The 72,089-nt window shown below is 38.2% G+C and overlaps 1 protein-coding gene across 1 annotated transcript; it reads left to right on the plus strand.

Annotated features, from left to right (window-relative positions):
- The first annotated feature begins 2,685 nt into the window (after positions 1 to 2,685).
- Positions 2,686 to 37,673, plus strand: PPP1R3A (protein phosphatase 1 regulatory subunit 3A). The gene is made up of 4 exons (XM_048964071.1): positions 2,686 to 3,503; positions 24,793 to 24,851; positions 24,960 to 25,096; positions 27,310 to 37,673. Exons 1-4 carry the CDS (start codon positions 2,710 to 2,712, stop codon positions 29,824 to 29,826), a joined length of 3,507 nt encoding a protein of 1,168 aa, XP_048820028.1. The 5' UTR covers positions 2,686 to 2,709; the 3' UTR covers positions 29,827 to 37,673.
- Positions 37,674 to 72,089: the final 34,416 nt, after the last annotated feature.

Below are 72,089 nucleotides of genomic sequence, written 5' to 3' on the forward strand. Positions count from 1 at the left end.
CCAAAAGGAAGTTCTTATTCTGTCATCTGACTTAGGTATTTTGGACACCACATAGCAAGGTGCAGAGAAAAAGCAAGATATTTTCATTTATTTTTTGTACTGCATTTTTCATAGCAATAATTTTACAGTGTTAATGCAATTCTTACATGCACAATAATACTTGCTTTGGTGTACCTTTCTATATCCATCTGGTTAAATACTTACTGAGACCCTCGTGAAAAGTCTAACATGGAATAAACTTTCCAGGCAAGCTCTAGGTCAGGTGGAGGAACAGTTTTAGTCTCTACCCCACTGCACTGAAGATTAGGCTTGTTGATTGAAAATCACGTTCCAACGAAATGTGATTTTCCTCTGTTCTCAGCTGTTTCTTGACCTTCATCTTTGTAACCAATGACATTTCTTTCTTGTACAAATATTCTTCTTTTGTTTTTTATTTCTTACTCAATGTTTTTTTTTCTGTTTTTATTTTATTTTTTTTTTAAACTGGCCAGTGTACATGCTGTTTCTCTCACTAAATAATGGAACAAGAGTGAAAATTTGGTACTCAGTGATACCCCTTAGGCTAAACTGATAAATAACCCTTTGTTTCCCAGTTCCCATCTTCCTTTTCTTTCAGGTTCCTTTACTTTCATGGCATGACAGTTACATATGCACAGGCTTGTCTGAGCTGATTAAAGTCACTGTTATTTCTTGTTTGTAGAAGTGTCCATGAAACAGAAATAAAAGTAACCATTAGGGTAATAATATCATAAATAAGTTCTCCTTGATTGTGTAATTGCTACTGTAGTATTTTCTTAGAGAAACAGAACTGCCATTAGAGCAAGAAGCCTAATTTCCCAAAGAGCACTTAATTTGCAAGATGCTAAACCAAAATGTGCATACAGCAGGTCCGCTGTGGCTGTGTGTCATTCCCTTCCTAGGCCCTCAAGAATACATGGCTGGATAACATTACTGTCTTTAAACAAGAAATTTGCACTGTTAGCCCTTGCTGAAAAATTCAGCATTGTAAAGTACAGTTTTAAAGTCATTTAAATCCCAAAGGCTGTGCTAGGAGTTCTGTAGCTTATGTTAGAAAGTGATTTTATGAATTTCTCCTTATGTGGTATTTTTTCAAATTACGGTAATGGTAGTGAAGTATGGATGTTTTATAAACATTTTCCTATTTGAAAGGCTGACCAAACTAGGTCTGTTCAGCCTTGAGAAAATAAAACTCAGAGGGGATCTGATTAATGTTTATAAGTATCTTAAGTGTGGAAGTCAAAGGAATGTGGGCAACCTCTTTTCAGTGGTGTGTGAGAACAGGACAAGGAGAAAGAGCCATAAACTGGACTGGAAGTTCCGCACCAATATGTGAAGGAACTTCTTCACAGTGAGGGTGACATAGCACTGGAACAGGCTGCCCAGGGGGATTGTGGATTCTCCTTCTCTGGAGATATTCAAGACTTACCATGGGACAGCTGTTAAGAGGTTAAGGTGGAGAAGCGTGAAAGACTTGGAGATGTTCACATGGTGGAGGAGGCAAATTACTTGTAACAACAGGAGAAAGGATTCAAGAGAGATCAGAAGACCCAAGTCATTTGAAAGTGTGAAGAGATCTGTGATGATGCCACTAATGCCATCAGTCTCCAACATGGCTAAATCAAAGCAAGCCCTGTCATATTTATTAGCTTGTACTGCACAATTAGATTATAGCATTGATTTAACCTTTGAGAGAGACACAAGAAAAACAGGTTAAGTAATATGAATCAAAAATATGACATTTTGGTTTCATGATCTTTGTCCCATGAACATTGCATTTTTCCACGCATGGAATACCATGAAATTGTGAAACAAATTCTAACTGATTAAGTTGATTGAGAAATCATTTCATTTAATGTTATGGGAAGATAACCTGCACAAAGGCTGAGAAAAATTAAACGGCAAAATGTGTTTCTTCCTCCTGTTTATAGCCGTGTGACACACGGTTTGAGTTTCAGGGTTGGCTGCACAAGTTAATTCTATGACTTGATTTTGTCTTCATTTGGTTGGATGGTGCTCAATGCAGTAATAATTTCGTAATATAATTAGTGGCAAATTCAGTCCTATTTACAGTAGTGTATTACAAATTCATCTCTAGAATGCTTACTTCAATGTTTTACAGCATTCATAGTCCGTTTAAGTTGTGATGGCTGATCCTTAGCTAGAAAAAGCTGGCATATTTAGGATCTGGCTCACTGGGTTATCGTGGTATAATGCCAGGGGAGAATGTGGCATTACACTTTTGTATCTTAAAGAATCACAAAAATTGTCCTTGAAAATACATATGGAAATAATTTAAAATATAGCAATGAGTTACCCAATACATTCTCATCAAAGATTAATAGCTCTTCATTTGTGGAATATGATGAATTTGTTGTGCCACATAAGTTGTTCATCTAAAGATAGCTCCACTTGTTTAGCTAGATTTTAAATATTATTTTTCTTCACAGCACACAGAGCCACACAAAATAGGGAATGCAGCATTAGAAATGTTTAATTGAAATTATAACATCAACTACTATCAGATTAAAAACAAGCCAACATAGCTGACACACCACAGCATCTATTAATAGGTCTGAGTCCCTTTTGCAATGTCAACTGTAACATTAATCCTTGTTTTAGATCACAGCGTCTCAAATATCAGCTGCTACTAGTTGTACAGTTCTCTTTCAGTTTATATCAGAGAGCCCAATGGAGTCTTTCGAAGGACCTAGTCGGGTTAGCAAGGCTAACTTATTAGAAGTCCCTACTGTAAACGATTACTTTTCTGAAGATGAAGATGTTAAACCTGACATTAAACACCGTTTCTCTCCACTTCCCCGAAGGCGGAATTCTGCTTCTTCAGAGGAAGAGGAGGCAGATGCCCCTACCACCATTGCAAGAAAGGTTTCATTTGCTGATGCATTTGGGTTTGATCTTGTGTCTGTTAAAGAGTTTGATAGCTGGGAAATTCCAAACATAGCACAAAACAATGACTTAGAAGACGACGCTTTCACTCAAGAGGAATTTTTTTTAACTCAGCTATTTACATTACCTACTTCCCAAGAAGAAGTTTTGCAAAAAGTGCGAGAACATAAAGTACTGTTGGAGTCAATTGTGTTCCTGCCTGGGATTACCTGTATGAACGGCATTATACGAGTCCTCAATGTATCTTTTGAAAAATTGGTGTATGTTCGAATGACACTGGATGACTGGGCCAGTTACTACGATATCCTAGCAGAGTTCATGCCTAATTCTTGTGGCAGTGAAACTGACCAGTTCTGCTTTAAGATTTCTTTGGTGCCTCCTTATCAGCGAGATGGAGCCAAAGTGGAATTCTGTATACGATATGAAACATCGATTGGTACCTTCTGGGCAAACAACGACGACAAAAACTACACGCTGATTTGTCACAAGAAAGAAACTGTGCCCAAGTTGGATAATAAACCACACAAAGAAAGTGCTGATAGACATCTTAAAGGCTGCTTAAAGACGGCACCAAGCAGGTGAGGTTATGTCTTCTCTGTTGGTAACTTAAAATAGAGTTGAATAATTCTAACTTTCTAATTGTGGTTGCTGGATTTAAGATTCCCATGCTGCTTTTTAAAAATGATAAATGAGGATAAGAATTTTTTTCAATAAAATTATTGAATATATTAGGTAGAATTTTCTGTGGACAGTTTGGTTGAGAGCAAACATCAGAATTTTAATACCATGACAAGCATGCCACTCATTTGGAAAGCAATGTGAAGGACTACAAATTATGTGCAGTGCACTGATTTTGATCTCTGAATCACATAAATTGAGCTGACACCAGTGAGCTGGAAAGCCTAGTTTGCTCTAGAGGTAGCCGTACTGTTAAAACACTTCACATTCAGTCTCTTGGTAAGTCTATGGGAGTTTAACAGCAAAAAATGTGATTCTGTATTTTCACAAAATTTGTTTCATATTTCATTCTCAACATCTCACCAATTAAAAAAAAAATGGCAATAGTGGTCCAGGAAACTGGTAACTCAAGGAAGGGTCCTACTGCAATTAGAATAGTGAGTACAAACTTTTCTATAATTGTCTGGTCTGTTCTCTAAGTGGTACCTTAAAGTAGCAAATCTGTTTTCCTTCCATTGCTTGATGTTTTTATTTCACAAATGGTGAAATGAATAAAGATTTATAAAGCATAGTTGATAACATATTAAAAAGTATATATACATCAATTAAATGTAGTAAAGTATTCTCCTAACTGAAAAGTGGCAGTATACTTAACATACACCCCCATGTAAACATATACGCCCCATGTAAAGAGATAAGCTCAGGAATAACATCTTTTAGATTCCTACTCTGTTTCTAACACCTTTTCTTTCTTCTCTTTAAGTAGAGAAATGTCGATCGTGAAAATCTAATTCTCAGGTTTTTGCTCAGTGTGTTTCCTATAAATCTGTAGATTCTGCAGAACCAGATATGTTACTTGCATTGCCCTCTGCAATACTTAGCTCCCAGAACTGAATTTATGTTGCGTATTTAGTTCCTGTAGTCTTGCCAAGACAGTGCTGTTTGATTTCTCAGGTTCTAACTGGCTGTGCTCTTCCACTGAACTGAACTAGTGGGGAAGGGGAAATAAAAACACAGCAGTGGTTGGACTTTGAGGAGTGAGGAGGTCTCCAGGGCTATCCCCAGCTGAGCCTCCCTGCCCTTTCTACTTCTGAAGGCCAAGCTTGCTGTGCTGAGCGCCTCTGGCAGCTCTGATTGTTTGTGAGTCCTGTGAGGGAATGCCTGCAATGCAACTTAGTGTCCGCATCACCCTCCCAATGCAGGACCAGTTCCCTGGGATAACCCAAGGCCCAGTTCATAGCCATACCACAAACTTCTCCCAGGAGATGTCCCCCAAGCCCGCTCTGGGGCCATCCCACTCATGTTTCCCTCGGGAATATCCTTGTACGTGAGAGAAGAGGGAGTGACACATTTACCTACCCCGCGGCCAGATCCTGACATTTGTGCCTGGTTCTGTACGTCGCATCTGTCCTTCAAGAAGTGTCACATGATGCACTCAGGGTAAATAAGATAGCCTGAGGTATTCTGTAGCAGGGCCTTGATATCAGATAACGCAGGCATATGCAGTCAGTGTGATTTCAGCCTGTGTTCAGGTAGCTCACATGGAGGAGATGGACACAAATGGCTGAGTCTTCATTTAAGGGGTCCTGGGCTTCCAGCTATGTTTGGATATGACCTGCACATTTGGATACAACTGGGCAGTTGAAGTCAAGTGGTGAAAATTGTTTTATTCCCTTAAAATTCTGAAGTGACACGCTCTTCTGCATGTATATAATGAATGCATCATAGGTAATTTAGGCACAGAGATATGTAAAAAATAGGAAAGGAGATAACATGCTATTTCTTAGTACAAAATTAATTACCTTGTTCCCTACCAGAGATGTTAAGTTGTATCCCTCCACATGAGAATGCAAGGGAATGTATATAAATGTATGTATGTGTGTGCTGTGTGCACATATATGTACATATACATTTATGCACATGCATATTTGTTCATATATAGTCATGCGCACACATGACAATTTGCAATACAAAAATCAAAGTGGTCATATTCTTGTTTACATTAAATTCTATTACACATTTTTGGCATGTGCTTACTAACACACACTTTCAAGACCTTTTAGTGGTAGAGGGATGCAAATATACCTCACAATAAATTCAAAAATGAGCTGAAAGTATTTCTGAAATAGGGTTTCAGTGGTCGTGATGGCTTCTGAAAGACAGTTCTGGCAGACTGCAATCCAGGACCAATTTTATGCTACAGGGACTTCATTGACTTCACAGGAGTTACAGCTTTCACCAGTGTAAATGAGGTCAGCATCAGGGACTTTCGTTTCAAAAGAACTAAGATGCCAACCTCCATTGCTCACTTGTTTTTCAAAGTGTCTTTGTACATGTTGCCCCTTTGAGTGAGGAGGAACACCCTGCAGACATCTGCAAAAGTACCTCATTATTCTCCTTCAGACCCTCATTAAAACTTCTTTGCTTTGATGTCTATAAAAAAGCTCAAGAAAAACAAACTCCCCAAAATTGGCAAAGTGAAGCTGCTGATGTGCTGTGACTACTTCATATCATGTTGAACAGTGGTGTCTGTTTCCCTGCTTTCCTCCACCAGCCTGTCTCTCTCACCTCTTGTTCTATGCTCAAATTATAAACTCTGCAGAGTGTATATATGCTCTAATGCATGTATATAGAACATTTAGTAAAGTGGGGTGCTGGACCATTACTGGTTGTTGTAGGAGCTGCAGCAATGCAAGGCTGATATATAGAGAAGTAATAATTTCATTTATGGATCACACAGTGAAAACACAGGTAAGGAATACTGTTGTCCACGTCCACAAAGTAGGCACCTAATTTGATGATTCCTTTATAACAACCTAGATACAAGGATATTTAAAAACAGCATTTATTTAGGACCCTTGCTCAATTTTAGAAACCTGTTATCTTTTTTTTTTTTTAAACTTAGCTCTGTGATATTTATCCCTTCTCTTAAAATGAGTGATTTACCTCCTCAGTTACAAAACTAGGACTGTTCAAGAATTATAGTTGTGTTTTCTTTTTTTTAAATACAGATAGTCCGATCCACTCTAGGGCATAGCTGTGTGGCTTGTCATTAGTAGGGATTATTTGTGTTAGTTAAATGAAAGGAATAATATGCATGTTTAGAGGAAGTTACTGAGGAAACACAATGAAACTGTGCCAGGTTGCCCTTAAGAACACGAGCCAGGACAAAGCTGTGTGAATAAGGGCAGTGAGATGGCTTCTGACATAATTATTTAAAAATGAAATAAAACTGCACTCAACTCTCAAAAGTCGCACCTGAAAAAATTGATAGCGAAAGGCAAAACTAATTCTGCATGCACTAATTAATGTTGAAAGGTACTTAGATTCAGATGATCAAAACCACATGCCTATTCATTCCATGTTTCATTTGCTTTGGCTTCTATGTCTAGACATGAAAAAATAGTCTCTCAAACTTTCGTAAAATATTTGCCTCTCATTGTATTTTTCCAAGCTAAAATTCTCTTCAACATAAATTTTAACAGCTTTTGTCATTTTCCAAAAATCCTGAAAAGATTAACAGGCACAAAATGTAGTTTGGAAAAAATAATATTTGAATGAGTTACATTATCTTTTAGTCTATCTAAAAGTATGCATTTAAATTATAAATACTCACTGATATATTCTTGGGGGAAAAAAATTGACTCCCAAAGATTTGAAAGCTGCTACTGGAAAAAAAGAGAGCTTCTGTCAGAATACAATTCTAATTTCTATCACATAAACCACATCTGAACATTTAGAAAAATGTAACTGAATTTTATCAACTCTATTGTTCCCTCTTTTTGTTTGATTCTCTTGTTTTTGGGACATGAGTAATGATTTTGAACACAAATTTCTCCTGGTCCTCAGGTTCAGATTACAAGATTATGTTATGAAACACAGCCTCCTCCATTGGTATGATCAGACCAGGACTGGCTCTGTGTTGCATGAAGCAAACCCCTGTAAATCATGGTGCACGTGCATGGCACAGTGATAACGACCTGCAAACTGTTTTCTTGTCACTGGTGACGCTGAGCCCTATTTCGGTGCCTGCTTCTGATTTGCCATCTGTCAAAGAGTAGCAGAAACGATAGCACCAGGAAAATGGCTGATAAGTATTAGGAGCGTTTCACAAAAGGCTAAAATGGATAGTTGGATTCCTGTTCTCTGAGAAGCAAGGGAAAGCTAGTATGTTTTTCATAACTGTTAGAGTTGCCCCCTTTTAGTTCTTTGATGGTGTATCACTTTAATGTCCTGTGCTTTTTAATATTTGCTGGTCTGTACCTTTACCTGAAAGGTATTACATCAATTTGCTTTCCTCTCTGATGACTCTTTAAAACAGAACATAAAACTGGGTGATGTTTTGTACAAGAGCTGCTCTGTGTACAAGGCATGATAGGAAGGAAGAGATTAAAAACCCCTGGCTTGTAGTCCATCAAAGCTGATTTCAGGAGTATAAATACTGAATGCAATTGTCAGTGAGAGAATTTTTTCTGCGTACATGTAATCTCCTGCCTTCAGCTCCAGTCTCATCTGCTTTCTGATGGAAACATAGAATCACAGAATCACAGAATCGTTGGGGTTGGAAGGGACCTCCAGAGATCATCGAGTCCAACCCCCCTGCCAAAGCAGGTTCCCTACAGTAGGTCGCACAGGTAGGCATCCAGGCAGGTCTTGAACATCTCCAGAGAAGGAGACTCCACCACCTCCCTGGGCAGCCTGTTCCAGTGCTCCGTCACCTCACTGTAAAGAAGTTCTACTCGGCTCTTGTGAGGCCCCATCTGGAGTACTGTGTCTAGGTGTGGAGCCCTCAGTACAAGAAAGACATAGAGATTTTGGAAGGGGTCCAGAGGAGGGCGACTAAGATGATCAGGGGGCTGGAGCACCTCCCCTATGAGGACAGGCTGAGGGAGTTGGGCTTGTTCAGCCTGGAGAAGAGAAGGCTGCGGGGTGACCTCATTGCAGCCTATCAATACCTGAAGGGAACCTACACCCAGGAGGGAAGTAAACTCTTCAAAAGGGCTGACAATAGCAGGACTAGGGGAAATGGATCCAAGTTGAAGGAGGGAAGATTTAGGTTGGATGTTAGGGGGAAGTTCTTTACTAGGAGAGTGGTTAGGCCCTGGAACGGGCTGCCCAGGGAGGTTGTGGATGCCCCGTCCTTGGACGTGTTTAAGGCCAGGTTGGACGGGGTCCTGGGCAACCTGATCTAAATGTGTATGTTTGGTGGCCCTGCCAGGCAGGGGGTTTGGAACTACATGATCCTTGAGGTCCCTTCCAACCCGGGTGATTCTGTGATTCTGTGATTCTGTTTCCCCTTGTCCTGTCTCCACTCACCACTGAAAAGAGTCCGGCCTCGCCATTCTGCCCCCCACACCTTAGATACTTATAGACCTGGATCAGGTCTTCTCTCAGTCTTCTTTTCTCAAGGCTGAACAGACCTAGTTCACTCAGGCTTTCTTCATAGGGGAGATGCTCCAGGCCCTTCACCATCTTTGTGGCCCTCTGCTGGACCTTTCCAAGAGATCCCTGTCTTTTTTGTACTGGGGTGCCCAGAACTGGACACAGTATTCCAGATGAGGGAGCAGGGCAGAGTTGCCAGGGCAGAGTAGAGGGTAGATCACCTTCCTCGACCTGCTGGCCACACTCTTTTTAATGAACCCCAGGATGCCATTTGCCTTTTTGGCCACAAGGGCACACTGCTGGCTCATGGCCAACCTGTTGTCCACCAGGACACCTAGGTCTCTCTCTGCAGAGCTCCTCTCCAGCAGGTCATCCCCCAACCTGTACCTGATAGTTAAAGGAATTATATTGCTGAAGGAAGATACAGATACATGAGTCACCAATGACTTTCGCCACACACACACACACACACACACAGAAAAACAAAACAAAACAAAACAAAACAAAAAAGGACAATGATATCCTGGGCTGTATTAAGCAAAGTATTGCCAACAGGTCAAAGAGGCAATCCTTTCCTTTCCTTTCCTTAGTGTTGGTAAGGCCACACCTGGAGTACTATGTTCAGTTCTGGGCTCTTCAGTACAAAAAAGATGTGGACACACTCTGGAAAGAGTCCAAAGGAGATCCATGAACATGGTAAAGAGACTGGAACACCTTTTCTGTGAGGAAAGGCTAGGAGTGCTGGGAGAAGATGGTTCATCCTGAAGAAGAAAAGGGGGGAACGTCCTCAATGCATATAAACACCTGGAAGGAGTGTGCAAAGAGAATGGAGGCTGGCTCATTTTGGTGATTCACCCAGTGAAAGGATAAGAGGCAGTGAGCACAAACTAAAGTACAGGATGTTCTCTCTCAAGACCAAGAAGCACTCCTGTGCTGTGCAGGTGACACTGCATTGGCACAGATTGCTCAGAGTTTGTGGAGTCTCCTCCTTGGAGATCTTCAAAAGTCATTTGGACGCGGGCCTGGGCACGCTGCTCTGGGTGCCCCTGCTGCAGCAGGGATTGGGACAGATGGACCCAGAGGTCCTTGACAACCTCAGCCACTCAGTGATTCTGTGATACAGCCTGGCAAGCCTTCGCTGTGCTCAGTCAGTGTTTCACAGGCAGATGGCAAGCCTGTGTTTAGACTGTCCGGATCAATGCAGTTCTGCATCACCTCCTCTTGGCCTTTTCCACAAACCGTTAAAAATCTAGGACTTCTGAGGAAGACATTTGAAACTAACTTTGCATATATTTTGCTATGAGGAACAACTGTATTATTCCCAGCTGGTCCATTTAAAATACGGCATTTAAATTATGTTCCCTTTTAATCCTTGTTCTTTTGATTATTTCACATCATAATCAGAAAGGGAAAAGGAGAGAGGTGTTAAAACATGCGTCTTCTTTATGTACTACTATTTAATTTCAAGGTTGTTTCTGGCATCTCAAGTCACAAGTTACACCTTGATCAGCATACAGATTTGGGATTTGACTAAAGTTTATTTCTATTATTAGGAAGTGACTGCAATCTCTGTTTTTACCAGGAGAGCAGCTGCTAGAAAAGCTATCCATTCACAGGGAGCCAGCTAAAAGCAGAACTCCTCCGCTGCTGAATCTAATCTAGTATTCCTAGCCCTTCTCTTGCCTCCTGGTCAGTGCTAGTCTTTGGCAGTTGTAGAAGCAGACAGCACAGGCACAAAAGTGAGAATTCTCAAGGTACTTCAGGAGCACAATTATTCGGGAGATAGGATAATTATTTAAGATGATCTAAAACATATTATTCAGACAAGAGCGATAAAAGCAAGCTGTGGAGCTGAGGCTGAATGTTAGGAAATACTTCTGTAGACTTATATTTTGAGGAAACTGCTGCAGACTTACTGTCCAAACTCATTTAAAATAAGCTAAGATAAACCACTGGAAAAATATTCTATCCTACTTGGTCAGAAAGCAACTACACTCAGTAATTTAAGATGGCTTTTCTTCTTTCTGTCTAATCACAATATTTCAAAATCCAGACACACTTAATATTTGAATTATGAAATATCTCAGACTCTAAGGATATGTATCTAAGATAATAGCATAAGGTTTTGAACACTATCAGAGAAATGCAGAAGAAACAGGTGGAAGTTAAGTTATGGATGAGAATGGTATGCACATGGCAAATAGACTCTTGCTAGTCATACTTGTGACATACCTTTGGACAAATAGAAATATATTGCTAAAGGAAATCCTGTATTCCATTGTTCAGTGATTCTTTTATTTAGTTAGACATCTATTTTGCAAATTGCCCCTGGCTGGTAAAGAACATTTCAGTGATCTGTCTTCTGTCCATTGTCCAGGTATTGCAGGTCATAAATGTTCAACTGGAAAAAAAAATGAAATTGTTCAATCACATTCACCTTGTCTCAGCTAAATGTTAGTCCTGGAAACATGTTTAAAGTCAGTGAGACATTAACTGAGAGCACTAGAGTCAGAGTCATATTTAATCAATGCATTCACTAAGTGTCATCTGAGCTGTTCGTTCTGTTTATGAACTTTAAGCCACGATCCAGCTCTAAAATTGAAGCAATTGATTCAGCTACAGTGTAACTCCAGAGAACTAATCACCTATCATATTTTTTATATGGATTATGAATGGATTATTTTTTCAGTCACAAAAGATAGAAAAAAAAATGGCACAAACAAGTATTTTGCAAGTTAAATGCAGTCCCTGCCTCAGGGCAAAGGAAGAGCCAAGACCTTTTAACATTGAGGGAGCATGTTAGAAATAGCTATTTGATCCCTAGGCCTTCAGTGACACACACGAAAATATTAGTTGATATGCCAAGGCATAATGGGGGGCTTGGTTTTCTGACTGTGTCTCCACTCGCCTCCTGATCTGTGGAGCCAGCTGATACTGTTGACAGTAAACCCAAAAGATTTATTACTACTGGTTACTAATAACAGTCCTAAAGAGTACTGAAGAGCACGGAACTATGCAACTGAATGCAGTGCTGCTGTAAGGAGTGCACATAGACTAGGTAAAACTGGCAGTTCTTTCGTACTTTGCACTTACGAGTGAATTTGCCTGTAAATTTTGCATTGATGCATAACAGTTGTTCCCATAATAAAGTTTATGGTTTCTAGTAGTGTAAGATGTTCAAGCCTTGATCATTTCATATCATAGAGGTTGTGGAATTTGTCAGTTTTTCTCTCTTCTCAGTGACTCCAATAAGTCTGTACTAATATCCACTAGATTACATTCCAGATCTTCTTGATGTGCATCACACTGTGACCTTCTTCCTCTGTGACTTCCTTTCCATATGTAAGAAAACATATGGAAAAAAATGTTACTCAAGTCTCTTCTTATTGTGATAACACCTGGATATTTAAGCCTGTTGGGGTATTGACTGAGTTTAGAAGTGCTTTCCAAATTTTAGATCATAGCAGAACTCTCTCAAGAGTGACTGACTAAGGATTTCTGTGGTCACCCATTCTGTTCGCTCCAAGGGTGGCAGTCTGTGCTTTAGCCTCACCTGACTGCCATCTATCTCTGAGGCATCTGTCATCTTCCTGTGTACGTGCCTCAGCATACTGCAGTCAGCCTTTAGGAAATGACTGTCCCCTGACGTGCTGGTAGAGGACTGCTCTTTTTTTTTTTCTTTTTTTTCCCTAGCTAAGATCCAGGGAAACACTGTGTACCACAGAATGCAAGGTCTTTTTCCTCTGTGAGCTATCCTAAATAGATGTGACTTGGGAGAAATTCAAGACTTGTTGATGGTACTTGCTTTTTTCTCCTTGCATCTTTTAAAGCAGCAGGAGAAAAAGAAGCAAAAGAACAGAGGTTCTCCACCTCCAAAACCTTTCTACAACATCATTTTAATCTTTGACCATGGCCCTTTCAGACAAGCCTCAGCCTAAGCTTAGACCTTAGGAAACTCGACTCCTGAGTCATTTTTTTTCTCTTTTTTTTTTGGCCTTGGAAATAGTCACCCCAGTAGCAAAGTGCTGCACTGCTAATTCACAACAGAGTTGTCAATAGATCTTCTAGCCTTACCCAAGGGAATCTCTCCTTAAAAAACTTTCTTGCTGAAGTATCAAGCCCAATCTGTGGAGGGACCAAATTAGTTTTTTGACCTATTTGTGTACAAGAGAGCTCTGCAGCAAGTCATCCCCACTGGTTTCAACATACAATCATGACAGAATTGTAAGAAATTCTAACAAAAGTTGCAGTCTTCCTGTTCGTAGTTACTGTGGCTTGAGACTTATGCATGGGTTTTTCTGTATTCTTCATACCTATAGTAATGAGATTTGAGGGTAGACTTGGTTATGTTAAGGGTTAGAATCCGGCACCAAATTGGAGTTTTGCTCCCATTTCAGAATACAGGCAATAAATTTTTCAAATGGACAGATATTCAACTGTACTTTAAAAAAAGTACAAATGTTTTGCTATTAAAACTCAAGGTCTTTTTTAATGAGCTAGAAAATAAAGACTAATTTCTTGGGACTCTGTTTGCTTTGAGGCTATGATTATTCTCATCCCAAACCAGGCCAATGCATTTTGTTCTGTGCCACCTATGTCCCTGCTTCAATCATAAACTAAGACTGAAAAATGAAAATATTAGTAATTGGAAAATATAATCCCCTGGATAGTACCAATCCAATAATCTTAATAAAAATAGGTTTATTACAAACATTGTCTGAATCCTACTGGGAATTTTCTTTTAAAAAAAAAAAGAAAGAAAAGAAAAAAAAAAACATTCAAATTCCCTCACAGCTGCTCTCTTGATCAATTGTCCCCCTAGGTACTATTAATCATCATATCGTATACCACTTATCCACAACATCTTTTTTCACTTTCCAAACTTTTTTCCAGTTTCTCCTTGTTTAGAAGCTGCTGGCAGTCTTTTATAGTCCTTTCCCAGGCTCACATTTTGTTTTTTTCTGGTTTCAGCCCCTTTTCTTAGATGAGATGACCAAAGCTAAGAGGTATGTCCTCTAGGTAGGAAAATACCGCTAATGAATGTTCTCTTTCTTAAATTTCATATATTTAAATAGAGATTTTTTTGGCTCTGTTTTTGTGCAAACTGCTTATGAGGGTTGCTAAGCTGATAACACAGTCTTCTGTTCACAGTATAGTTTCAAAGTGGTAGCTGCTTTGCAAACCACAGTCATGCCAGTGTGCAAATATCCTCACCTACCACTTAATGATGAACAGGTCACTCTGTCTCCATGCCTCTACCCTCTGTGTCCTGACTATCAACAAGGGAGCTAATTAGTGTCAGTCCTGTTTGTTTGGTGACACCTATTTACTAAGAACTAGATTGAGCCTTCTCTAACTCTGTTGGTAGTTGAAGGTCACATAAGAAAATCAATCTGGCCTAGATTTGTAATAAGGGTTCTGATTTTACATATAGCTTTATTCTAATAGGACCTTTTGTAATGGCATAATATTAAAAAAGAGATCTGTATTTTCTAGTTAGTGTTCACACAGTCATTCAATTATGGCTGTTCTTTTGCAGTTTTTCCTTTAATTTTCTGAATCTTTTCCCTTGTAATCTCAATTGGTTTAGAATCTAATCAAAACAATTTGAACTATTGTTTTCCAGTTTGTTTAAATTATTTTTTTCTGTTGTTTTTCTGATTTTAAAATACCTCCTTAAAAAACTGAACAGAAATAGAAGACAGTGGTACTACCACACACAACATGCACACTGAATTGACATGCAGTAGCAATGCTGTTTTCAGGCACACATAGCACACAAAGAGGAATCATTTGAAGCCAAAACTACTGAAGTAGGAATTGGCCATATTTTCAAATACAATTGTCCTGCAAATGAAACTTGGATGTGTATCAGGAGTGCAAACTGAAAGACCAGAACTAAGAAACAGTGCTACCTGAGCTTCAGCCTTCCTCAGATGGATTCCAGCAGGGCTGCAATGCCCCTACTTCAAGTGCAAGCATTAAGATCAGCACCTCTTAACAATATGTAAAAGCCTGAAAATGACTTAGAACATTTCCCTGAAAGGTGGTACAGCCGAGCACTTAATTCCCTTGCAACTTTCTTTCAGAGCCACTTTAACTGTTCTTTCTTTTTTTTTTTTTTTTCTACTTACTAATGGATTTGGTACTTCAGAGATCGCATTCACTGCAGTGTTGACATTGATGGCCTTTCTTTCTGGCTGGTGTCTTTGTTCTGCTTCTCACTTTGTCCTGTCCTTGCAAATCATGGACAGGCTCTTCCCAGCTTTGATTTTGCATGCCCAGGACCTTTGTCACTGTGGTCAATCATAATTCTGCATCAAGTTGGCAAGTGCCAACACCACAGGTTTCAGTATTTGAATGTTATTCCTATGTCCTCTCTTAGAAGAGTTGAGGACTCTTTAATTTTCTCATGTAGTAGTATTTCTTTTCATATATTTTTAAAATATATTTTCTGCATCTGCCAAAGTCTATGGCAATGCATCTTCTTGTACAGTGCATATACTTTTCCTTCATATGAAACAAATCTTGTTCAAATGACTGAAATTCTTTAGTAAGCATAAAAACTTATCGTGTATTTAGATGATTCCTCTAAAAAATACATAGCCTTAATTTCTAGCAAATTATTATCAATACTTTTATATACAAATTGTTATAAAGATAAGCTATTCTTATCTAATGGTTTTTAGGAGTTTAAGAATGTCTCAGCAGGAGTTGCTGAGGGATGAAACTTATAATGATGATTTAAAGCAGTGAAGTGTGTAGGCTGAAACTGAAATAATTATTGCTGTAACCCTCTAAGCACTCTAAGTTCCTCAAGAGAAAATACTTTGTTCAGAACAGACCCTGAACAACAAAATGCTACAAAAGTAAAATAAAAAAAAGAAAACCCTTGGAGCAGGATGATAATTTAGAACTAGGATCAGTATAATGTGAGGATGTTCTCAACAACTGCTCACAAATGCATCAGACATCACAATTAAAAAGGAATAATAATTACGGTCCCATTCTTAAGTATGTAATATTCTATTCCATTCAATAAGACATGAACACTTTAAAACCATCAGTGTAATCCACAAACCTATATTTACAACATTAAACTGGATGTTCTGCCTTTTCAATAACTGTCATCTCATCTCTATTATTTTCACCTCAGACTCTAATTGTTTCTTTTATAGAAGCTAACCTACCAGTGTCCTTGGCAGTACAGTTTATGGCTTATGCATTTACAGTAATTGTTTGGGCAATTTGCCACACAGTATAACAATCTTCACATCACAATCAGTTTTATAATAAACAGCATTAGTTGTGAAAAATCCAAGTGAGGCATGATTCTTATGGTAGATAAAGGGCACTGAAGATGCCCTTTAGAAAAAGAAAGGAAAATGCTCAAGCCTTGAACTGCTTGAGAAAAATACTGGTGTCACAATAGAGCTAATTAATTTGATGGTACAAACAAGAGGGGGAAAGGCCTTGCATTCATTAGTGTCAATTCCAAATGAGAGCATACTGTTCATAAAAATAATATTCTGCCTTCGTTTAGACAAAATATGCAGGTAAACAAGTCAGAAATAAGCACCAGTTCCTGCAACAGCAATGAATTCTCTCCTTGGCTTTCCGAAGGCTCTTTCTCTTTAGCTGCAGGGAGCTCAAGACCTGGGCAGGTGCAAGCTGCAGGCAGCCCTGGAGTTGCAGGCTAGACCCTGACACCCAGCAGCCTGGCTTTCTCCTGCAGGGACTGAGCACCTCATGATCCCTCTCTACAGCTTATGGGTGGTTGACCATAAAGGAATCTATCTGCATGCTCCTCTGCTGGAGGTATTTTGTGGCCTCTTTACTTTCAAGCACCCTGAAATTGCAGGGAAAGCGTTGCTCTATGGGGAGGCTGTTTGAAGGCCCTCCAATGGATACAGCTGGGCTAGAAATTCTCTGCTTCTTACAACAGTGTAGGAATGGGCATGGGCTGATAATCCTCAACCTCCCTGTCATCTTCATCCTAACTGAAAGTCCCAGCCTGTGCTGAGGCACATTGAAGCAAGGCCATAGGAAGCACAAAAGCAGGTTTAGGCCAAGGTTGTACATCTCCTCCTTGAGCTACACTGGATTCTCTGGCAGTGCTGGGGCTTGGGACTAATATACATATAAATGTCATAAGAAATCTGGAAGTTTTCATTACACAGCTGTTATTTCGACAATTGATAACACAGGCTTCAATTTAAACCAGGAAGAGATTTGTCCCTATAGTGAGTTTTAGACTTAGTCTTATGAAGACAAGGAATGAGATTATCTTTACTCATTAAATGTTCAGTTCATATATTCAGTGACGAAGATAGAACTAATTATGGAGAATTCATCACTAGAAAAGTGTTACAGAGATCCACATGCTGTGATTCTTGGTGGATCCTTAATCCCTTTCAAGAGCTGTACAAAGACAGGCCAGGACATGATTTTTGCTGAGATCCCGGAGGATGGCTGGGATGCATACCTCTACTGGTAGTTTCACCAGAATAATGAGACAAAGATCAAGCTTAAGGTTTTTGTTGTTCTTATTGTTGTGTACAGTACAGGCTTTTTTTTTTTTTTCTCCCCATTTTTTCCTCTGCAGGTTTTGGTGTTGTTAATATTTACTCCCCTGTCACGCTGGTATTTTAACACCAGCAGTGCAATATTTTAAATGTAATTTTCCAGAGTACCAACTGTTTACAGGCTTGGTATCAGTGAAAAAAAGGAAACAACAACAACAAAATCTAAACCAACAAAGCAGTCTTCTACTGTGTCATACATTTAATAAAATGTTAAAATTTTATTTTGATCTTTATGCATTCTTGGCCTTTTCTACTTCTTTCCCAAATCCCTTCTTCCTTAGTTATTGATGTTTTTATTTTTTTTAACTGTTTTGGGTTTTTAATGACATTGAAGATAATATTACTGTTATTCAGTACTGCCTGTGGAAAATCCTCATGAAAAGAATTTTCTTCATTTCTCAGGAATGTTATTTTAACCCAACTACTCCAAGTATTTTACAGGCTTTCTGTTTATAATGTATGCACGCAATTTTAAAAATATTTCTTGTGGTTTGATTTTTTTTAGTCCTTTTGCTGGTAATGATACTCAACATACTGAAACCAAATCAACAGTGTTCAACCCCCAACTCCCCTGCCCCCCAGTCTTTACTTCTTTCTCCAGCTCTGAAGGATTTCCCAGTGACTTCTCAAACCCAGACACTTACCTGCACAAATTTGTTTTTTGCTCTTCTGCTTCTCACTAAAACATTACTGTCACATTTCATTATTTCTTTTCAAGCATCTCACATGTTGTTTACATCACAGCGGCATCATTCTTCAGAAAATCCAGCTATTTACAGCACCAGATCAAATTTTGATACCACATTAGTCTCTTCTTATGACTAGAAATTAGACTCGAAAATAAAACAATTATTATTTAGTTAACACTTAGATATTACTAGCCTCTCTTATTTTATCTTCACTCCGCCTTCAAGGTAGAAGAGAATCATTTTGATTTTGAATCCACCTTGAATTAGAAACTAGAAGCAGGAAAGATTCAGTGACAGTCTAATCTAATCTGGATTTTTAAACAAAATTATATCATTTTTTTCTCTCTTATGTATGTTTTTAAATAAATTCTTGTTTAAATATAGACTTTACATGTCTTTACATCACCACGCTTTTTAAATTTCAGACTAAATATAGTGTTGTCACATTTTCTTTTAAATAAGAGCCAGTATAAATTTGTTCAAGTGGCATTAATTTAAAGAATTTTACAGGTACATTTGATAAAATAAATATCTTGCAATGTAAGTATTGAGAAATAGAATAAATGCATACAACACAGAACAATGTGAATTGTGTGGCGGGTTGTACAAACATGCAGATACAAGCTCTGCAAAATATTTGTGTGAATTCAAACCACGACAAACTGTAACTACTCCACCCATTACAGAAAGATTAGCAGCTCATGGCTATAGGCCCAAACAATTTCAAACAAGACCAAAGTACCTACTGTGGTGAAGTGAGCATTTCTGAAAGTGTAATTCTCAGGGCATACAACTGTATATGAAATAGGGCTGGACTGAGCATAGGGGACTATGAAGTCTTATCCCTAGGGAAACATGTTGTATGAGCCCAATCACAAAAGTATGCTTCTATACTGAGACCTTCTCAGTTTCCTCTGTCTGTTACTGTCACTGAAAAATTGGTAAAGGATGTACTTTTCTAATGCTTATAAATCTTCTTGTAAGTTTCCACAGGGCTCTCTTTTTATTAATATATTAATAGAGTTTTGCTGGTTAATATCTTTCGTACCTTCTTATTATTTATTAAAAGAGGACGTTTCTTTCTCTTCTCCAACTGTATTTTGCTAAGCTGAAAATAGAAATGCACTGTTTGTCTCCTTGGATATGATTTTCATCTGCTCATCTTCTTGTAGTCCTCTTCTGCGCCTGTTTCAGCCTGAAATAATCTTTCCTGAAGTTCTTGAACTGGTAAGGAGTTCTTAGCAGTGCCTGGTGCTGTGGTATGAACAATTACTGGAAATGTTTTGTTACAAGGCATATCCTCCCTGATATATTACCAGAGAATCTTGCTTGCCTTGTTACAACATCCAGTTCTTGTCGGTGGCTTGGAAATGTTGTCCAACAAAAACAAACTCAAATTTTCCTTATTCATCTGTTTCTTCCAGTTTCTGAGCCCTCATTTTGCAGCAGAAACTCTTTCTAGTCCCTAAATGTATAACTTGGCACTTCATAATTTTGAAGTGCATCCCTTATCTATTATTCTGATCCTCCAGGCCTTAGATTTCTTCCAATCCTCCTCTGTGACGGTGATGTCTCCCAACTTCCTATCTGCCGCAGATTTAATTTAACTTTGACTTTTTGTGCTGTGGTCTGTAATAAAATGACTGAGCGATCACACGGCTGGTCCTCTCGAATTCCAGGGCGACGTCTGCCAGCTCGGCGCAGCCAGTCTTGTGAGGCCCCTCTTGGCACCGAGCTCCTCTCCCACCTCTGAGCTCCTGCTCTGATCTCCCTCCTCTCCAGTTTAATTAATAAATTTCCCATGTGGCTGCATAACAAATGCTTTAATGAAGTCCAGATAGATCAGATAACTGATTTTTAGACAGGGGAAATACAGCAATCTTAACAAAGATAGATATTATCATGTGAGTCTGGCATTTCTATGTCATTTTCCTTTATCTGTGTTTATTCTCTCTTTTAAGCTTTGTCTACTGTGAAGACTTTTTGAAGACACCTGGGTCCAAAGTTGCCAGGCACTACTTTTAATTTTCCTAAATCTTTTTCCTTGTCTCCTGATGTTGTTACAAAAGTATCTGGACCAAAATGATAGATTTGAATAGAAAAGAATTTCAACTATGTGTTATTTCCTCTCTTGGGTCTGTCACTATTTTGAGTTGGAGATTATCTGATTCTCTTAACTGGAGCATATCTAAACAAGTTCTTCTCCCAGACTGAATTAAATAATACCATTTTCTTAATCTATTTTCCCATCAGTTATACCTTGCTCATAGTGTTCCTCTAAATGAGACTCTGTCCCATTGCCAGCACTGGGGTAGAAAAGCTTCAGAGGTCTTTTGATTGTGGAATTATACATAACTTATCTGAAATCTTGGTCAAACCTCTCTCCTCTAAAAATCCTGTTTAACTAAAAAAAGTTAATTCAACATCCTTGCCATATATTAGTTTATCCCAGTAACTTCTGAAGACAAAACAATGCTTTTTTTTAATTTTTTTTTTTTTTTTTTTTTTTTTTTACATCACTCATATATTCTCTACTTACTCTTCATATCTTTAGGTGATCACCTTAAGATTCAAATTTACATTTTTCTTTGGGATGAAAATTTTATGTAACTTTGAGACTGTTGAAATCCTTTCCATAATGTCCATCAACTCTCCAGTCCTCTCAGTCCTACTAAATAGTGCCTGAGCTTCGCATTTGTACTCTGTCTAAGGGCAAAATTATACCCATAGCCTATTTGCATTCCTACTTCTTTTTATCACTCAGTCCAAATGAATGGTATTTCCATCAAGAGTGAATCATATATGCAAAATTTTTTTTGAAGCAGGTAGAAATTCTCAAGTTTCTGAGGAACTGCTCATACGAAGGAAAAAAAAGCCAACTGAGCTTCTACAGGTATGCAGGTACTTATTTTGGAGGCAAAAGGCACTGGCTGATAGCAGGAATTTTTCTAACTTGCATTTTTGTCGGAATATCTAGTTCCACTTAAAAGTAAAAATAAGCATTTTAAAACTGACTAAAATTAAAAATTTTGTGCCTCTCAATACACAGTGTAGGTACATTTAGATCCCTGAAAACCAGTGAGTTAATTAATTTAAAACACAAAAGCTGAATTATTCTAACAATTTGCTTAACTAACTAGACAAGCAGCTTCCATAGAGAACAAAGAAGAAAGGATACTCTTGAAAAGCAGTGTTAAAAACTGATTAAATGTTTTAATAGTAGCGATTTTTTTCCTATCTATTTATCACTGTTTGTTGAAATGGCCAGTATTTATAGGCTTTGGGGAGACATTTCACTCTTTAACATCTACATATACCTTTCAGATTTTTCTTAACTTATATCTACTATGGATTCAGCACCTTCATAACATTTCTTGGATTAAAATAGTGTTGTTAAATTACTATTGTTTTTTGCGTCCTGTGATCCTCAAAGACTGCAGTATTAATATCTTCAATTTAGGTTAATTTCAGATTTCCCACTAGAATAATTATATGAGGACAGATATTTCTGATGTAGAAGTAAAATAAGGAAAATAGTTGTTGCACTGAATTTCCCTGCAGCCATGCGTTTGCAGGACAGAGCTGCACAAATTACGGGTTACAAAGCAACAATCTCTATAAAATTCAGTGCAACAAGAAACAAGTCATGTTAGAAACCCTGAAATGGTGCACTATTTTCTTTTGCTGTGGATTCATGCTGTGGGGTTATATTATCACTGATATTTATTATCTGTTACAGCTGTGAAAAGAAACCTGTGGTCCAGGGCTTTAGGTGATACTGGAACAAGGGACAAATACAGCCAAGTAAAACTGAGGTGCTCAGGTCACATAGAATGTGGTGCAGTCCCAGCTGCTAAAACTCGTTAGCTACTTCCCAGTTTGGATTTGGAGTCACATTGTGGGATTCAGTTCAGCTTATTTTAGTTATCTAAAACTTCTGATTTCAGCCTAAGGCAGTCACTGTAGATTTCTTTTATGGTCAGTTCCTCCAGAGGGAGAGAAGCTCCTTCAAAGGATATCTCTCCATCTCACTGGTGATGTCCCAAACAGAGGAAGCAAATTTCTCTTCAGAAGCGTTAGTCTCTCATCAGTGATGACAGGAGTGATGTACACAACTGCCTGAGCACAGGTGCTTAGGAAAGTAAGACTCAGAAGCTAAGACACATTGTGGCATCCACCTCAAAGCATTCAGAAAAGAGGTTCTCCTTCTTAATAATCTTATTCAATAGTGTCTGTATTTTACACCAAAAAGGTGTTTGTCAAAAACAAAGATAATCACTGGATAAGAAGCATGTGCAACTGGGGACAGAATCCAGTTCCTTTTTTTTCTTCTAGAAATGAAGAATAAGCTAAACAGTCATGCTAGTACATCCAACTTCAAGAGCAGCAGTCACTTGGGTAGTTTTTGGATGTGTATGCAGTGTATTTTTTAATCTCCTGGGGCTGTGATTGAAGTTGAGTGTGCCACTGCATTTTGCATGCAAGCTCCGCTGATAGTAGACTATTACTTCATATACAGGCATCCCTTTTTCTGGGAGTGCTTCTTGAAGGACTAGAGTGGGTCACACTCCATTTCTTTAAGGAGCAGGTGAGGACTCTGTCTAGCAGCAAAAGATGCCACCTCTGCTTCCTGAGAGTTATATCCATATAGCTGGAAGCTGCAGGTAGCCCTGAATCTGCAGCCTATTGAATCTACATTCAAATGAAGGCTTTGAGATGTTTTTCCCCCACTGGTTAAAGGTAGGAGACCTTCTGCTCAGCCCATGTGGTTTTGAGATCATTATTTTTGACTCATCTCACGTGCTACACAGAGATTTGGTTCCGAACTTAAGGCTTTTGCAGATACCCCGTTAGCAACTAGACTTTTGTATGTATCTGTCTCATGATTAAGCCCCAACCTACTCCATATGGCTAGGTTTATGGACACAGATGGCTGAAAAAGTTGCAAAGGGATGGAACAAAACAGGGTTCTTCATATAACATTAAGAGTAAAATTAATATATAACAGTAACAGTAAAAATATAATGATGAATCAATAATAATCAGTGATGTTTTACCTTAAAAAATGCACAGATCTGAAAATAAAGGTCTTTCTCTGTCAGCCTCTGCAGGATGAAATGCAGATTATTCTGATTACAGCAGCTGTTGGCAGAGGAAAGTACAACTTGGCGTGAGTAGGAGAGGGAGAAATGTGTGGAGGCTATACATGTAGCAGAACTCAAAAGTGATGTGACATTCATATGGATAACAAGAATATTTAGCATTATTGCGATTAATGGGAAAAAAAGAACCACTGAAAGAGTGTTAAATCTGATGCCTTAAGGACAAATGTCTAACAAAGCCCAAGAAAAAATTTAATAGGGCCATTCAGATTACCCCATATCTTTTCCTAGAAGAACTTTACATTTCCCCCTGAAGTACCTGATGGTGGCCAGGGTCAGAGATCAGATGCTACATTGGAATGATCTTCTGTCTGCTTTTGTCTGGCAATCCCTGGAAAGGCGGGATTCTTAAAAGTTGGTGACAGTCAGTGTGTAGTACCTTTTAATGAAGTATAAATTTAGCATCCTCCTTTTGAATTAAGCATTTTAAGTGGCAGAGTTAATGTTATATCAATTTGAATGGAAAAAAAAACACCCTAGAATAATACAGAAGGGGGAAAAGATTAATATTTGAAAATTAGAAATTAACTTTCAGTAATACAGGTGGACAGCTGGCTGAAAAATGCATAAATTAAAAACCTACAGAAAAAAAAAATCCAGCTCATAGTGAAAGCATTGGGAGTGACATAATAATTCACATTTTATATAAGTCGCACCCTTTTTACATTTTTTTCTCCTTTTTACTAAATGTTGCAACCCATGTGAACAGACAATTGCAACTGCTATCATTTTGCATTGGTACTGATGAGGACAGCAGGTGCTCAGCATCTCTCTGTAGGTGTTTGTTGCGTTGGACCTGACCTTTGTTTTCACAACAGCACAAACAAAAAGTGCATTGGCTTCAGGGAAGCAGTATTCATTCCTATCAGCCATCCACAGCTTAGCAACAGGATCTATACTGTATGCACACAGAGATAATCTTTTGATTTGTTTCACGTTACAAATATGTCTTTTTCCAGCAAGCTCTGTACACAAATATTTGAAAAATATAAACAAGTGAGAGTTCCAGTCTCCTGTGAACATGCATCTTTGCAGATTGTTGTCTGACCCCAAAGTTACTCTTGCCTGTCAATAACCCATCTAATTACCTTTGTGCTACTTTCTCAGAAAAGGCCTGAGAAAACCCATCAGCTTTGTAATGTAATTTGAAGGTCAGCACATTTTCATTTTCTTGGCCAATTCTTTCTTTGTCCAAAAGTTAATATCAGGTCAATCGAAGAAACTACTTTTGATAAGCTTGTTATCTTCAGACTTTCAAACAGCATTCAAAATTTTGTGTAATTAACCAGATGTCTTTCTAGCTGAGTCTAAGAGCAATTAGAACAATATTTTTCTGCAGAATAATACAGAAAGTTTCTTTTTGTTTAACAGCAAAGAAGAAATATTGGAAACATCAGATGGTGACATATGGAATAATTCAAGGACTTCAGGTACTACACCTGGTTTAATTAGTTCTTTCTTAGCGTTCATGTTAATTAAAGAAGTGTAACAAATAATCCCATGGAAATTATTCAAGCGTGTTTTTGTTAACTCTTCAGATGCAAACATCCCAGAGATTGTTTGTTCACAAGCAGAAGACAAAGAGAATGCACCAGCTGATGAAAATATAAAAGATAAAATTGCAGATTACAACCAGGGTGATCACGAAGATGATGAAAAAGAATTAGAGTTGCTGGTAAGTGTTATACAATTATATCTACAGTATTAAATGATATGAATCCATTTACGCTTCAAAGCTGGTGAAATGCCCCCTTTTAACAGAGCTGACTGATGTACTAATTTACAAATGTAAAGCCTTGGTCTGTACTTTCATTGAATTTCTAACTGATTCGACAATAGAAGGTGCTTTGATTTCAGCATAGTGCATCAACTTTTTCTGGTCTTAAATTAATGACTTCTCCCTTTTACCTCTTTACCAGAGGCTCTAAGTGACGGTTTGAAGGAATTAGAAGGCTAATATTTCAAAGATCTGTCATCCTAGTTTCTGGGATAGGTACATTCTTGTAGAAATGCTGTATATTTGGTATAATTCTTTTATTTATGCTACTGTTTGCTTTTAGTTGTTTTTGAAGCATAACTATGTAACGTTCTGTATGAACAAAATACGTATATTGATATAGCACATCTTTCTATATCAGCATTTGGTACAAAATTTGTTATAAGAAATTTTACGCTGAGTGAACATTCAGTCTGTTTGGGTTTGTGTGTGTGCATGTGTGTGGTTTGGCTTACATTTTTCAGTATGAAAGAAAAAATAGCAATAAATGAGACACATACAGCAATTTATTATTCTCCGTGTCTGTTCTAAGCTCACAATCATTTGGGTGCATAGATTTGTAATCATAGATTATAACAGCTATCACCTGTGAAAATGTGAATGCTGGATCAGGAGAGGAAGATGAGAACCATTTTTTTTTTTCCTTATTAATAGAGAGAGAATAAATTCCTCTTATTTGAATATATTTTTTTCTTGCCTTTTCTCCAAAAAAGTTCAAAATTGTTGCCTATTGTGGGATATTTCACTGCCTGGAAGTCAACCTGTCTCTCTCTTTTTTTTTTCTTTCATGATGAAACATAAAAAAGGAGGACCTCAAAATCCCTTGTTGTTCTCAGTCCACTCTGTTACAAAAAGCAGGATCAAATATAACCGTTTGTTTATCAATTGCTAGGATTGTCTGTACAATAAATGAAGGGGGAGCTATAATTTAGATGTTAATTTGCACTATGCGCTCTTTAATGAATTAAACAATGAAGGCTTATAATAGATGGAAATACAACCAAATCTTTGAAACGCACAGGCATTGGCTCACAAGACAGCTGTGCAGTTGACAAGTAACATGAGCCTTATGTGAGAAGAAGGGGAAATCGTAAGATTTGCATATAATTATTGAGATCATGCAAATGTCAGTTATGAGGAGGGGAAAAAAACACAGGCATCTCACTGTTAAATCCTGACAGTTGGCATCACCGAAGAACTCAAATACACTTGAGCACTGGGTTGGCAGAGGGTCATTAAAACAGAATTTGCAGAGACATTAGCTCCCTCACTTTTCTTTGAGTGACGTTTTACTATTAATAGTTTGCAGAGGCTTTGCAGAAAACATATTAATAAGAGAAACTGTAACGGGGGTATCTACAGCAAGTGCAAATGCATAAAGGGGTGCCCAAGAAGCTAGCCTCTAATTGATCAGCTAGTGCTATCAGTGTGACTGTGCTAAAGTGAAAAGAGAGTGCAATGACAAGCAGCCATAGCTGAATAATACAATATGATATATGGGAGCTAGGAGGGAGAGTGATTAGTTTCTGGCCTTTTACTTTACTAATCTCATTTCCAACTCATGTCTTACTAGATTGTCTAAAATCAGTCTGGTTTGAAGCCTGTAAAATGGTCCCTGGGAGAAATGAAGCAAAGATAATCCTTACAGTATTTGTCAGTGTGAAATGTGTCTTTGTTTTACTGGACAATGCTGTACATTACCAGGCTTTGATGTACTGTATCACTGCCCTCATTTAAGTGCCAATCCTCCCCCTCCCCAATGCCTCTCTCTCTCCAAACCTAGAACCGAATGTGCAGAGAATGAATTAGCCTCCCTTTAAGGGAATATTCTCTTCAGATTTAATTTGTATAAAATGCACTAGCAGCTTACTGAACTCATGAATAAAGAGAGAGGGTTCTGAATTCTATTTTATTTCCTGCTCCTTTTAACGCCACCATAAAGCTCATTACCTATGTTAAAAAATACATACAATGCAAATTTTGCAAATGGTTGGGAACACGTTTCCATAAAAGCTTTGTTACCGAAAACAAAACTTTCCATGACAAAATCCTGCCTGGCACATTTTTTGTAAAGCCTTTTTTGATCATTCTTTTCTATTCTATTGTTTCAGCTAAATCAGCACTTCACAGGAGCTAAAGGTACCTCTTCCAGAGATGAAAGGAATTTAGACACAACAGAACCAGTTAATTTTCGAAGTGAAACTGTAAGACTGGAGAAAAATCTAACCCACGTAGAAAGAAGCAGTGACTTGCTGAGGCACCCAGTGCCTATCAGTTCCTTATCTGAAAATACTTCACAAGTGATAGGAGAAGAATTAAAAGGCAATGCTAAGTATTCCATAGGAGGTTATAGTAGTCACCCATCAGAAAAGGAAGACTCTGCTGGCTCAGCAAGCAGCAGCAAACAGTCTTGGGATTCTACTGGTATCAGTGAAACCTTTTCATCGGCAAAATACTTCCCTGGAACAAAGCAGAATGAGGCTATCAATACTGCGGCTACTGTCTCAAGCCGACAAGGAGAGAGCCACAAAGATATTACAAGAGGTGAAGCAGATAGTGCCTCGGGAAGTAAGATGATGGAGAGGTTATTCATCAGTGAGGATGATACCTCGAAAGAGGCCTGTGAAATGAGACCAGCAGCCATTTCTTCAGTGCATGATGAATCCTTGCAATTAAAAGCATGCGTAACAGGAACGCTGGATGGCAATGCTAATCCAGCTCCAGAGCACCAAGTGCCAAAAATATCTCACCAAACTCTGGATTCATTGTCATCAGCTGCTGACAAAAACAAAGGAAAAATTGAGATGATTGAAAGCAAAGTTCAGGCACATTTAAAAGGAGATTTACATGCCGACACTTTTGCATACACTGATGTCTCAATGGATTCCACAAAAAGCCAATGTACACACAAAAAAGGAGTTTGTGAATTGTCAGAAAAGAATTATAACACTGATACAGAGAAGGAGAAAAGAGTCATTGAAATAGCAGATTTAGCACTAATTGGAGAGGAAGAAGCACCCGAGCCTTTCAAGTTTCACAGAAAACATGCCTTCAGAGCATCGTTCCTGCCAGATGAAGACAACAAGTACAGAGCCAGGCCTGCACAAGCAGGACCTGGGGCTTACTTGCCAGAGAATGAAAGCAGAGCTGAAGATGCTCAGGAACACAGAGGATTCACAAGGTTAAAAGACAGAGGAAAGACAGAGAATGGAAATAAAGGAGGACTGACGGGGACAGAAAGTGGAGAAAATGCCACTGGACAGGCATGGAAGCGAGCAGATAGTGGGGTGCGGTGGGCAGCAGGGAGTGATGCAGGGGCTCAGAGCTCATGTACCCAAGAGTTATTTACCTGCCAAGAGGCAGAAAGCTGTGAAAAGTCTCCTGTCTCCGAGCACAGTATTAAAGGGAAAGCAGAAGCAGGTACAGCTTATATAATTAAAACAACATCAGAAAGTGCTCCAGAAAAAATGTCTGCCAGTGAAAAAGCAGTAATTGCTAAGCTACCTCAAGAGATTGCACTAAGTGACAGGCCCACAGAGGAAAAGGAAACAGCGTTTGATACACATGAAGGGAGAAATGATGGTTCACATTATGCTCTTTGTCAACTCAACACAGTGGGTGTATTATATGACACCGAATTTGAAAAGGAATCAGTTTTAGATATTTATAATGCACGTGTACATGAAACACTGCAAGGAGAAACGATGTCTGTATGCAACAGCGGGGAAAAATGTGCCAAAGCAAAACCAGACATTGGAGATATTCTGCCTGCAGAAGGAGCTGTGAAAGCTTCTTCTGCAGAAAAGAAAGAAGGCTTGGGGCAAGGCTTACATTCAGAAGTATCTAAATATTCCCAAAGTGCCCAGAAGCATCGCTACAGTGAAGAATTGGCAGAGCTCTATAGCGAAGAGAGCTACCTTGGAACACCTTCCTATTTGCATGTCAAAACTCAAACAAAAACAGCAACTTCTGGTACAAACACTATGCCCAGTTACCACTATAAAAGCCCTCCACTGTCGTCTTCCACAGCAGACATGGACCATCCATATATTCACTCTGAATTCAAAGTCATTGAAAAGGTTGTTGCCGAGTCAGGATATGATTTAAGTCTCCCAAATGAAATGAAACATATTAATAAATGCCTCTTTCCTGAAGCTGAAAGAAAAGAAGTACCTTCCACTTCAGACACAACCGTTGCTAGAGAAGATAGAGGAAGCAATATAGGTCAATGTTTCCATCAAGCAGAGTTCAAGCAAGAGAAGTCATTGAGGCCAGAAATTTCAATTAGTAAGGCTACCAAAGAAGTTGCTGGGAGAGCCTCTGATTCTCACCATTTAATAACTGAGGGGAAAACACTAAATTGGCTTGATGACTCACAGAATGAAAAACAGAACATTTCTCATTCTGCAGATGTGTCTGACCAGAATAGTGAAGAACAGATGCTGTCTAGTGAGACTCCAGGTTTAAAAGAGATTGGTTGCAAAATCTTTTGTTTCTTCTTCTTTCTTGTGTTTGCTGCAACACTTTACCACTATGATTTGATGGTTTGTCTTGCACTCTACCTGTTCTCCTTGTACTGGCTCTACTGGGAAGGAAGAAGAAGCAAAGAGTCTGTCAAGAAGGAATAACATTATTTGATTATCAACCGTGCTCAAGATCCATGGTCAATAGTTTCCAACCCCTCCGAAGCATTTCCACTGTTAAAGAGATTATTCATTGTTAGAACCAAAGCAAGGTTTCTACTGAAGCATCTTTTTAAAAAGATTACATATGAAGTTGAGCCTTCATATACGTAATTATACTGTAGGACCATCATGTTTGGATCATTAAATACCTATATGAATATGAGATCTGAAGCACGTCAAGTTAAAATGAAATACAGCTGTTGCTCTTTAGCACACTATGAAGAGGCAATGCTTCATATCTCTTTAGCACTTAAAAACACCATTTTGTTGCATTAATTTCTTTTGCAGTTAAGCTTCATATTTTTCAGAGGTTTTTTTTTAAAGATTTTGTGTAGTACATAAAAACACAGGGAAAGGTGTAATAACTAACTCAGTATTTTGGCACTGATACTGCAGTTGATAATCTGCTAGTGTAATTAGTCAACACTCTAAGAAATATGACATCTGATGATAGGTTAATTGTTTTGTCCCAGATTTTTATTTCATTGTTTTGACTTAGTGCTACAGTGATACACCTGTTTGAAAAACGTAAGGTTAGACTCCAGTTGCATCATATAGCTTTTTGGATGTAGCTGTGTAGATGAGCAGACATGCTGTTTCCACCCCGTGGCTGAAAAGATCGAAGCCCACAGCCACAGGCTGTTTATGCACTTCCACAAACATTTTTGTTTTATTTGTAAATGAAGATTATGTAACATGATTGAGAATTTCATTGAACTGAGTGTTATCCCAGGCAAACGCTTTGAATTGCATTTTTTTTTCCACCAGTGTTGCTTGAGCATATCTAAAAAGCATTAAATAAATTTTACAAAGGAGTGCTATGACTGTGTTGAGCATGTCTGAATTAGGCTTATTACTTTTTTCTATGGCTTGTTACCTAGTGCTAATCATAACCATAGAAAACACAGGGCTGGTGGGGCAGAAAAGCCTATTGTATGCCCTAAGAAGATCCCACAGAGACTTAGTGCAGCAGGCATTATGTTGAGCAGGCATGCTGGAGGCTCCACTGCTACAGCGGTTCTGATCTGTCACGTAGGGTCATGCCCAAGGTTTGTCCAAGAAAAAAAGACATGGAAGGATTACGTTGCAGTACAGCCATTTTCCAGATGATGGCCACAAATGCCATCACAGGCAGTATACTAAAAGAAGCACCAAGGCGACATGATGTTACTAGACCCCTAGAATTTAAGAAGGAAAGGTATTTTAAGCTACATTTGTTTCCCTTTCCTCAGCTCAGTACTGCCAGTATGGAATACCATGCTGATTGTGAAAGGCTTGTTTGCAAAATATGGCTGAAGATCCATAATAGTTTAGTCATTCGGTTGTTAGTTTAGCTCTGAAATAAATGGTTTAAAACTTATATGTTTCAGGGTGCTAGGAGACTCTGCTACAGGGAGTACCTTGGCATTCTTGTTCTCCAGAGGGGTTTAACTTTGGAGCTCTGTGGGAAACATGCATTCAGTGGGAGTGAGCAAACATGGGGGATCTGTTGCTGATGAGGACGCTGACAGCTGTATACCCTGACAACTTTTGACAGCATCCATAAATGAGTTTTAGTGATGGGATGGAGGTACTTAGGAGGGACACATAAGGCTGTAATACTGTTGTGGATCTTCAAAGGTACTTAGGAGCTAAATGTTCATTGAGATAATAAATTAATTCAATAGACATTAGGAGCTAGGTCCAATAAAAAGTTTAGGTTTATAATAAAATCAAGATGGAGGCTGAGTCTGTGTAATTCCAAAATCACAGAATGGCCTGAGTCAGAAGGGACCTCAAGGATCATCAAGTTCCAACTCCTGAGTATACAGTGATCTCAAACTCTTCTTTACCTGGAGACCACAAACACTGAAAGAGCCTAGCCTTTTTATGGCACACATAGGCACTTTCTTAAAAGAACATGACATTCCTTTACTGTTGGCAGTTTGCCCTCTGCAATTTGATGGATCCGTGGTCTAAGAAGTTCAACATTTAAGCCTTTCTGGTTTAGAGAACTCCAGTATTATGTAGGTCTCTCCAAAGTAATGCCTCCTACATATTTCCATGGAAACTACAACGGGTATACAAAGAGCACAATAACACTATTTGATAGAACAAATTCTTAGCTGCAGAATACTATTTTTCCACAAAGTCAGCACCACTGGCTATGCATTTTCACCAGCAATGAACAAGAGCCTGCATGCCATGCTGATAAAAATCTGTACTAGTGGAGGTGACCCACCGTTGCTGTCACCACTGCTGCAACTCATCACCCACAACCTCAGTGTGCTCACGTCCATTGTTGAGTCTCCAGAAATATTTGGAAAGCATCAATGAATGTCAGTGGATGCCATTTTTTCCACATGGAGGAGTTCAGTAACACATCTTTGCTTCACACGCACTGCCATGTCAGACACTATTCTATCAGACTGCCCCTCTGCTGCCATCTGTCACACGGCAACAAAATATAAAGGTATACTGGGAGGAAGGTGCAACCTCTACTGCCATACCACCACCATCTGCCTCTGATATTATGGGACAAAATAACAAACTAGGGGGCATTTCTTTCAGAGCAGCCCTCATAGTTCACTTTCTGGTACAGTGGGGGCTCTCAAGTTGAATTTGGTTATTCTGACAGGATAAAGGTCCTCATTGAGAGAGCTAGTGAAGAAAGCACTCTCCACCTGTCCTGATGAAATTGTTACTGTTTACTCTGGCCTTATGGCCAGAGAGAACAAGAACACAAGACACATCGTACTGTAATATTTAAAGTAATCTGATCAGAAAAAAAAAATGTTTAGACAGAATTCCCTGGTGAAAAACTTTCTTATTGTAATTTAAATTATACCTTTTAAAAGAAAAATGCAGAAAACTCTGAGTGAGGATCAAATCTCAGGTTTTCACCCTTTTAGGAAAATGTGCTGTCTACTAAATTGTGGGTTTCAAATTCAATGTTTGAATATCTTCAGCTTTACTGAACTTGGGCATTCCATCCAGTAGGATGTACTTTGACAATCAGACTACTATTGTTTTCAGAAGGAATCTGGTTCTCAGGACTTGGACGTACCTGAATGCATAGATGGGCCCTCACTTTTTCAACTGAGTTAACTGAGAGTGGTTCACTGCTCAAAATTTTTGACTCTCCATTTAAGGCCAGAGACTTTTATTTGCAGCCCAAATCCAAAGCATTTTCTTCTCTCAGACCTGTGGTCCAACATATGAGATCTGATTTTTAGAGAAATCTAAATTAGATCTAGTCCAAATGCTTGAGCATCTGACAGAGCTAAATAACTGAATACCCTGAACACAAGCCTTATTGGAAGCAGAGCTAATCAGCCCTGCCATTGTGGAAGTGGACAAGTCTGCTTGTGGCTTTTGATTGAAACCTGGGGAATCCAAAGAGTTCAAAAACTACATACATTAGGAAAATTTGTGCTCTTTGCTTGTTTGACCTGGGAGCCAGGATACCCCGGAGCTACGGGAACCTTTCTGTTCTGGCTCTTTGTTTGAAATGTGCAAGCTGAAACTGGCATCTCTCATTTACTTCAACCCAAAATGTTTGGTTGTTTGTTAAAGATTCAGCTCAACTGATTGGACAGCAATAAAAGGGTACAGGGATAATCAATATGCCCAGGATTATGGGTGGATAAAAGTAATTGGATTGAATCAGTCTCTGGAGACTTTATTCCGGTCTGCCATTTTAACACATACAGTCATTCAGAATTGGAATTCAGGGTAAATACTTGAATGTTAGAATAAGCATATTTCACCTACATACAAGTGTTTTATTGTTAGCATTTCTCAGATTTGGAATAGGATTTTTATGTTCTATATTTAAGATGTTTAGTCATCGTATCGTACTTTATGATTGCAAAACAGGACTCTAGACTGATCTCTGAATACAGGTGCCTGAACTTTTAACATCTTATGTACTTAAAACAGCAGAGCAAGTGATTTTATCTTTTTTATTTATCATTTGATAAGGTATCTTTTAAAAATCCTCTTACTTTTGTTTGTAGTATGAAAACAACAGCTTCATAACATTCTCAAAATATTCAACTCTTACTTATTTCAAGGAAGAAATGATGTGTCGATGCTTTGCTGCCTACTAGGCCTTAGTAATATAATTAGTAGTTTTATTTCTAATAGTTTTAAGTTATTTCTTCAGGCTTCCCTACAGAAGGAAGATATGATCTCACGTGACAGGCCCATGGCCACAAAAGGTTCAACTCTTACACAATATAAAGATTAAAAATAATATATACTGGAAAAAGGCTTGCTTGCTACAGGTATACAAGATAACTGTTTCCCATACCATGAGAGGTATTTCCCATCACTATTATCTGAACTGTACATGTAACAAATTAATTTTCATATTACAACATTTGCAATCTATTGAACTCACTTACGTAGAAATCTGGGGCAGCAGGGAGAGGAGTGGGAAGAAGGTCTATATCCAGATACCTTGCTAGGAGATAGTGAGAACAAACTACATCATTAGTTCCCAAAATATTTGATGTTGTTAATTGCTTTCTTTTCCTTATCCATCAGTGACTTTTGTTGTGACACTAGAAATAAGGCTGCAGAAATAAGCTGTAGGCTTCCAAAGGTCCATGTAATATTGAAAATGAGAAACAAGGCATGCAGAATCTTAACTAAATCTGTAAGGAAAGGAAGGTTTATACAATATTGTTCTGTGTCTGCATTTGTTTGTTGTTTTTTTTTTGTACCTGAGTGACATCTACACAGCTGATTTAAGCACATAAGCTCTCTAGTCACCAGATCCATGAATGAGAATCAAAATAGACATTGTGTTGAATAGGGAGCAGCCAAAGTTATCTAATGGGAAACCCTGATGGCAGAGTTGGGTCTTATACCCTGGCCATGTCAGGGTGATTAGATACTTACGCTGGGTTGCAGGGAAATATTTTTATCAGATCAGATTTCATATCCTGCAGCCCTCTTGTGCAGTGAAGTAACTAACTAAGCCGCTACTTTCATAAGCAGAACACTGCAGAAAACAATCTCAGAGTTTTGGGACTGGAGAAAAGTTTAACCTCTTAAAGCATGCACTGGAACGTTAGTCTAAGTGGGAACACTTGGATACAGTCCCTACTCCAAGACCAGTTTGAGCATTTTTTGTGTGAAATTCTAATCAGATCAAGTACAGTATTGACATGGGGATTTTCGTATCTCCTCAATCAAGTCACCTTTTTCCTTAGTGTGTAAAATCTACCTGGCCTACACTATGGTTTTGTGAATCTGCACTGGACTGTAGTTCTAGCCATGAAGGTATTGTAGGTAAAGGGATAACATCACCAATGCATAAACCCACTGTACTCTTTGAAGAGCTTGGTTTTGTACTTGCACTCTATGGTCAGGCCCCTCTTGATTAAATATAGTCAGGATTGCTCAGTTGAGTTACACAGACTGGATCAATGAACTGAACTTGCAGTTCTTCTGAGAGCACTGTCAGAGAGCAAAGGAGACCATAGACGTACCTAGTGAGGGGACTCATGATGTTCTGCTGAACTAGGAGATCTTGATTCTGCTGAGGATTCAGAAATGAGGTGGTAATCCAAAGCTTTGAACTTCACTGGGATGGGAGCAATTTGTAGACGAAAATTAATAAATTCAGAAGTCTGAGTTAAAACAGTATTGATGAAAGAGGGTGGGTAGATTGAAGGAACTGGTAGTTTTTGTGTTTTGAACAGGCATGGATTAAGTGAGTTGAATCATTTAATGAGTGAAGTATGTAGGACTTAATAGTACATGCAAAACGTGTGCATATGTGTATAAGTGATGCAAGTACAAGAGGGCAGAAAGGTGAAAGGCGAATTCATGGGTGAGCGAAGAAGAAATAATAAACAGAATGGCTAATTGGAAAGTTTCTGAATAGCTTTCTCTAAAAACATGAGAGTTTAATAAAGTTATGAGTAAGTTGTGCAGATAATATAGTATTAGCTATACTATAGCTAATCAAAGTAGTAAAAATGAAAGTATAAGCTAACTTCCTTTAGTAACTGCTATCAGTTACTACTTAATGCATTATGGCAGATAATATCTTGCCCTTGACCGTAATATTCAGTGATTTCAGATCAGAGTATGGCTCTGCGGACCAGAACCAAAGACTCATTCTCAGCATACTATAGCCCTTCATTTACTCAGCTCAGACCTCAGTGACAGGAAGCTATGGGTGTTGGCACTGAACAAGGAATGCGTAGTACACATCAGGCTATAGATATCAGTGAGAAAATTCAAAAGCGTTTGTAAGTAAGCAAGCTCTCATACTCCCTGCGTGGCCTCATACAGCTCAGAACTATCTATGAGTTTCTTTATTTTTTTGACTAAAGAAGGACATTCAGATTTGCAGGGACCATAGCACACAAGTGTGCCTTTGCATATCCTCTTCTGTGTGATGGAAGGGAAATCATAGGATCTGTAATCTCACATACTGGTTGTATTTACTCAAAAATTTCTTCTCCTTTTCACCAGGGGAATCTTTCTGGGGCTGAGCATGCCAACCACTTGTTCTCCTGGCTCTGCCTTCTCCAAGGGAAGACGGAAGAATGCTTCATACTTCCATACTTCCCCTCTTTCTCTGAAGTGGGAATGAGAACTGCCAAGGGATAGATAGTGAAGGACTCAGTTTAATAATTAAGGTCCCCTTATAAGGAAGGAGTGCCTCCCTATTCCCAGGGCAATCAGGGACAATTAGAAGCAGCCTGAACTCTTTAAATACAGCAACAGTGATCTGTTTGGGGAAAAGTCCTGGTCAAACTCCTCACAAGCTTCTTATTTCTTCATCCGAGCTACATGCTTTTTTGTTCCCTTGTATGGCATGGATGAGTCGAGATCCACCACTGACAGGTGACAAGAATAGGAGGACTCTGGTGTACATTTCTTGCCTCCCTAATTACTCCAGGCTGCTCAGGGGCAGAAGAAAGAAGGAAAACAATAAGAGAGGAAGCAAACAAGCACATCTGCATTGTTTCATAGAGGTTCAGAAAGAGGAGAATTCTGAATTTGGTTGAGCTTGTGACCAACACATCATTGTTCTCAAAGACATGCTGCACTCCAGAAAAGGGCACAAACCCAGGCAGTGCCTTTTCATTTTCTCCTCCACTATACCAGTAATAACAAAAGCATCAGTAATAGAAAGCCAGTTGATTACTGTTGTGTTCCTGGGAGTAAAAGCAATGCCTCTGTTAGCACTGCAGGCAACGAGGGCAGGCTGCTGCAAATGCAGAGCATTTGTACACAGCGGCTGAGATGTGCCTGCTTTGCTGGGGTATTTCACGGACACCCACTTGTGACCATTACCAATCATTTAAGGCACCTATGTCCTGGAGCACAGATGCTTGCCCTCAATCTTATGCTAATGTGTGCGGTAAATTGCAAGTACACGGTAATGAACTGTTTTATTCATTACATGATATGTAATTTGGTATAAAGAAACATTTAAATAAGCTGTTCATTGTCTTGAAATTGTCAAACATTGTGAGACACAAAGCGCAAGAAACTCAACACTAGAAACTGCTGCTGCGACCTTTTAGACTAGCTGATCTGGATAGACTTACACCTGTAGCTGTACATCATCTTTTAGCACGGACATATCAAGTGAGAAGCAAACCATATTTTTCAAAAAGTGTGTTGACTGAAATAGAAAAAAGCAATAGCATGACCTGCCATGAAATACTTTCTTTTTACTTCTACAAAAGCGAAGAACTTACAAAGTCAATAAACATTGATTATAAATTAAATTGATGGCAACTGCAATCTCATTAATTTTAATAAACAGTACAAAATCATTTTCTGTTGTATGTAAATAAAGCTACACTTTTTAGTACGTACTAAGCATCACAATTTTCACATTTATTTGATTTGTGTGATATTTAAGATAGTCATACTGTTGTGGGCAAGTCATCTTCACTGCCTGGGAGTTGCCTGGAGAAGGGCCCAGGTACCTACAAATTCGGAGTGTAACCCACAGCTCTCTATGTATATATAGTATAACAGTCTCACAGTATAATGCCTTTGTGCTCTCTATGCAATGCAACAGAAAATGAGGCATTTCAGAATGACATCTCAGAAACGTACTGACTGCAGTCTCATCTCTGTTTTGAACAGAAACACATCTGGTGAGTCTAGATAAATCCTGAATCAGTCAGAAGCCACGAGTAAATGTATGTGGTGGGGAAGAGGTGCCAGTGGTCTGCAAACCCTTCCCCTGTGAGATCTCTGCTCTGAACTCCAGGTTGGGAAAGACTGGGCTGCCCTACCGCTCCTTGCACAGCTGTGTTTCCTTCTCCATGCTCTCAGGGAGGAAAGGATGTCAGCTGTATGTCAGGTCCCCTGATGGGGATGGTCAGGGCGAAGTGTGGATCCTGCCTTACAGTGGAAAAAACATCATGAGTCACTAGATTAGGAGTTTAGATTTACATAACACAGCCGCATCCAATTCTTGTTTTAAGCACTTGAGACCTTTACAGAATATAAGCTAACATTGTCCAGACTCATCAGTGTATGAGGACAGACAGCAATTTGGAATTAACGTTAGTGTTACTCTTTAATAAATTAATCAATTCCTATCTTGTTTGTTTCTCAGCAGTATATTGCCTCCTGCTTGATAGCAGAGCTATAATTAAGAGAACTTTCTTTTCAAGCAGCCCATTCTTTAATACTTACATCCTTTTAAACATTCAGATTACAGTAGCGCTCACTTTCAATTCAACATTACACTTAGTGCATTTGGCTTTTCATACTTCTGCTGAGCACAAAGGCATTCTTATGCAAATATATAACATATTTTACTCATGTGCAAATAGAAATCACAGGATTATTTAATCTATTATTATTATTTATAATTTAATTAATTATTTTATTTATTTATTGTTAATGGTAAGCAAATAATGACCCAAAGCAGACAGATGCAGATAGGCTGGTGCTGGCAGTCTGGCAGTCAAGCAAGTAGAACTCTGTGATGGAAAGCCTGGAGAGAAGTGACTACTCAAGCAGTGAAATCAAACTCCTGGCCCTATTCAGTGACCACTGTTCTAAAAAGACAGGAGTTCTTCAAGTACTACAGATGCTCAAGATTTCAGGGAGAAAACTGCAATCCTTCTAATGGCTGCCTTTCTATCTTTGTGGAATTTTTCCTCCTATTTGGCATTTCTGGGAAAGCTGCTTTTTATTCATGCTATAATTCCCCCTTTTGTCATGAAGACTTTTGCAAAAGCTGTGCTGTAAGTATATCTAAATAATGCACTGCTGGTAAGTGGAGTCTTGGTCAGCATGAGAAATAGTTAAACATACTGTCAGGCGTGTTAGTGGTTGAATGCTCTGTCGATTCTTCCCTGGAAATAACTACTCTGAACCACTCTGATGGGCAACTGGTCTTCGGCAGGCTCAGAGTATGGCACAAAGAGCTCACATTTGCTTGGATGGGAGGAATAAATTGCTCATACATTGACTGAGTAATGCTGGAGGAGGCTGGAAGGACTTAAAGTCATCCCAACTAAATTATTTCACAGAACACAATCTGAATTGTATAAACTTCAGGTAAATTCTTCACTTGGTTTTGCTCATAAAATCTTACTGGTCTCATACAAATTAAATATATATATATATATAAATGTAAGTTCCACTGTGTCTTTTTGCAGCTTAAAATACTTAATTCCCTCTGTTTAACACTGGAAAATATTTTCTGTAGAAGTCTAAGCACTGGAAAGCAACAACAAAAAATGTTTATTTGAAATTGACATACCTAAGACATGACCTGGAGCAGGTCTGTGTTGCTCAAGGGAGACTGGAAAGTCTAACAAATTTCACAGTATGACTTTTTGGGTAATTCTGGCTACAGATTTTGTTACAGTGATGATCTATTTCACTACATGGTGAAAAGGAACTCCTTGCTATTATTACTTGTGCTTGTGTTATGAAGGCTGTGTATTTTGAGATGAATTATTTTTCCATAACAAGATACTTAAAAACACAGCTAGTTGTTTGTGCCTTGAAACTGAGCAGAAATTAAAAACACCAAATAAAATCACAGATACAACAAGGGTATTTTCTGAGGATCCTGAGTTCTCATCAGAAGCTGAAGACACCTATTTTGAGCTACGAAATGAGAGGAAAGCAGAAGAGAGGACAGAGGAAAAACACTGTAGCATAATGTCCTTGGGTGAACTTCCAAACAACAAACACTTCCCAAATTACAAGTGCTGCTCAGGCCAGCAACAGCTCTGCTGCTTAGCACCTGCCCTATGTAGGATGGGGCTAAGGTGGGTTGGATTTGTGTGATGAAACATTGGGTGGCTGGCTCTGTCTTTCAGTGAGCTGAGATCTCCATGCTTCTGACCCCTTGGTTCTTTAAGAAAAAGTTATGTCCAGTTGACACAAGGGGGAAACACTGAGGACAGAAAAAGAGACAAGTGGTATTGGAGCGGAATTTGGCCCATTGCTTTGCAGTAAGTATGCAATTTTTTCCTGCCTGAGACAGCTTTTAATTCAGTATTTGAAAACCTCTTGGTATAACAAGGTGTTCTAAGGAGTAACAGTGATGTGTTCAAAGGAACTGAGGTAGTGAAATCAGTGAAAGATGGCCAAATCACCTCTTAATTGATCCCTTACATCTTAATAAAAGATATGGCATATTAGTTTTCTGTTGTAATACATTTTCAGAGCAATTGCTATATTATTTTTGTTCTAACAAGTGTGGAGATTTTATGGGCCGAGTTTCCATTTATATAATAGGAGCAATGTGAGAGGTGCCAACCACGTAGGGACAAATATCTATAAAACCTTCTGGTTGTCTCATCTGCAGGAACAGGGAAGTGTAGGCTGATGGCAGCTGACAGGAGCCAGAGCTAAGGGATGTGGGATGTGAGTGGCCCAGGAGCCAAAATGTTGTTTGACATCTCTGGCAAAAAAATGACCATCATTATTATGATCTCCTGCATAGCACAGATCACAGTGCTTCAATAATGATCCCAGGATGAGAGATACTGCCTTTTAAAAATGAACCTACTCTTGATTTAAGGAGGGAGAATGAGAATGTATTGTATCTTTGATAATCTGTTCCAGTAGTTAATTATTCTCACTGTCAAACAAAAAAAAATATATTTTTTCTTGTTTGGATATATGCTAAATTCATATATGCTAAATTCAAACAGGTGTTTGGTTTGATTGTGCTGTGGAAAAAAAAAAAAATACAAAAAACAGGCACTGTAGGCAAATGAAAATTTGGAAATGCTTCTTTTTTTGTAAGACTTTGCAATTTTACAATAATGATAAAAGTTTTTCACTTCTCCTTCTTGCTGGTTTGTAATGATTTTTGAAAGATTTTGACACCTTAAAGCTAGACTTTTACGTAGGGGGTAAAGATGCAAGGCATTTTTATTTCTATAAAATAAATTTAGATGTTATTTTAATTGGGAAAAAAAAAACCCACATTTAAAGTCAATGGTTTATTATCAGCATAAATCTTATAAGAATTGGTTTCTTCCACTCAAAAGGGGATTGCACTCAGTGTGGGATAAACTATTCTGAACCAGTCCCAAAACAGAATTAGTCTCAGGGCTGAAGTGAACCCTGCTTCTTAAGGAATGGGGAAAAATGAAGCTATGACAGGTTAAGATCTGTTGCACAGCTGTTATGTCCTAGCTAGAGCAATGTAAGTTCACATGACAAAAAATATATCTACAGGCAGCAGCATGGTGTGGGATGCATTGTCCCCTGTCTTCTGTGTGCTGCATCTGGGGAGATGCTCATGTGTGCTGTTTGCTGCCTGGTTGGTATCGTGGCTTTTGCCAAAGCCCCACCTTATGCCTTCATATGGATATCTAGAAAATCTCACATGGAAGGTCCATGTTTATTTCCCTTCATCTTCAAAGGTGTTATTTAGCAGTGAGCATTTGTAGTATCTCGGAGAAGAATAGAAGCCTGAAAAAGCAGTAGAATTTTCTCTGGCTAACAACCAGATTGCCATACAGGATACAGAGTTCAAACTCATGTTGCACAGCTCATTCCTTTCCTTACAGTTGATTAAGATGTAGCAGAGAACCAACAGAATGGGAAGCACTACATCCTGCTGGGCCATATCTCTTTCACGTAAGCAGCACCTCTGCAGCTCAACTGAGTGCAGTGCAAGCTCCTCCAGCAAGCCATCGGGTAGAGATGTGACTTTAAGCAGGCCAGTGGGAAAAAATGATACGGGAGCTCGCAAGTGAAATGTCAGGAAAGAAGCATAACATTTGGCACATTAGTGAAGGTGCCTTGTGATTTTGAGTGCTTGGCTGAAATAGAATATGGGCCAGGCATCTTCGGATGGGCACAGGAGGTGCTTTTGGAAATATTAGCTGTGATGTCTCACACATGATGTAGTCACGCCGCAGTTGACAGGGCACTGTGGGGTCATAACTCAGCACAGAATCCACACCTGCAGTGCTTGCACAGAAGGACCCACTGCTGCTTTCACACCTGTGTCAATCAAAATCCTCTCCAGGAGTCAGGATGTTGATTTGTATAAAATTAAGATGATTAAGACTACGTACTGAATAGCGACCCTAAAAGTCTTGAGTTATTGAGATGTAATATCATAATTTGAAGTTTGTATCAGTGATTATGGCTGTTTACGAGGATAGATAGTGGTAGGACAAGGGGGATGGTTTTAAACTAAGACAGGGGAGGTTTAGGTTAGATATTAGGAGGAAGTTTTTCACACAGAGAATGGTGACACCGTGGAACAGGTTGCCCAAGGAAGTTGTGGATGCCCCATCCCTGGAGGCATTCAAGGCCAGGCTGGATGTGGCTCTGGGCAGCCTGGACTGGTGGTTGGTGACCCTGCACATAGCAGGGGGGGTTGAAACTACATGATCATTGTAGTCCTTTTCAACCCAGGTCATTCTGTGATTCTATGATTACAAAGTTTGTTCTTGGATACGGTAGTTGCTCCTAAATCTATAGTAAGCCAGGCTAAACGAGAATGAGATTTACAGAATGTTGGTTAAATGCTGATTTTTCCTTTATTGTTGTTGTTATTTCACTAAATGTTGTTGCACCCTGCATTGCTCAGAAACTTATTTGATAAAAGCATTAACTTGTTACTGTGACATGTGCTTCTGAGACACACTGCACTGAGACAAACAATGCTGTATTGGGCAGCCCAGCAGTACTGATGCAGCTACAGAAAGGTCACAGCATGGATCTCTGAAAAGGCCATTGGTGCTTCACTCAGATGCTACAGTTACAATTGCATTAGAAATAAAGTTAAAAATGTACAGGTATGTGGTTTCCAAATCATTATTGCTGATGCTTCTGTTCTAGATTTTGCAGAAATAACACAAATCGAATTTCAAATGTCCAGTGTGGTAAAGCTCAGCTGTCATTGAAAAGGGAAATTGCTTCTGACATAATTTTCCTGTATGAATTTATTCAAATTCTGCATTGTAAGATAGCATTAATATAACTCTAAAAGTAAGAATGTAAGAGGAAACTAAGATTGCCTGCTGTATTAAATACACGTTTCTTGGGCTTCATATATTACTTTCACAATGTCAGTACCATTAGTCTCTATCCTTTTTAGTCCACCATACCAGAGGAGTGGGCTAGACAAAGTGAGTAAGTGAATTCTCCATCATTCACTTCTTTATGTTATTGAGAGGATCAATAAGTGTCCATTCAAAGGAGCTGAGGTTAAGCCACTCATTAATCCTGCCTCCCAGAGATTCTAAAATATGATTTTCTTTTCTTTGTGATCACCTTTAAAGCATGCAAAATGAAGTGTATTGAAAGTGGGGATAATATAGAAAATAACTTGATGGAAGATTAAGTAAGTTTGTGCAGCAAAAACAGCATTCATTGAACAGGTCTTCTTGTAATCTGATGTTTGGTCACTTGTAGCATCTTTTCCTTAGCAATATTTTTTGCTCTGGAATTTGATTTCTGCTTGTGTTTAGTTATTTTTTTCCATTAGATTAGTGTTGCTTCACAGTCAGAAAGCATGCCCTGAGTGTAAACAGCATTTTGGCAACATTTTTGATATAATAAACCTGCAACATAAACAAACTGTCAGTGCATGAGACCAAATTAAATGAAAAGCTGCTTAGAACTGACAGACAGCTCAGAATGGCTTTGCTTATGCATCCCAATATTTTTTCACCTTATATTTTTTAATCTTCTTTTGTCTGCCTATTCAATAAAGAAGGAATCATTGCCCCTTAGGTTATAGTCCAAGGTTCTTGAAACACCAAAGCATGATGCGATTGTTGCAGCTCCTCTCTTTTATCACCTGCAACCAAAATGCATTACCTTCCATGAATACTGCAATGCATTTATGCTTTTCCACATGGACTGGCAGCACTGGGACTGGCAGCAGCAGGTGCTCCAGCTGTTTGAACAGCCCTATACAGACTGGCTATCAGAAAGGTCTGCTTTCTGTTTGATTTTGTGTTTATTTTGGCAAAACCCCTGGAGCTAATGTTTATTATTCTGAAACAACTTTAAAACTTGCTTGGTACTGAATGATTCAGGGTATGTACAAATAGATACGTACCTGTGCTGGAATACAGCTCTGGCTTGGAAACAACCTCACTACATATGGAATATGGATAAAGCAAACTTGATTTGGTTTGTACCCATTTGCTTAAACCTGACATAAATTACCATTCAGCTCAATGTCTACCCAAAATGCCAGAAAAAATAATGTCACTAACAGAACCTGGCTCACTGCACAAAAAGATGTGCTGGTGTGAAGACAGGAAGGAGGCAGCGTGCAGCTGGGGCTATGGGGACAAAGCAAGCAGAAGCAATGTGCTCTGAAATTAGTGGACAGCATGCATCAAAATTCAATTTGAAGTGAGAGATTTCTTGCAGTGTAATATGACAAAATAAATGCGTAAAAAGCCTTAATGTGAAATTATTATTATTTTTTTTAACTGACAGGATTCTAACTTTCCCAGAGAAGAGAACTTGCATTTTATTTCTGTGGAAAGCTGGTGAGTTTGTATGAGAGTCTAGTCACATACCCTGCGTGAGTGATCGAGAAGTATGTATAGAGCTTCTTGTCTAGGTAATTCATTGCGGTACCAACCCTATTCTGTAATATTAATGGGATACTGTACAAGATTCCACTGTATAGGAAACCACTCTGAAATCCATTCATCTCCTTTCCATCACAGCCACAGGAAGAGAAAGACAATGGCTGGATGGATTTTATGTCTGTTCAGTTACATTTTGTACACAAAGAGAGTACAAATATATTGTTAGCCTTGCTCTTTATTAATTGCCTCGCTGACTATTGACTCAAGCTCAGGTGGTATATTTTTCAAAAGCATTAATAACCTCTTTGTGTTCTAGGCCAGTGTTCCTCAGTCTTTTCAGGATGATGAGTCCTTATTTCAACTCAGTATTACAACTACCCTTTCTACATAGTTCGTAGAGTAAGAGTAAAAAATGTTTACAAATTATAATAGCAGTGATTTGGTGCAACCCAGTGTGTTTTCAAAGAATGACTCTGCTCATGTCTAAAAGTCAACCATAGGTGGCATGTCTCAGGCCATGTACCCTGAACACCCCAGCTTGGTGTATGGCGCACCTTGTGCCCCAGGAGACATCCAGCTTCCCTACTCACATGGGAAGCCAAGACAGATGCCATGCCCACAGCTCTTGTCCCAGTCGAGATAGAAGATTTGTACCCAAAACGTAGAGCTAGGAAGCACCATGCAGTCAAGTGTTTTGTTTTTCGCCAGAAGTCACTGATGGTTAAAAGTTCTACGTGGACTGAAATAGCAGGGAATGGTGGCATGTGGTGGCTGAGAGGAACAGACCTCAGGTACCCTAAATGTTCTGGACCTCTGAGACTTACTCTGGGACTTTTTATTTACATGGGTGGTAACCATACCTTCCATTCTTCACAAAAATCCTAATTTTGCATTAATTATCATAGGGTAACGATGATCCAGCACTGCTTCTCCTAGTAGATGGTGTCTGCTGGCTGAGGAGGTATCTAATATACAATACTGCAGATCTACCCCTGCTCAAAAAGCCCAACAATTTTCTTTGCAAACCACACGTGCATGCAGGTTCGTGCATAACCACATTACTTATTTCACTGTATCTTAGGTTTCAACTAGCATTTTTATTTTGTGGAATCCCATAAATTCTCCTTCAGGACAATAGTTTGGACACCAATTCACTGAAATCAACTTGGCAAGACAGCATTTTTTTCTGCACTTGAATCTTCTCCTTTAAGCCATTGCAGGGCAGTTCTGTCACCAGCCAGCCTTTTAAAAGCACAGTAGTATTAATTCAAAAACAAAAGTATGCTAGAGAAGAAACAGCTTTCCACAAATAATGGACAGGTAGTGCTGCTGTGTTGCATTAAAACTTTTATAACACAGCTGAAGAAACTATAGACACTCAGCTCTCTGTGCAAGGATGCAGATGGACTTTCTGGTTCTGATTTGTGTTTCCAGACTTTCTCTAATTCCCACAGAGCTACGAAGGACCTCTGTCCTCTGTATTCAATAAAACTCACCAGCGCAGGTAAACTGCTGGTCCTGAGATGGTTCCTGTGTCCTAATAGTAATGGACTCAAAGCAGAAAGCACTGTGAAGCAAGAAGAGAATTAGTGCAACTGCATGAAATCAGTTCAGGTTCTACCTGGCCAAGGTACACACATACAGGTGGCAGGAGAAAATTTGATTCCAGGGAGATCAGCTGGGCGCTGCTACGACATTTCTAATTGTTCCCAGTTCTGCAAATGCCTACCAGATTTTCATGTGCTCGTTCTCCTTGAACTCAGCTGGATTTGTTCATTCCACCTCCAAGTCATATGGTAAGGAGTCAAATGCGTCCTGACCCCACAAGCCAGGTCAGGGGAGGGATACTCACAGATTTGTCAGACCTGGACTGCCACCTGCATCATGGATACAATGAGCTCAAAGCAATTTAAACACAAACATAATTTACTAAATTGTCTCTTACTGTTTATGTGTCCAAAGGTCTTCAGGTGTGACAGCGTGGCCTGTTTCTGTAAGTTTGCTGTTAGTTTTCAGGCAGCATTTCTGGTGACAGACTGTAATTTCGTGTCTCTGTAGGCCTTCACCTAGGCAAGTTAGGTGCATTCCCTTCAGGAGAGTGAGTTTCTGACCTTTCAAAACTCCCATTATCATCAATCTTTGATTGCTGGGGATTTGCCTTTATTTACCTCCTACTGCCTTTAGAAACTGCAATAAGCACTCCTTATCAGAACCTCTCAGGCAGAAACGTTAGAATGTGTGAGCCTCTAAAGGTACACTTGCGGTGCTATGCTCATGATTTGTTTAAATAGTCTTCGATTCTGTAACACAGGTTTCACTTGTATTCAGAAACATTTAACCCAGGAATCAGCGTACTTCAAACATCTGCTTTAAATTGGAATACAAGGCATGGGGTGTGACTTTGAAGGTGATTCCAGTCTTTATCAAGTCAGATGTTTAGTTTAGCTCTGTATTACTCTTGGTATGGGAAACCTAATACAGTACTGTGTAAAACAAATTCAGATATAGTGAAAAAGTATAACAGTGTTCCCAAGATAAGGAAAAGTACAGCTTCGTGTGCAATATTTGTACTCAGACTTCTTTTCTGCCTGTGAAATAGCTGTGGGTCAAAAGACAGATAAAAATCACTTGAAGTGGGTAAGCCACAGCTTCCTTATGATTGTTATCTTCTGAGCAGAAACACCATCTAAAGCTCATGATATAATGTTACATTGCTACCATGTTTTTGCATGAAAATTGTGCTGCATTAGACTGAGTAAAAAATACTGAAAAAACTTCTTACTGAACTTCTTACTCTCTGAAACCATTACATACGGAGGAATGGAGTCACAAAAAATAAAACAATTGTATGCTATGGAAAATTGATTGTCAGTTTACTAATATAAAGTGTTTGCGTAGTTGCCATGTCACAGAATAACACATTCTGGGAAACATCAACCTAGCTGGAGTTTGTATCTCCTTTCTAAGGGATTTTAGAAAAGAAAAACAGAATTAGATGTGTGGTTGTTTTTTGTTTGTTTGTTTGTTTGTTTGTTTGCCTTTTTGATAGGCTCCTTTACATTACCTGATTGAGAGCATTTGAAAGTAACTGAAAAAAAAACACCAAAAACAACAACTATTTTTACTTTTCAGAAATCTTTAAGGACTTTTAATTGGTAGTTCGAAGTAGAAGTAGTAGCTTTATCATGGCATATTTTCTGTATCCAAAAGATCTTCAGAATATTTAAAATCCAAATGAAGCACAATAACAAACTAGATTGTAAACACAATAATCTACACATGAAACACTAATGTACATGAATAGAGGGATGCTAAATTCACCCTAAATTATGACTATCCCTCTTACAAAAGGAGACATCAAACTCACAAGTGGTGAACTTAAGTACTGAGTTATAGAGGTTTCCATATGAGTGAGGAAGCCATGTTTAACAGTTGCTCATTATATAACGTTATTACTCATAGGGCATCTTTAGAAAAGATTTTATCCCCAATTAGGTTAAGACTACTTTTTTACAGAGAGAGAGGTGAGGTGCTGGAACTGGCTGCCCAGAGAGACTGTGGATGCCTTGCCTCTGAAGGTGTTCAAGGGGCCCTGGGCACCTGATCTAGTATTAAATGGGGAGGTTGGTGGCCCTGCATGCGGCAGGGAGGTTGGAGATTCATGATCCTTGAGGTCCCTTCCAACCCTGGCCATTCTGTGATTCTGTGAAAGTCAATACTAAAGTTAAGAAAAAACCATCAAAGTCACCAACAAACCACCAAAAAAGTATCCCAAAACCCTTGCATTTTTAAGAAATTACAGAATCATTGTGTGGCTTGCATTGGAAGATGCCTTAAAGATCATCTTATTCCAACCCCTTGCCATGGGCAGGGCTCCACCCGCCAGCTCAGGCTGCCTGTGGCCCCATCCAACCTGGCCTTCATTGCCTCCAGGGATGAGGCATCCATGGTTTCTCTGGGCAGCTGTGCCACTGCCTCAACACCTTCTGTGAGAAGAACTTCTTCCTAATAACAAATCTTAACTTATACTCTCAAGTTTAAAGCTCTTTCCCCTGCCCTATCAGTAGATAGAAAAATAAAGTCTGCTGATTTTAGGAATTTTTGTCAGTAAGGACAAAAACAATGTCTGTACAATGTCCCTGAAAGCTTTTTCAGTATTAATAGTTCAACAGTGAAGATAGACATTCATGGCAGTAAGGCCAGAGTGTATAATTACACTGGGAAAACTGAAAAATAAAATAAAATATACTTTCTAGTTAACAAAAATAAAATAAATAATTAGATCTATTACTACTTTGGGTCTGAAGAACAGGACACATGTATAGAAATACCTGGAAAGAAATAGGGCCATGAAAATATCTCCTATCTGTCCTCCAACTCCACTGAGTAAGGGCTCCTGAGAATAAATCAGACAAAAGATGAAATGGCAATTAACAGTATGCTGTGAGATACCCCATTAGCCCACACTTATCCGATTAATATGAAACACCTGAAGTTTAGTGGGAACATTCAGACATAAATAAATAAATACACTATACTACATTTTATTGCATATTACATTTTAGTGCCATGAAAAACACTGAATGGGATCAGTCAAGTGTGGAAAATTCATACTCTTGATAGAATACAAATAGAATATCAAAAGCTAAATTAACATTTTTGGGAAATCAGAGCAGAAGACAATTCATCAAACAGTGAACTTTGGAAACATACAGTTTTTGCATGTTTCATGTCCCATTGTTCTAAGAATTTCTTAAAAATATCAAGATACCTTTTAAATATATACTGGGACAATTTTCTTCCAAATAGATTTTTTATTTTACTAATAACACCAGTAGAATATTTTCCAACCATTTTCACTACATTTTTGTTTTATTTTCCTTCAGTGTGAGTTCTAGTAAAATCTATGGTGTTATGTTATTAGTGTTTAAACATGAAATGCAGAGAACATTTCATAATAAGTCTCACATCGCACCCTCAACTGACAGGATGCAATTCAGACCGGCTTCTTCTACTCTTAATGGAGGGAAATGCAGCCCCTCTTCTCACATACTTGTCTTCAAAAGAACAGCAATAAAGATGTGATATGCCAGTAACACTCATTAGGCCAGACCTGAAACAATTCATCATGTGAGGTACATTCCTAGATATTAAAAAGTAATGTAAAATTCTGACATGAAGCAGCACACAACAGTGTAATCATCCTCGTATGTAAAATGTCCCACCGGAAGAACCAAAGTGATTCACTGGCAACATGGAAGTCATTCTGGTCAATTGGAAAGGTTGCTGAGCTTCAGGGAATGGAGCTGGCTGCTTATATTTCACATTTTCCAGGCACGGAAAGCCAAAAATTTTGATAGAGAAATCAATTCCTATATGAAAAAAATAAGACAGTAACACACACATGTGAACAGTTTGGCACATTTTACAAATTTTAGTGACATTTTCTGCAATACAGTGTGTTCTACAGGAAAGGTAACATCGTTTTTCATATATAATCAATACTGTACCAGCCCAGTTCAAAGACAAGTCAGGCTAACAATACTTAGAGATGGCTGGCACATTATGCATTCTGGAAATTCTAATTTTATGTAAATTTGGGAAATGTATGCATGTGCCAGAGCTGCTCTTTGTTCATGCACTGTTTTAGCATGTCTAAGTAGGAGAGGCTGCCATACAACATGGGTTGCAAAACAGCAGATGGGGGTGATTTAGTCTCTGAGGAACTCTAATTTCCTCTGAAAAAGTAGTCAGGTTTGTTATTTTATTACTATGGGGAAATATGTATTTTAAAATATATTATCAGTTAGTGCTTGTCTAGTTGGAAAATATCTTGGAATATCTTTAAGTGTTCTCTGTGTGGACGCTAATTCCTCCATAGGAGTCCACTGTGAAAATGGATTAAGTTAAACTGAAAAAAAAAAAAAAAAAAGTCTTAGCATTGAAGAACATCTACACAGGTACTTAGAGCAAAGCATCTACTGTGCTTGAAATTCATGCCCGCACATATTTTGTTGTAGCTTCTCCATTAAAACAGACCCACACTTTATCACCTCTATGTGATTATGAAATGCTACCATTTCTTTCTGCATTTACTGATAAAATTCCACAGTGAAGTCTGAACAGTGGTGACAAAACTTTGCAGTCAGAAGTTGAATAGTGCAGCTCTGAAATACTCATTTTATGCAGATTTAGAAAATAAATACATTAAGAGTGGTTTCCTCTTTGTTCTGCCACTGTTCTGGCATGTCAGATTAGTGGTAGATGCCACACAGCAGGAGCTAGGAAATGCATTCTGAAAAAGAGATGAGGTTTAGAGCCATTTTAGTCTCTGTCAAGACCAGAGTTCCCAAGCAAAGGGACACAGATTTAATGCTGTTGTAATCAGGATATTTTAAACATTTAAAGTGTTCATGTTTGTGTTGTCAGATTATTTGCTGGAGTTTCATATCCTAGCAATTGTGTGATGTGGTGGGGATGTAGGAAGAAAGGCAGCTTGTATTTACTGTGCTCTTTTCCATTACTTCAGCCTTAAGGAGATTTGTGGCTAGCACAACTTTGATGTAGAATGTCGAATTGATACTCCTGAAATCCTTATTTTGGATATCACCTTTCAGATATGAAAAGCATAGTTGGCTCTAAGTCTTACTGGCAGTAGGGTGAAATCAGCATTCATAGAACCTGATCCATCATCCCTTGGAGTTTGTGCTAAACTTCCCAAAGATTTTAACTGCACTGAAAATACTGGTTGCAGCACTCCTCTTCCACACACCCCCTCCTTCCCCTCCCACAAAAGAACACACTTAGCAACTACAGAAATATGTATGTTGCTCTAAAAATGATGCCTCCTATTTATATCCATGAAAATACAATCGATACAAAGAGGACAATAGCACTATCTGGTAGAGCAAATTCTCAGCTACAAAACACTATTTTTCAACATGATCACCGCCATTAACTATGCATTTTTCACAGTGATGAACAAGAGCCTGCATTCTGTGCTTGTAAACATCCGCACCAGGGGAGGTGATCCACTGTCACTGTCACCACTGCTAAGGCACACCACTCAGGGCTTCGCTGTGCTCACATCTGCTCTTTAGACTCCGTAAACAACCATCAAGTATCAGTAAATGTCACTGGGTGCCATGTTTTCCTCATGGAGAAAATCAGTGACACACCTTTGCTCCATACACAGTTCCGTGTCAGACACCATTCTGTCAGACTGCCCCTCTGCTGCCATCTGTTGCTCAGCAACAAAATGTAATGGAATACTAACAGGAAGGTTCAACTTCTGCTGCCATACCACCAACACCCACTTCTGACATTGTGGGCCAAGATAACAAATTAGGAGGCATTACTTTCAGAACTACCCTCATACATGGGACTTTTTTGATAAACATATGTGTATCGGTAGGACCTTGATCAGAGATTTTATATTCTGGTGGACCTAAAGACACTAATTATGTTCAACTATGAAGAAATATGTAAGTGCACATTAGATCAGAGAGAGATTCAACTTGTGGGTTGGAATATGGAAGTATCTTCATTTTTACTTTGCATTGGAGAGGATTCTGTTTCATTCTGTCTGACACTTCATATAAATCATATCACAAATTTGAAATGTGAGTCTTGATGTTGTTGGCATTTGAGCCTGATGTCAAAATGCTTTTGCTGCTTTACCTGTGAGGTAAACAATCTATATTGAATGTCCTCAGAATAGTCTCTTTGATAGACTCTGACCTTTTCATGCAGCGCAGTCTGGGTTCAGATGCACAGATAAGCCACGTTTCGTTACTTTCACTAGCCCACTTTCCCACCTATGAAGAGAGAGTTGTAAGTTGTACCTATTAAATCACCAGTGGGAGAAAAATGGAACAGTCCTACCCGTCCACAACTGGGGTTTCTCCAGCCTGAAATGAAACAGCTGCGGAAGCTTTGCTTTTCCAGAGAGAGCACCAGCAACCCATCAGCCTGCCCCACAAGTAAAGCACAATCTACTACATGACTGTTTCACCAACAGGATCTTCTGTGACAGATGTTAGTTTGACATAGCCAACAAACTGTATTTTTGTATTTTCACAACTGACATAGTCTCAGAACTTTGGTACAGACGTGTTAAGTTTACCAGTATGTAACTTTACTGTGTGGCTTTGCATGACTAAATATTTTCAACATGCTCAAAGGAACTGTGCTTCATGTTAATTCAAGAGCGTGCATGACCCAAGTAGGCTTTGGAAAGTGCTACATCCGATTTTCCAGACTATGCACATTACATACAAATCCATAGTATATCCTAGAACATAGATGCAACTTAAGAAGCTAGCATACTGATATGACTGAAGCAATATATGTAAATAACCTTCCCATTTTAATTAAATATTTTTTTTACTTGAGCTGCTTGTATTTTCATAATAGTGAATACAATAGAATAAATAGAATTTCACCTTGCGTATTATAAATATATTGTGTTAGTCATATATGCTATTTTTCCTTTTCATTTCCTTTTTCTAATGTATTAGAATCACATTCTAGTATTTATTGTTTCAGGCTATTTCTGTAGTTCACCTCTTCCCTTGACCCATTTGTGTAAGGTGCATTCTTCAGAGTCAGGTCTCAGTGCAGTTCTGTCTTTGACATTTCACCTCTTGTAGCTATATCCAGCTTCAAAAATTTGCACTGTATATACCACTGACATTAAAAAAAAAATTACAATTAAAAAAAAATCTCTTAAAACTGCGGAGCGTGTTAGGATTTAGGTGAAGATTTGACTGCATTTGCACACGTAAAAACTCAGATTTTGAGGAGATGGGCTGGGAGAAATTGTACCCAGCACCAAAAAATGCTGCATTCTAGCTCTGCTTGTCTTCTCAGACGAAAATTGCAAGGAGGGATGACGAGGATGTGTGGGTGTAATTGTATAATTAGGTATATACTGCTGTATTTTAGCACATACTGTCCCCTGCTGGGAATAATCATATTTTTGCTGAAAGTGATTTTTAAGTGCAAGTATGTTTGTCCTTGATTCAAAAAAGGTAGGCTGATAAAGCCTCCTCTGCATCTCTCAGACAAAGGTATTGCCACCCTGCCCCATTCCTTGATCACCAAAATGCCAAGAGTGTAAGCATTTCCCTTTGCTGGGGATTCCACACCATCAGATAAGAGTGCTGCAGTCAGGGTGGAGCTGCAAGCTCTGCAGAACCACCTGCAGGCGGGGAGAGGCTTTGTTTGACCTTTCTGTGAGAGGAGCTGCCACATCTGATCTCCCCATTGGTTGCTCTAGAGAAAATCTCACGGCGTCAAGTGGTGTCCTGCTGGCTGCCCTCACTGAGCTTCAGAACCATCTTATTTTCCCAGAAAATATCAAACAGACTCTCAGTAATCAATCTCTCTTTTATTGTAGAAATGAGAGATGAATGACGTGATTTCACAATCTCTGGTTTCTTCTGAGAGGTCAAAACAGTGTTCAATGGAAAGCATAGGTTCAGGGCAGGATGGAAGCCTCGCTGTCTGGCTGCCTGCAGTCCAAGAAACTTAATGGGCGTCTCTGATGACCGCATCTCCATGCACACGCCCACTCTCACCATCTCCCAGTTGCTGGAACTTCCTGGCTAATAATCTCAGGTTGTTTCAGCACCCATTTTCGCAGTAACCACACATCAGTGCAGTACTTCAGAGAACAGCAGGATTGATGTCATTAATGTAAAGTTGACACTGGTGAACCATCCAATCTTTTGTCTTCTTGGAAGATACAGTGATGTTTTGGGTGCATCTAATGATTTTAAAGTAGTTCACTTTGTGCTGCATGAATTTGTCCATTCTCCTCTTTTTATTTCTCTTTCAAGTTTGACTTAGCTCTATGCACATGAGCTGTATTCTTGCCACTCATTTCTACTGGCAGTGATGATCTGAAGAGTTTGAAGAACTGAAGCCTTATAGATCCTTCATGGACAATTTTCCCATTTTGAAGGATGAATTTCTAACATTCATGTGACATTTTCTATAAAACTTAGCAATGCATCAGATATAATGACTGCAACGGGCTCAAAAAATATGCACGTATTTACAGTTAAGCAGCTCATGTGTGATTTTCAGTAACTAAGAACAATTTTTGTTAGCTGCATTTATGTTGGTGTCCCTTTGTTTGTTAATTACCATTTTATTTTATCTTTCTCAGCAGCTGTTTGTCATCACTTTTAGAGGGTAGACTGTATCACAGACTTAATGTATTATCAAATATTTGTTTTTCTTGAAATCTTAGAACCAAGTGTTTTGGATAATAAAGTCTTTCCCTATGAACTCACTGATCAGATTCTTTCTCGATACATGCAGATAATGTTAATAAAACTATATAATGTTGTACGAAGCTCCAGTATTATTTATCCCCTTATTTAGAAATATAGTAACAAAACAGGGAGAAACTAGATGCTCTCTAATACACTGTTCATACAGCAAATAAATATAGTAGAAAAAGTCTGCATTCAACACCCATTGGTATTAACAGTTTTTACTTTCTCTAAAATATTAAGGTTTGATACAAATTATTTAATCATCCACAAGATTCACATGTGAACCACAGATAACCTTTTGCAGAGCTGAGAGCTTCAGTGCTGTATGCTTAACTCACTGGTGCTTATCCACCTTGCGCCCAGCTCCCATTGTGAGAAGGGTGTATGTAAGCTGGAAGTGTTATTTTTAGAAGTAAATAGCTAAAATTTAAATTAAAAAAAAAAAAAAAAGTGGGATTTATGAAATGCAGGGCACATTCACATGAAAGGCGAGACCAGACTGAACTCCTGTCCGTGTTCCAAGCTTCTGGAAAGGGGCAGGTCCAGGCTGGGAGCTGTATTGCCCTGCAAAGGTGGCACCGTCCCATGTCACAATGAGAGGGAGGTTATACAGCTGAGCTCGTTAACGTTCTGCAGTTTGCTTGTTCTGGAAGAACCGGTGAAGTTTCACCATAAAATACCCTAGGACCTAGGGTTTTCCTGAAAAGCAGGAGATGTAAGTGCATGTTTCTTCAAGTATGAACAAAAAGTTCCTGTTCCATGGCCTCCTGCACGGCCACAAGGTTTGTTGAGTATGGGAGAAACTGAGCACTAATGAAAGCAAATATTTCTTCCCATTTACTGGAAAAACAAAAAAAAACAAAAAAACCCACCCAAAAATGTTGGCATAGGAAACAAAAGAAAAGAGACCAGGCTGCTTATTAACATTAAGAAACATTTTGTGTGGGATTTCAGAGTGGGTTTAGGATGCCATCAGGTGGGGAAGCTCTGCATGTTTGGCACCCAGAGGATCCTCACTGGTGAAAGTGAAGGATACCTACAGTACCTCAGAAATACAATTGCAAATCCTTGCACCTTGTATCTCTTGCTTGGACAAAAGAACTGGACAGTCTGGTGTCTAAATCTTGCAATGAATTTTATATACAGCTATCCTATATGCCCTATTCTATAGACGTGATACTGCATCCACAATTTCTTTTTTCTTGCTCCTCGAGTTGATTCCGAATGTACCATGTGGGACACTCACATATCTACAAAATTAAGTGTCTACTGAGTTAGAGTTTAGAGGATGTAAATTGGAAGTTGAGATATAAATTTTAAATTTGTCAAAATGGACAGTGGTAATAAGCTGAAATAATTCTAATAATCCCTTGAAGCCCAGGAAAATGCTTTTTTTTTTGTGATATTAATTTTTCTGAATGAATTCCAAAGGTTCAGCCATAAGCTAGACATTTAGCAGCTGCTTATGATCATACAGCCCTTTTCTCATGATGAGCAGTTGCCTGAAGGGTGGCCAAGGGACTGTGCTTCCCTGTGGGCACATACCCAGGATTTAGGCAGAGGACAGGAGAAGCAACACGAGGTGATATTCTCTCTCATCCCAAGCTGCCTAGCCTCTTTGCTCCAAGCATTTTTCAGGTGAAAATGTCAGTGTGAGAACCATGATGAGCAGTGTCCAGGGTTTGGTTTGTGACTAAGAACAGGGGAGGTGACACAGTTCTGTCCCGCTTGACTTCCCCTGTTGCAGTTAAAGCTTAAAGATAGAATGTGCTTTTTTTACATCTGTTCTGAACCTACAGCTTTTTGAAGAAAAAATTGCCAACATGAAATAAAAGAAAAAATATGTTGCCTTTGCAGTAGTTCCCTTTTGATTTAAACTACACTAGAGAGCATGAAAAATGAGTTATAGGAGAGGAATCACACCAGAGCCATTTTCTTGTGTTGCTCTTGCCAGAGAAAATACTTTTATCAAGAAATGCATGCTGTGTTTAGATGTTCACAGCAGCACCTCTCAAATGTATTGTTACTCTATGCAATAACACTGATGTCTGTTTTCCTAAGCTCTGTATTGGTTCGTACAGTGACATCTATATAATTCAATATGCAGATGGGTGTTCCAAATTAAGATTTAAAACATCCTGAGTTGCAGTAATTAAACCAAATTCACTATGTAAACAATATCAAATAATATTTACAAGACAATTATTGTATTGAATCAGTATCCTCTGTACTCTGTGTCTCTCTTAATAAAACATGCAGCAATGGCAGTGTTTCTACCAATGCCACATGTATGGCAGAGGTCAATGAGTTCTATAAACTGTTGAGATTACCAGAAAAAAACTCGTAATGGTGCTTTCAGGTTCTTGTTGGTTTAATAGAAATCAATCATTTCATTTGAATTAGCTTATATTTAGGTACAGGTCAATAAAGACCAAGAGAGGAAATGAATGGCTCTCAGATTAATAGGAGGCTTTCTCATGGTTTGGGAACCATTTTGGACATGCCTGATTATAAACCATCTGAATTATCCAAGTCTTTGTTATGCATATTAGGGCAGAGACTGTAAAAGTATAGTTTTCCATGGAGTAATTTACCATTTTTGTCCCTTTTCAGAGCTGAACAGAAAGGATATGCTATGCTGTGTGATCAGGACATTTAAAAGATTTCAGCCTACTCTTATTTCATGGGTGAATGGTAATTTCCATCCTGTCTTTTCAATAATCTCTTAAGCATATAACATACAGAAATAGTCAATAGATTCAAAAATTAACATTTATATCAGAGAAAAATAATGTATTTGTATACACACAAATATTAGACTTTTAAGAATGCAGTATTTCTAGATGTTGCCAATTGTAATTATTTCTTTTTAAAGAAAATCAGCCATACTTGGCAGAATATGGAATCTTAATGAAACTAAATAAGACTGCAGTGGATCCAGTCCTTTTGGCTCATACTGAACTGTCTGTCTTTGGTCTTACAGGGTGCAGTGGTACCTCACTTATAGCTGAATAATTATTTGTATCTCAGTGAATGCTAGTAACACCCCTTATCTAACTTTCGGCAAGCTGTCAAGTTAGCACTTCCTGAAGAGACGGCTCTGCTGGGCAACATTGTCCCACAAGGTGGGTCAGGGTCCAGCTGCCCTTTTCTCATTCTGTAGAGATGGCTCAAAAGTGCTGGAACAATGGTTTTACACCACATTGATTTTATAATCCCTAATCTAATGTCTCCAGGGGGAACTATAATTCTATGTAACAGGCATAAAACAAAGAGATAGATGTTAAAGTTCCTAATGAAAATGGAGGCATCAAGGACCCACTGAGGATCTTTGTATTTATTTTCAGTATAATGATTCATGCCAGTTAGGTAAATTGTTTTTTTAAAAAACATGTTTCTTAGAACAGTGCAGGACAAATAATGTACAGAGCACAGTGCCAAGGTTTGTCAGCTTGCTAAATTGAACCCACATTTATTCTACATTAATCGAGTTTATATAATTTAGTAATGCTGTGCAGGAGGCCTTTATGAAAGAGTATTTACACCTAAAGTATGCACTAAGGCAGTGAGGCATGAAGCTGAATTTATGCCATTTAGCTTCACATGCTCCTACAGGTATAGTCCAGAGAGTCTTCTTTTTACTTAAGATGTGAAATTATCAAAGATTAAGAAAATTATCTGAATCTCAATTCTTCAAATGCTCCTCAGTTTTGACTGTGACTTTACAGTTGTTTCAGGATATGCAAGGAATAGTGGTCGGAAGCTCTCATAACAATAATAAATGGCCTGGATGAGAATAAAACTATTATTTTAATAATAATAATTACCTTTAAAAACTGGACATTGAACTCTAAAAACACAGTATTACAATCATTTTTCCAATTTTTGAAAATTCTTTTGAATTCCTGTCTATACAGAAATCCCAGTATGGTTCAGTCTACAGATTTAATAAACAGCCTCTCCACTCCATCATCCAGGTCATTAATGAAAATACCAAAAATAAACAGAACAAGATGGACTCCTGTGAAAACCCACTCCACATGTCCTGTGGTTATGATGGTGAACAGTGTACAGTTTTTCACTCATCACATGGATACTTTCAAGAAAGTGATGTTTTCTTGTCTCTCATTTACAATTGTCATGTGAGTTTCAAAAAGCTGTACTAAAGTCAATGTGCATGACATCCAGTGCTCTCTGCTGTCATGCATTCCCTTAAAAGAAAGCTGTCTGTTTGTTACTAATTTCACTATTTTTTCCCTCCTTTTTAAAGGCTGTCACCATAGCTGTACTATTCCAGTCTGCTGGGACTCCAGAAGCTTCCAGAAATAACAGCTCTGCAATTGCTTCATCTGATTTTCTCAAGCATCTGAATTTTATTTGGCTCATCTGGTTGAAAAATACTGAATTTATCACATATTCTCTAACGATACCTATTGAGACAATAGTAAATGTAATGTATAATGTGTAATGAGTAAATGTATAATAGAAGCATAGAATATCACAAGTTGGAAGGAACCCATAAAGATTAGTTTGCCCTAGTCTGAAGCTTTCTCCACCTTTTGGCATTTACTGTCTTCATAACAGGAATGTCAAAAGGGAATGTCTGCTTGCATTTTGGTCATTCCTGCTTGTGATCCAGTGTATTAGTTTAGACCATAAATTAAATTTGCACTATCATTGAGGACTGTGAATTGCAATGGCTGGGGATATGAGCATACATCTGTTTTTTCCTTCATGGCTATGGGGTGTTAAATTTTGGCAAAATGGTAGGTGGACAGTTTGGGGAAGAAATATATGCAGCTGCTAGCTTCAGCGTTTGGGGCGGAAAGACACAAAGTAGAACTGCAGGCTACAAGATGAACTGGAAGATGCAGCTTACACCAGCAGAAGGATTTTTTTTTTCTCTCAAAAATCCTAAGAAAAACAACTTTATTATTCATATATTTTTCCTGGTATTTCCCCTGTAGTGATGGATGATTACATGGATGATTACATTGGATGATTACATGCATACTTGTGTCAGGGGACCAGAAAAATTAGAAGCTGAAGGTGTTGGCATGGACTTGCCCCAGGCTCTACCATAGACCTGTTGGCTGAAAAATGGTGCTTTAAGTAGGAAATCTGAATTCAGGAGATGTAGAGTCTCTGTGCTATCAACTACTGCAAACTGTGTTACCCTTTTGTACTTCAGTTCTCCAGCTGTAAAGTGAAAGTACTGATACTTTGCATCCTTTTAATGTCTAAGATCTACAGATAAAATCGTGTTATAAGACAATTCTGTGAAGAATATTTGGCTGGAAGCTTATTTTGCTGTTCTGTTGGATCTGTATCTTGCATGATTGCCTGAGACTCAGCTGTCTCTGTGATTTTACTATATTATTATCTTGGTTTAACAGTCAGAAGTCCTGAACCTTGACATTCTTTATAAGCACTACATTTAAAAAATGTTATATCATAAACCTATGGAGGTATACCTCCATACCTTGCACCTGCAAAGCAGTCACAGTTTCTTGAGAGCACTGTATATACATGCTAGTCTGAAAATGGTTAGATGGTGAACTAATGAGAAAAATCAAATATTATCTTAAATAAAATCTGAGGATGTTTGAGAACTAAAAGAAATAAAAATAATTCTGGAAAGAACACTCCTCTTTTGTTGATATTGAACTTTGTAGCTATCAAGAATGGGAATGGAGTGAGAGTTGACAGTGGCCCTCTCATCCTCACAACAGTAGAAACCATTATGCTTTGTATATAACAATTAAGCACTCGTCAGACAAATGAGCTAAGGATCTATGCTGGAATAAGATAATGTTCTTTGCTGCACCCTGCTGAAGCCAGCCACAGCAGACCCAGGAGCACTTCCCTACAACTTTAGCAAGGATTATGCTTTTATCTTAGGGCTGTGGCACTGAACCTGGTTCCTGACCAGCTTCGTCTCCAGTGGCTGTATGCAACAGGGATGTCTGCACAGCTCAAAGTAGCTATGTGCATGCTGATGTCCCAGTTAAAAAAAAAAAAAAAAGAAGAAGCCTTGAGGCACAAAAGAACCATGCTGCTTACACAGGCTAAGACCTGGATTCTGGGCTCAACATGCCTCATGCCATAATTTCTCCATGAAGAAAAGAGTCTCATGGCTGTTTATGGTCTGCACATCTTTCTGTGCATTTTAATGACTTTTCAGAGTCAATTGGAGGTCAGCAGTCAACAGGCTCTGAACATTTGAAGGAGTTTTCACAAATAAAGTTTCCCTTTCTTAACTTCCCTGTGCCCAGAACTGCTGCACAATCATCTGACATCACTGCTTAAAGAGGAAGAAATTCTTGCAAGCCTAACAGTTGTGGTGAAGCCTCACCTAATCAAAAAGGAATATCCAGTCCTGTTAAAAATATTCAGTGGTGGAGTTTGGTAAGTTCTTTCTCAGGTAAAAGAAAGTAGGTGAAAGGCAGGTAATCTAAAGACCATAATTCCAAATGTGCTCAAGATTCCTGGTAATAAATTTGAAGTGTCAGTATGATAACAACCATTTATCGAAATGATAAACTCCATAGCATTCTCTCTTGTTTCAAACACTTCCCAACCTTCATCTTTGTAAAGATGCCTTTGACATGTTTGCTGCACATCTGTGTGCTGAAGAGCACCAAATGTAATGAAGGCTTAAAGTGCTTCTCCAGATATTTCATGTGGTGAATAAAGGCAGAATCTCATGTAAGTTGGTTCAATGTCTCTTTAACTGCAGGAGAAGCACTTTTTAATATTATATTAGTCACTGAAAATGCATACAATGAGGAAAATACAAAAGTCAGCAAGAAACACCAAGCATTGCTCTAAAATGTAGAGAACGAACTTTTCAAATATAAAAATATTTTCAAACTTAAGGGCAATTAGAGTACATCTGAATTCATCAAGCTACAAATTGAATAGGCCCAAAACGTAACAATACAAGAAAATATAATTGATTTGTGGAGTAGTGATGACAAGACTCGAAAAACAACGTATAAACTGCAAAAAATACATCTCCTATAGTAAACATAGCTAGAAATTGAATTTCCCAAATTTACTTTCCAAAAGTCTTGTGGAAGAAAATGTACAAGAAAGGAAACTATTAAATAAACATAGAATTTGCATCCCCAAACTAAAACCAACCCACGAATATTTCACTGTTTCCACTGCATGTATAGGTCTGTGTAACTTAACTCCTAAAAACAGTGCACATACATTTCACAGAATCATTTGAATTGGAATGGACTCTTAAAAGCCATCTAGTCCACCTCCCTGCAATGAACAGAGTACAGCTAGATCGGGTTGCTCAGAGCCTGGTCCAGCCTGACCTTCAATATCTCCTAGGACTGGGTACCCACCACCTCTCTCTGGGCAACCTCTTCCAGTGCCTCACCATCCTTATCATAAAAAACTTCTTCCTTATCTCCAATCTAAATCTCCCCTTTTTTAGTTTGAAACTATTTCCCTTGTCCAGATACAGCAGACACTGTTAAAGAGTTTGTTCCCTTCTTTCTTACAGTGTTCCTTTAAATAGTGAAAGGCTGCTTGCTATTTGATACTCAGTTGTCTATATCACGACATTCAAAAAGTTCCTTTGGGAAAATTTTTCACTAATAAAATTTTATCACAACTGATCTCTTTTCAGGGTCAAGCACTCCAAATATTTTTAACAACAATAAATTAAGGTTAGTTAGGAGTTGAAAGATCAAGTTATTGGGAATGAGCATTTCATATTATAATAATTCTTTCAGAAAATGCCATCTGTTTTCAGAAATAAAATCGTTACTGAAAGCTTAAATTAATATTATATTCAAAAACTTGCAAGAGAAAATTAAAAAAAGAAAAAAAGTTAAATAATATTCAGAACCACAGCAGACTCTTTTAGCCTAGCAGGTTGCTTATCATCCAAAGCCGTAGGGTGACCAGATAGAAGGCAGATATATGTATATCTATATATCATCACTGTGATAAGACACATCCTGTGATAAACCATGGTTACCAGGTGGCCAAATGACTGATGTATCATCTACTGTGTGATGCAGGCAGTTCATGGGACAAGTCCCTTGAGTAGCTTTCCCAAGCAGGAATTTGGATGTGGTTATTGTAGACAGCACTGTATAGGCACTCCAAGAGAAGGTGACAGACAAGGAAACATGGGATTATACACAGCACATAAATGAAAAGTGGAACTCTTAAAAGTCAGACCCACTTAGAAAATGTCAGAGCACAGGATTGTCCTCACAATATTTTTCATGGTGGCTTGACCATGAGTTGACAAACAGAACTCTTGCATTAAAAAAATAAAATAAAATTGGGAGTCTCACACCTGCAAAGCAAAAGTGAACCAAACCTTTTCAAGGGAATAAGTAGGAGGACACAGAAAACTGTTTAAGAAAATATTTCAACATGTCTTTTTTACATTAAAGTTCAAAGGAAATTCTTCAGAACTACAAACTGATGTGAAAATATATCAGCAATCATAAAATGGGAATTTGACTTTTCTCCCCATGTATTAAATTAAACACCATAGAAATCATAAGAATTCCACTGAGCTGAACTTTCTAATTAACAAATAACCTTTTAAGCAAACAGAGCATAAATGAGTGTACCTACTTTGCCGGAAAAGAAGTTGAAGAAAGATCTCTAAAACACTTTTTTTTTCCTTATTCACCTGTTACTGTCTTTTCTGCTTTTCCTCCTTTCAAGTGTAAATTACATTTAGACTAGCATGGCAACATATAATTACATGTATTTTCATTATCTCATAATTTGGCTTGGGAATCTATACTGTGTGCACAAAATGCTGATTGCCTGCAGCTGTGGACAAATGATTATTTAGATACACAAGCCAGTTGATACAAACCAGAAGCTTGAAGGAAAGTCATTCTCAGTCTTAGTACATGGTAGAATAGCTCGAACCCCTCGAGCACATTTGGACTAAAGAGCCCAGATAAACTCATCTCCTGTATTTGTATTGGCATTAGCCCACAACAGTATACAATATCCTTGACTACTTGCAGTATAAATATTTACTTTAAAATGTTTCTGTGTTTTAGACAGCTGTCCAATTTTAGGGTCAAGGCAGTATAATGCAAAGTAATACTGAATGGAATTCATTTTAACAAACTTTACTATCACACTTCGGGTCTTCGTTTCTTCACAGCTTGCTGTTTAAATAGAAAGTGATATCTTTCAAATAAAAAAAAAATAGCGAAGAAAAATGGAAACCTACAAAAGTGATTATATTTTTGAATGAGAAAATAAATGTCTGCAATTAGCTGTACCACCTGTGCCTTTCAGATGTCAAAACCACACACACACACACACACACACAAATAGTCAAGCAAAATATGAAAAAATAACTTCAGCCTCCTGAAAAGCAAACCCTTCCAGGGACCTGAACTGTTACCAGCAGCTTAAAAAGAACATAAAACAAAAAACCCCAACAACCCACAAAAACATGGAAGAGAAAACATACCCTGTGACAGAGAACAAAAACTGATTTGCAAGGAAGAAAACAGGACAGAAACAAGCATGTATTTTTTTGCAAAATAGGATTTTAATTTCAAGAGCCACTATGTTTTTAGAGATAGTAAAAAGGCAGTATGGTTGGGGTTAGCTGTGCATCCTTTCTGCCTTCAGATGGGGGTAGGAGAGATGGTGTTTCAGTATTGCTTTTGGTGATATTTTCTCTGCATTGTTTTATTTCTAATCAAAGAATTTTCCATATAGTATATAATGCCAAACATCACTGTAAATTTTGTTCTACAATTCAGCTTTGTTTAATTCCTCTTTTGGAAATACATATCTGTAAAAGAAAACTTGAAAATTAAATCTCATCTGACCTTAATTTATGTAACATAGCTAGCTGTAACATACTATTTGAAGATGAAAATCACTGTATGAACTACAGGTTTATTGGATGGTATGTCAGCTGTATATAGTTCACATGAAAAATAACAGAACACATGAAGCTTTCTTTTATTTTTTCTTTTTCTTTTTCTTTTTTTTTTCCTCCAAAATACAGGTGATTTTATTAGGTCAAGTCTGTGATTATTTTTTTTCAACAGGGCAGAAATAATTTTGGTGTCAGCATCCTATTTTAACAGCCTGGCTGGAGATGCTTTAGAAAGATATATATATTTTAAGACTGCGACAATGAAAGGTCTCATTTTGAACTCTGTCCTAAATACACAGAATCAAATACGTGTGCTAACTCTAGAACTTCATTGGATTCATATAATCAAATCTAAACTGGTATTTCAGTGGTGATTCCTCTTCAGAACATTTCTTGTTAAATATTTTTCATTATTTCTATATTATTTGTTCTCTGCATTAAAAAAAAACACCCAGGATATAAACCAGAACTCATATGCATAATATAACCAATATGTTTATCCGTGAAGCTTTACCCTTGCACTTTGTAATGCTTTAAGAACAAAAATGTTGTATCTGGGTTTTGTTAATAATTATTAGAAAAGTGTGCAAGTGTAGCAGTCCTGTCCCAGGGTTTGGTAAGTAAGGTCATGGTACAATAAGGGTTGCAAGCTCTGTAAGCATTAGTTGTATTTGCATATGTCAGAACAGTCTGTGAATACTAACGGCACAAACACTTCACATCTGCTTCTGTTTACTCCCATGCTAACAGTCAAAAGTACAAAAGTACTGTGTTAATTGCTCTGTTACATACTGACTGTTGACACATTCTCCATAGAGCTTTCATAAATACACTGTTGCAAACAAACTACTAATGACTTTGCTTATTTCCAGCCCATCCTTAAAGGAAATCCAGAATATATACACAGATTAATGATTCCTCTATTTAGCAGTATGTCTTGTTGCTCGCTATTGTAGAGGCTTGTATAAAGGCAGTATCAATTAAGTAGCAATTATGTATGAAGTGGGAAAAAAAAAGTGATGATATAAATAAGTAATGCACATGAAGTGAGAATTTCTGAAAACAACTTGAGGTGAACTCTGAGGCAAGGGCACCGACTAGTGAACAAACCCTCTCCATCTGCTCTTCTATCTAAAACCATTAGAGCCCAATTTGAAGTCTGACTAAACAGCAGTGATACCTGTGGGCCTCCATTGAGATTTTTTTCACTCTATATGACATGCCCTGGAGAAATTTAAAAAAAAAAAAAAAAAGGATGGGAGCTGACGGAAGAAAAATAAGAGTCCTAAAACCCATCACTAACAAGCCAATCCTATTTAAATTTGTGCTTCAAGTTTCTTTTTGCTGTGACACTTCAATATACAAATATAATTATTTTGTTTAAAAAAAAAAAAAAAAAGAGCTTCATATTGTTAGCGTGGTATTCTTTTTCTGACAGTCCTATAGTGCACCCAGCCTTCCTCCAGCAGCAAGCACTGGTAGTTTTCTTAACATGCCTTCTCTTCTGATATTTAAATCCATGATCTGCTAAAAAATCTTTCTGAAATGGTGCTTTTTCCCTCTCCATCATACAGGTGTAGACATTAATTGCTATAAATGTAATATAGGAGTACAGACTGTTTCCTTTGATTTAATTTGTCTGGAGGGACACAAAACAATGAAGTTAGACTATATTTATTATCACATGTCCATCTCCTGCATTTTGATCAGCACAATCCAGAATGGATGACAGTCACTAGGAGAAAGATATACTTTTGTTAACTTATGTTTTTCATTCATTCATTCATGTCCTACCCATCTGATCAGATCCAAGGAAGAGTAATAAAGCATTATAACTAATAACTAACAAAGCAAGAAAAACATTTTTCTCTGTTGAATATTTTGCAAATCTTCCTGTTTTGCAGGTTGTAATGTACAAGATAGGTGTTATGTCAGTTTAAGACACACACTTTTGCAGCTGCTGCAGAGAAGTCGCAGCCTTCCTGTATGTCCAGCGTCTGGTACCTCCGTTCTCACCTCACTTCTGGTTCAGACATGGCATTTGCAGAAGCCTAGCTAGGGCTCCTCAGCAGTTCTGCAATAGGTGAAGTGAGGAGTCTGCAAATAGTGGCTCAAGAGTCTGGTTTGAAAAAATCCAAGTTTCCTTGTTTTCCAGCCAGGAATTGGAGAGCCCCTTACAGAGAGCTATTCCCAGGGTTTATGTGAACTCCATCTTCTCAACATGTGAATTACCCAGATGAGTACTTCTAGAGAACTGGAAGATGCTAGGTTATTGGCTTTCTTTACTGCTTGCATCAGGGTTTGCTATGAACATAGGAGCCTAAAGTTTCTCCAGAGAAGTTACTTAGGACACAAGTCATGACCATGCTTATGAAAAAACAATTTCCACTACACTTTGCTTAGGACACTTCTGATCAATTTTCTGTTTAGCAGATAATTAGCAGTTTGTCACTTGGGCATTTACTAATTCAGAATTGGGTTCTTATAGGTTATTTTAGCAGTTATGGGAGAATAGCAGTGGTTCCTTGTTGCTCTGTTGGCTATTTACAATATTGTATTTGATCCTTTTTTTTTTTTTTTCTTTTGTAATACATGTAAATCCAGGTAACCAGAGAATCTTTCTGTGCTTTCAGCTTCAGATCTGACTGAACATCCTGAATTATCAATCTTCTCCATATATAGTGCTCTCAAAGGTTATACTGCTAAGGCATCTAATACTGTCTTTTTGTTCTGTCAGTGTTTTCTATCTCAGCCATTCCTCATTACAGCACTGCTCAACTCCTTGTAATCTCTGTGTTAAGACATACAGCTTGTGTTTCAGATTTGGATATGATTGTTTCAGCTAACTGCTTTTATAAAGCAGGCGATGATTTCCTGGTATTTTCTGAAAGAGAATTTTTAGAACAAGCAAACTGAAAAATCTTCAACCATACCTACAAAGAAAAACATCTCCTTTTTTCTTTTTCTTGAGAAAATGTTGAAGAGAAGTCTTAGGATCTCAAAGATTTTGGTCATACCTAATTTAAACATTACATTAATTATTAGTTTTAATAGCTTCTATGAGTTGAGTGTTTGAGCTAGCAGCCCTGGGCACAGAAAGATTACTACAATCTGGAGTATGCTGGGAAGGCAGCATTAAAAGTGAAATAGCCTCACGTCTGTGTGAAGACATGGAAAAGTGCCCTGTGTAAATACTACATCTCTGTGGGTTCTCAGTTAGTGAAATGAGGAAATGCTACTTGTTTTATTTTATGAAGAGCTTTGAAGTACTTAGATAAAAGCACTACAAAAAGGAGGGCCTTGAATGTCTTGAAAGGACTGAATAGATTGGTTTCTACCTCTAAGTGCTGTTGAGATCCTTAGATAAGGTATTTCTTCAACTGTTGTGAGCAGTTCAGTCCGTCGTGCTTAGGGCTTTCCCAAAGCACACATACAGAACTGAACTATTCAAAAAATCCCCATAACTTGTGATGTGTGTCCGTCTTGTTGAAGAAAAAGAAAAAAAGAAAAAAAAGAAAAAAAGAAAAAAAAGAAAAAAAAAAAGAAAAAGGAAGAAAAAGAAAGAAAAAGAGGCCTATCACTTAATGTAGCAATCTAATGAGGAAGAGCAGCACTCAGTTCCTTTTTCTACCTCAAGGAAATCAGATACACATTTCCCTACCTTTTAGGCAAATACTATCTGATTATCAAAGTCCTTTCTAGGGACACTCACTTCATTTTATATTCAAATTTAAAATTAAGTAGGTTGGCTCTGGGTCTGGATGTCTCTGTGGACCTAGCATTAAGTGATTCAACTAAACCTGCCTGGAAAGCATATGTCACAGCAAGAAACATGTCATTCTTCTCTAATATCCCTACCATCACATATAAAAGGATGTAGGTAGATGGTTCTGTGGCTTTTGGATGCAAATTAAATGAACCAAATGATGTGCCAAATTATGGTCATATATTTCATTCTGAAATCATTAAAAAAAATTACAAAGTGGAAAGGAAGTTCTTTAGTTTAACATTCTTAGTCACAAAATAGAATAATTGTTTTCTACAGGTTTCAGATATAAATATCTTTCTTACCTTATATCTGACTTCACAACTGGAAAATGTGAAGATTTCTGAAAAAAATATATACTGCAGTGATGATAAGAAGAAGAGTTATGGAGAAAGAAAACCAGAAAATTAGGCTTAAATATAGCCACAAATCACTGGCCTGACATACTAAAAATTTTTTCTTTTCATAGTAAGTATTAGTCCTTTATTAAAATGCTTTACCTGAGCTACAGATGTGTTTGTCGCATATTTATTTCCGAAGTTGAATACTCAGAAGTTAAAATGAAATACTTTACATATTTTTAAAAGTTAAGCCATATTTTAAAATATCATCACATGTAGGAAAGCAGCTATAATATAGAGGTGCTAGCTAGTGAAAACATGTATTTAATGAAAATATATGTTCCATAAATATTTTGGATATTTAATCACTAGGTAATGTGTAATTACCTTGACAGAAAAGTTCACAAAAGGGTAGTCAGGTAGGCTGAATTTCATTTAAGTTAAGCATGCAGGAGAACTGAACTCCCTTCCTGTTTGGTTTTCTGTATAATTTACCACTATTTTTAGAAGTGTCTGAGTTTCCCAGTTCCTCCTCATGTGAACTTAACTACATTTAACAATAGATTTCTCTGTCACTAGCAATAAAATCTCTGTAAAATCTGTGACATTTACTTAACTCCAAACTCCTTCAATTAAACCTAACAAAATTGGCAGTTTGAAAGACTTCAATAAGATTTAAATAGATACATGCAAATAACACCAGATTATGGATTTATTTTTTCAGAAACTCTGAAGTTTGCTGGGAAGCCTTGGACTTTTAATGTTGATTAGTTAAGGCAGTGAACCTTGCCTTTGACTGGCAATTGCTTGGGCTGGCCTTGGCTGCATATAAATACATGATGTCCATCAATATCCATTTTGGTTCTGACTGCTTTCTCCATTAATTAAACCCTATGTATGCAGACATATCTGCAACAGCTACCATGTTCTACTTACTAACTGAACTGAAGTAAACATATCACAGATCTTCTCAGGAGTCCTGAAATTGTTTTGTTAAGAGTTAGAAAGCTGAGTGAGAGATTAATAACACTAGGCTCCACGATGCTCAGAATCTCTGTTTCTTGGCAAAATCTACATGGTTAGTATGCTATATTTAATGGCTAGTTGGTTTTTAAAGAAGGAGACGTAGCCATTGGCACACAGTTTTACAAGTGTTCCGCCCTTCGTGAGACCTGCAAAAACTGATCAGTAAATGCTCCTTACTTTTCCTTTAAAACGTGCCTGTAAATCATGCTTGGGATTGCTTGCTCAAGCAAGAAGGCATTTAGGTCTCCACAGCTTTCTAAGAATTGTTCTTACCCACATTAGAAGTTGCTCTGTCCAGACACCACATGCAGAGGATCTGGTAGATTATACTACCAATAATACTGCTTCGTTCAGACAATGCACCTAACAGCTACAACGAAACACCCCCCTTCTTTCTGAGGCTTAATCCTACATCTCTTGCTTCTTTAAATACACCATAGTGGCCAAACACTTATGTTAGAATCAATACTTCTGTAGATGCTTCCTGTCTTTTTTAGTGCTCTGCAGTGGTCTCTCATTTTCTCATTGGCAAAACTTAGGAAGAAAAAATGACCTGATCTTGATGGCAGTTTTCAGTCTCAGCATACGATTTCTACACCAAGTCTGCGCCTGGTTTTTCGTGTCTGGTGTTCTGTGGCTCTAACAGAATTCCTTTAAAGAAATTTGCTTTGGGCTTTCTAGTCCAGGTTTGTACTCATATTTACCAAGAAATACAGAAAAACCAGTGAGAAAAAAAGAGAACCTATTCACTGGCATATGTTTAAAAAGGAAAGAAGAATTTGTCTCTGCATTCCCCAATTTTCACACTCACAGCTTTCAGTTTCATGGCAATCTTAGTCCATTTCATGGTGGAGATATGTCAAACTGAGAGCTGAGGGAAAAGGAAGGATTGCCTAGTGAACAGAGGTTAGCAATATTATTATACACCTAAAATAAAATCCACCTCATTTTTAAAGATCAAAGTCAACCCAGGATATATAATTTTTAATGTTTTTCTCTCCATTTACTCAAAGCAGCCTTCTGGTTCTGAGGGTCAGCAAAATAACTAAGGGAGAACTGTCCAAACTGAGTTCATTCATTTTCTAGTAATGTTGGTAGGAAAAATCTTGGAGATTACTCCTCTGTGGTAGAGGAGGTGATGATCAGCTGCTCATGCTTGTTAAGAATTGAAATGAAGCAAATAAATTCCATGAAAAAACTCTTGGGAAAATGTTGCCTGGTGGATTTTTTTGTGTGTATTGTCTGAGCAGATCACAAAGTTCTGTTTGTCCACTGCTTACAAATAGTTGGTTGTTTTCTTATTGAGTAAGTTGTTGTGTAGCACCACTCACAACAGCTGACCACATGTACTTGAATTAAGCAAACTATATTTCTTTTGGCCTCCTGAACAGATGACATTGCACTGTTTGATTTTTCCAGCTGAAAGAAAATAGCAAATTGCAAGAGTAACAACTCACAATGGAATTGCCAAGCTGACTTTGTTGAATTAGCTGAGCTCTTCAGTTCCAGAGCCTAAACTTCATGCATATTCATGGTAAGAAAAGCTGTGTGTTTGAACATTCTTGGCAAAGAAACAACAGATTGGAGTGAATTAGATCAAATTATAATTTAGTTTAGAGCTTGAATATGAATACTTATAAATATGTTTTCCCTGTAGTTGTGATAAAAAGTGCTGCCACTGTTCTGTTCTGTCGCTACAGCACACCTTTAGAACTGGGATGGTTAAGCAGACACTTCACATAGACCATATGAAATAAAACTGACATATCCACAGATGAATCTGTGGGTGTTAGATGTGATTAAAAAAAGAGGTGGTTTCTCTGTCTGGAACCACCTTCACTACTCTTCTGAATGTCCTTTGATGAA

Source organism: Lagopus muta, chromosome 1, assembly GCF_023343835.1.
Source record: "Lagopus muta isolate bLagMut1 chromosome 1, bLagMut1 primary, whole genome shotgun sequence".
Classification (NCBI taxonomy): Eukaryota; Metazoa; Chordata; class Aves; order Galliformes; family Phasianidae; genus Lagopus; species Lagopus muta.

Bases quoted from the DNA above. Each gene is read 5' to 3' on its own strand.
- PPP1R3A (XM_048964071.1), top strand. From the start codon at position 2,710: ATGGAGTCTTTCGAAGGACCTAGTCGGGTTAGCAAGGCTAACTTATTA. The intron at 3,504-24,792 runs GTGAGGTTATGT...TTTGTTTAACAG, and splicing joins TTAAAGACGGCACCAAGCAG to CAAAGAAGAAATATTGGAAA. The intron at 25,097-27,309 runs GTAAGTGTTATA...CTATTGTTTCAG, and splicing joins AAAAAGAATTAGAGTTGCTG to CTAAATCAGCACTTCACAGG.